Genomic DNA, 72,089 nt, shown 5'->3' with positions numbered 1-72,089 from the left:
GACAGCGGCACCAGTGGAGGGAGTAGCCAAGTGTGACTAGTAGGGACTCCCCATTGTTCCCCACAGATGAATGAACATGCCTCCTCGGCCGCTCATGGAGAAAGCTGCTCTTACTGAGGAACACTTGGCCCTTTGAGTGTGATGAGTGAGACAGAGATGACTGTATTCTGTAAAGGTCTCCCAATGACCAAATTTGGCCTCTGAGAACTGGACAGAAACATTTCATATGAGTCATGCCGGTTTGCCTCATTTTCTGTCATTAGTTGCTATGGAAACCACACAGTACAAACCCAAGAGTTTCAGAATTCCTGCAGTTAGCCTCAAACTTCCCCATAAGTTTATACAGCAAACAAGCTTGCTTACTTTGTTAATGTTTAGCTACTTCCTGCCCTGTTCAAATTGGAAGTCGAAGAACCTGGCACTGCCTAGAGCCCATGCTGCTCTTTTCACGTGAATCAAAATAATAGACATGCCCTTATGTTCTGCCCTGAGGATGATATAGATACGTAGAAGAATTCCAAATTACTTCCTGGGTTATCTCTCTGTTAGATCAAAGCTGCTTCCTTGCTAACATAGAAACTATACACATGTGAAAGGAATTTAAGAATTCTTCACACTGTCCTTTTGGGTTCATCCCAATCTCTTGGCAAAATCTCCGGTCAAATCTTAATAGCCACGGGGTTTACTTTGGGAAATATGCACTTTAGAGAGACTCCTGACAGATTTTTGCTACTTGAACTTCTTTGATGATATCTACAAATCTCTGAAAACTCAGGCACAAGAAAGTTGTGTGTTCATGGTACCTCCTGATTATTTAAACATCAGTGGTATGTTTTGTGGCTTCTTCAGCAGGGAATTTTAATCAGACAGACCTAGATTCATAAAATAATGATAGTAACATCTATACAAGTTACTATAAAGACCAAGCCAGTTAAATGGGCAAATTACTTAGAACAGTTCCTGATACAGAGTAGAAACCTAACCATTGTTAATTACCTTTCCTTTGGCTTTAGACTAGCTGCCTTGTGGTCATTTTGCTGCTTAATAGCACTTCCAGCTGCCTATGGGGAAGATGTGTAGTGAGTTAGTAGGTAGAGAAGAGGAATAATTTAAAAAAAAAAAAGATTTGTAATTAGGACGACTTGAATACCATTCAGCTGTTCCTTCTAACTTGAGCTATACGATTTAACGTGGGCAAGTGACTTAACTTCTATGAACTGTGACCATAAACCAGAAAAGTTGGAGTAAATAATCCCGATGCTAGGCATTTTGACCAATAACAAGAAAGAAACATGTATGACTACTAGTCCTGATGAATTTATATTTAGCTGTAAAAAATTGCACAAAGAAAGAACAATACAAAGTGAAGAAGAAATAAACATGGAGTAGAGCGATAGATACATTTGGTAGAGTGGATAGAATTCAAATTATAATTCAATTTCCCTCTATCGTCTATCACCCATGCATGCTAATGAGTCACATTAATAATAATAAATTCATCTTGACTGACTTGTGCCCTCTCACATTGGAGGAACTCAGTCCCTTGCAAAATCTCATCCAAATATTTCTGTGAATCAATAGAGAATGTTTCACCTGTACTCCCTGAAGTTTCTCAGGTCCATAGTTTCATATATTTTTTTAAAAAGATTTATTTATTTATTTCAGGGATTGAGAGAGCATTATTGGGAGGGGGGGCAAAGATGGAGAAAGAATCTCAAGCAGACTCTGCACTGAGCATGGAGTCCAGTGCCAGGCTCAATCCCACAACCATGAGATCACAACCTGAGCCAAAACCAAAAGTCAGATGATTAACTGACTGTGCCACCCAGGCACCCCATAGTTTTGTACTTCTTGATGTTGGTTACCTGTGAGGTCATTTAGGGGTGGTCACTCATCACTTTTAGTGACATTGTTGCCCTTCCCACAACTAAGCCGAATCCAGCATAGACATGGACCCAAGGAGGTCTGCTGGCACTAAGCAACACTTTCATCTAGAGAGATGGACATTTTGAAGGATCAGGAGATTCCTCCCCCCCCCCCCAAGGATATGAACATGCATCTAACTTATTCCGATTTAACAATGTATCATTTGGGCATTGAAGTAAACTCTTTGGGCTCTTGTGTGCTATGGTTTCTCAAGAAAGGAGATTTTATTGCTTCTGCCTGTATCCCTTGCTTCATAAAGCTCAGTATCAGTCCATGGGGCTAGAAGGGGGCAAATATTGTCTCAGACCCATATACTATCTCTTCCTTTCTTCCAGCCCCAAATATTTATGTAAATTCACCCCTGAAGTCCTTGTCCATCATTAACAAATATGTTCAGACAGGTCAGAATATACACTTAACTTCAAGCTACCACTTTCCACTAAGGAAAAATAGAACTTACCTAAGTGGAAAGGAAATTCTAGCTGAGGGACAGTAAGAAAACATCATGATAGGCTTAAAAATTTATGACTGATGTCCTGAGAGAGAATAAGAAATAGGGTCAGATTAGCAAAGACATCAAGTGCTAAGCTGGGGAGTTGATACTGAATGTGACAAGCTATTTAGAGAGTCATTGCAGAGCTGAAGACAGAAATAGTTGAAACTCCATGATACATCACATTAATAAAAGAAAGGACAAGAACCATATGATCCTCTCAATTGATGCAGAAAAAACATTTGACAAAATACAGCATCCTTTCCTGAAAAACTCTCCACAGTGTAGGGATAGAGGGACGATACCTCAATATCATAAAAGCCAACTACGAAAAGCCCATAGAAATATCATTTTCAATGAGGGAAAAACTGAAAGCTTTTCCCCTAAGGTCAGAAACAGGAATGGATGCCCACTCTCACCACTGTTGTTCTACATAGTACTAGAAGTCCTAGCCTCAGCAATCAGACAACAAAAAGAAATAAAAGGCATTCAAATTGACAAAGAAAAAGTCAAATTCTCACTCGTCACAGTCAAATTCTCACTTTATATGGAAAACTCAAAGGACTCCACCCCAAAATTGCTAGAACTCATACAGAAATTCAGCAACATGGCAGGATACAAAATCAATGCACAGAAATCAGTTGCATTTCTGTACACTAACAATGAGACATAAGAACGGGAAATTAAAGAACCAATCCCATTTACAATTGTACCAAAAACCATTAGATACCCAGGAATAAACCTAACCGAAGAGGTAAAGGATCTATACTCTACAAACTGCAGAACACTTATAAAAAAATTGAGGAAGACACAAAGAAATGGAAAAACATTCCATGTTCATGGATTGGAAGAATAAATACTGTTAAAATGTCTATGCTACCCAGAGCAATCTACACATTCAGTGCAATCCCTATAAAAATACCATCGACATTTTTCACAGAAATGGAACAAATAATCCTAAAATTTGTATGGAACCAGAATAGCAGAGGAATGTTGAAAAACAAACCAAAGCTTGTGGCTTCACAATGCCAGACTTCAAGCTCTATTACAAAGCTGTAATCATCAAGACAGTGTGACACTGGCACAAAAACAAACACATATATCAATGGAATAGAATAGAGAACTCAGAAATGGTCTCTCAACTCTATGGTCAACTAATCTTTGACAAAGCAGAAAAGAATATCCAATGGAAAAAGGACAGTCTCTTCAACAAATGGTGCTGGGAAAATTGGACAGCCACATGTAGAAGAATGAAACTGGACCATTTTCTTACACCACACACAAAGATAAACTCAAAATGGATGGAAGACCTAAATGTGAGACAGGAATCCATCACAGTCCTTGAAGAGAACACAGGCAGCAACCTGTTTGAACTTGGCTGCAGCAACTTCTTGCTAAACCACCTCCAAAGGCAAGGGAAACAAAAGCAAAAATTAACTGCTGGGACTTCATCAAGAAAAAAACTTCTGCATAGCAAAGAAAACAGTCAACAAAACTAAAAGGCAAACTATGCAATGGGAGAAGATATTTGCAAATGACATATCAGATAAAGGGCTAGTATCTAAGATCTATAAAGAATTTATCAAACTCAACACCCAAAAAACAAATAATCCAGTCATGAAATGGGCAATATGGTGCACTGGGTGTTTTACGCAAGTAATGAATCATGGAACTTTACATAAAAAACTTGGGATGTACTGTATGGTGACTAATATAATAAAAATTTTTCATTAAAGAAATGGGCAATAGACAAGAACAGACAGTTCTCCAAAGAAGACATACAAATGACCAACAGACACATGAAAAAATGCTCAACATCACTTTGCATCAGGGAAATACAAATCAAAACCATAACGAGATACTACCTCATACCAGTCAGAATGGCTAAAATTGAAAAGTCAGGAAACAAGAAATGTTGGCGAGGATGTGGAGAAAGGGGAACCCTCCTACACTGTTGGGAATGCAAGCTGGTACAGCCAGCCACTCTGGAAAATGGTATGGAGGTTCTCAATGAGTTAAAAATAGAGCTACTTCTTGACCCAGCAATTGTACTACTAGGTGTTTACCCCAAAGATAAAAAATGTATTGATCCAAAGGGACAACTGAACCCCAATATTCATAGCATCAATATCCACAATAGCCAAACTGTAGAAAGAGAAAGAAGATGTGAGATATATATGGAATGGAATATTACTCAGTCATCAGAAAAGATGAATACTTACCATTTACATCAATGTGGATGGAACTGGAGGGTATTATGGTGATGGAAATAAGTCACTCAGAGAAAGATAATTATCACATGGTTTCACTCATATGTGGAGTATAGGAAACAGTACAGAGGATCATAGGGGAAGGGAGGGAAAACTGAATGGGAAGTCATCAGAGAGGGGGAAAAACCATGAGAGACTCTTAAATCTAGGAAAAAAATTGAGGGTTGCTGGAGGGGAGGGAGTGGGGGGATGGGGTAACTGGTGATGGGCATTAAGAAGGGCACATGACGTGATGAGCACTGGGTATTATACACAACTGATGAATTATTGACCTCTACATCTGAAACTAATAATGGTCTATATGTTGGCTAATTGAATTTAAATTAAAAAAAAAGAAATAGTTGAAACTCAAGTCAATTTCTGCGTTCTGTTGTTTTTTAAGTTTAATTACTTAGAATTAAATCCAAATCTACTGAGTGCTATTGTGTACCTTTGTGCAAATAATGTAGCTTTCTAAGCATAGATTATTCTTCTGTGATATTGGTATAATTCTACCTTTGTTTAAGGTGGCTGTGAGGAGTAAATCAGATGATATATATAAGCTTAGTTGGTATAGAGCTTAGTGTTTATTAGGACCCCAATATATGTGTCCTTTTTCTTTCTCCTTAGTAGAAGATTAAGGTGAAATTATTTTCACCTTGAAAAACCTAAAAGACATTTTAAAAAACTAAATTTAAGGACAACTATATATTTTAACTATTCACCCAATCAATGAGGAGAACAATTTTACTCTCAGAACTCAAGAGTTAAAGAGGAAATATTGTAAAAGTAGTCTTCTGAGCTAAAGGTTTTTTCCCCTTTCATCCTTTGATACATTATACCTAATTCCAGATTACATGTATTATCAAAATGCAGCAAATAAAAATATTAACAATGATATCTTCTCTTTTAATGGATATGAAATTATTAGAAAATAAGTTTATCACATTTGCTTCCTCTGAGCTAGTACTAAATTATTTAATTCAATGTGTTTTCTGTTGTTTTCCTCTAATTTATACATAGAAACCATAGATTAATGGGGCGCCTGGGTGGCACAGCGGTTAAGCATCTGCCTTCGGCTCAGGGCGTGATCCCGGCGTTGTGGGATCGAGCCCCACATCAGGCTCCTCCGCTATGAGCCTGCTTCTTCCTCTCCCACTCCCCCTGCTTGTGTTCCCTCTCTCGCTGGCTGTCTCTATCTCTGTCAAATAAATAAATAAAATCTTCAAAAAAAAAAAAAAAGAAGAAACCATAGATTAAAAAAATAACAAGCACTATTGACATATAATTCACATACCATAAAATTCACTGATTTGTAAATTCAGTGTATTCCTAGAGTTGCAAAACCAATACCACAATGAATTTTAGGACATTCTTGTTACTTCTCAAAAAACTCTTATCCCCTCTCCCAGTCACCCCCTTCCCACCTCAATGCCCTCCCTCCCTTTGGCAACCTCTTTCTGTGTCAGATTTCCCTCTCCTGGACTGTCATAGGGACGGGAATATACAATTTGTGGTCTTTTGTGTCAGAAGTTCATACAGGCACACCTCATTTTATTGTGTTCTGCTTTATTGTACTTCTCAGATATTGCATTTATTTTTTATTTTTTTATTTATTTTTTACAAATAAAAGGTTGTGGCAATCCTGCATCCAACAAATCTATCGATGCCATTTTTCCAACAGTGTTTTTTCAGTTCGTGTCTGTGTCACATTTTGGTAATTCCTGCCATATTTCAAACTTTGCATTATTATTATATTTTATATGGTGATCTGTGACCAGTGATTATGATTCACTGAAACTCAGATGATGGTTGGTAGCATTTCTTGGCAATAAGGTATTTTTTAATTAAGGGTGCATACATTGTTTTATTAGACCTAATGCTTTGCACACTTAATAATCTACAGTAAAGTATAAACATAACTTTTATATGCACTGGAAACCGAAATCTTCATTAGACTGGCTTTATGGGGGGACTTGCCTTATTGTGGTGGTCGGGACCCAAACCTGCAATATCTCTGAGGATATGCCTCTACTTTATTCACTTTCATTGCCAATAATATTCCACATACCACATTTTATTTACCCATTCATCATTTAATGGACATTTGGGTCGTTTCCAATTTTTGGTTATTATGCTGCTATAGGATTGTAGAATTTTAAACCTAGAAGAGTATTATATGGCTTATCTAGTCCATTCCCTCTCAAATTACAGATATGCTAAAGAAACCAGAAAAGGTAGGTGTTTAGGTCATGTCTCACTGATGCTTTTCAGTATCGATACTTTAACTAGAACTCAGGTCTGCTAATTATTTTATGACTCCCATTACTACTCTATCAATAGTTTGCAAAGTTTTAGAAAGAGGGCCTTGTGCTGTTACAATGGATGCAATAACAGAGAAGAGCCATTCTTTGTACCCTCAGCACTATACAATTTAGTGAAATGGTGATTGTATCTGATTTTCTTCATCTCTGAAACACTTATCTTAGCGCAGCGCATATAATGAGTGTATAATAGGAAACTGTGTAATTGGTGCATCGGAAGAGCTAAACTCGTGGGGTATAAACATACCAGCAACTTTGTATTTGACTTTTTTATTTTCCCTTCAAGCCTGTTCATGGCGGTAGTTTTTTCCGTACTCTTAGATGAAAACTTGGATAGGCCCCAAGAAATTAAAAGTCCTTGAGTTTCTTTATGTCACAAAACAGACTCAATTCAGTACTTAGAATGACAAAGCTCTGCAAAAGTGGATGCTTCCATTTTCATTGGGAGTAGTTTTCTCTCCCACCTTCAAGGGGCCAGCAGCCTGCAGGGTGGGAGGGAGAGGGTACGAGGGAGTTGGGGAGCTCTTGCAGTGCTGTAATGGGATGGCCCTATGCTCTCTGTGGCCGGCAAGGGTTTCCACACATCGTTCTTGCACAGCTGTCTTTGTAGTTTCTTTAGAGACTCTCTCTCCTGAATCCCTGGGTGACTACACTCAACCTGGATGATTTACAGTCTTCTGGCTTGTCACTCTCTCTTTCCTTAGTCTCTCGGAAGACAGCAACACTTCAGCCTCTCTTTGCTGAAGCCAGATCATCCCACCTGGTGGCCCTATTGGAAAATTCCAGATAATCTTTTTTTATGGATAGTGCACATCTGGTTTACTAGAAATACTTCTGTACCCTTTGCCCCAAAGAAGGTCAAACACAATATAGCTTCTCTTCATCTATCAGCAGCAGGCAGCCGGTTCCTATTTCACCTTTTATATTTCTCAGACCATTCAGTTCTGTCTCTCTCTCTCCACTGTTATACCCCACAAGTCACATATATTTAGTGTTCTGCCTAGTTTCCTTGAAATTGCTGTTTTGACTGGAGGTGGCAGGAGAATGTTCCTCCCATCTGCGGTGTTTCTGTGTCTGAGGGAGCCAGGAGAACTCGAGTCAGAGCTCTCTCTAAGGAAATGCTCCTGAATATTATTCCTTCCTCAAGCTTTTTACTGTAATTGCAGGCAAATGGTTCAAGAGTCATGGATCTGCTTTAAAAACAACAGTGACAACAACAGCAACAACAAAATCCATAAAATCTCTGAGATTTTGCATCTAGGTCTATTACCTTACCTTGGAATATCATATCTGTTATTTCTTGGTGCCTCAAATGTAATTTCCAATTTAACATCTGCTTACACGTTTAAATTGCCCAGAAGCTAGGGTAATGTAATAAAAGGAACACTGGTCTAGGGTGATATTAGCTACCATGTATGGAACTCTGCTTTATACCCCATGTTAAATAATTTGAAAACATTATTTCATCAACTTCTTGTAGCAACTCATTGATAATAGCAATTATGATCTTCATTTAATAAAGCAGGGAATTAGATCTTCAGAGTTTACCATTTAGAATGGTATGTTGAATGTTTCATATAGCTGGATGCTTTTAACAGGAAGAAACAGAACCCCTCACCACCACCACCAAATGGCTTAAACAACAGAAACAAAAACCATCTGACATAGTAGTTAATTCAGTGGTAGGGCATCTCCAGTGTTGGTTAACTTAATGGCTTAAAGATGTGCCAAGAATCTGGGTTCTTTCCATATTTCTGTTCTGGAGCCTTAGTATTAATCCTATCTTGGGCTCATTCCTTTCATGATCATAGGATGGTTGCTCCAGTTTTGATATCACATCCAGATGAGACCAGGCTTAGCAGAAGAAGAACTGTTTCTCCCCTTTAGAAAAAAAAAACTTTTCCTAAATACCCACCCAGGAACTAAGCAAAATGGCATTCTGCAGCAAAGAAGAAAGATGTACTGTAGATGTGGGGTGGGCACAGGAGCTCAAGTAACTTGCCTTAGATCAGGGGGTGGGATTTGAACCCAGGTTTGTTTTGCTCCGAAGTATATGCTCTTGTGCCGTGTTATACAGTTTGCTGTGCAGCCAGAGGGACAGTAACTTGGGTTGTAGCTCTTGTAGTTATGTAACTTTAAGAGATTGTTACTTCTCAGATCCTCAGTTCTCTTACCTATAAAATCAGAGAGTTGTGTTCCGGTGATGGTCTAGCTGCTTTTTAATACAGTGGAAATGACAGTATTTTCTGCCTTTTTTTTAAAAGAAAAAAATATATATGAGTACATGACTTTGGTTCTTTAACAAGACTGGTCATTATCCTGCCAGTAAAAACATCCATGTTTCAATTGTTAGTATTTTATTTGTACTCTCTACATGATATTGCCAAATAGCTGCTCAAAAGTTTCAAATATTTATCTGTAGAGACAGCAGATTTGCTGTGGATGTGATGGATCCCCAAAGTGGATGTATTTATCAATCAATCAATCAATCAATCAATCAACATAGACATATAGAGAGAAGAGAAAGTGGGTCTATGCAGGCTAACACTGTGCTATCATCGCCCAGGCCAGTTGCCAAACTTGAGCTGTGACTCCTGAAAAATATTCCAAGGAGGGACAAGTGTGTACCCAGTGAACCGCTGAGCTCAGATCATCTGGGATTACTACTTTTTTTTTTTTTTTAAGATTTTATTTATTCATTAAGGGAGAGAGACAGAGAGAACACAAGCTGGGGGAGAGGCAGAGCGGGAAGCAGACTCCCTTCTGAGCTGGGAGCCTGACTCCGGGCTCCATCCCAGGACCTGTTAAGCACCTGCCTTTGGCTCAGGTCATGATCCCAGGGTCCTGGGATTGAGCCCTGCAGTCTCCCTGCTCAGTGGGGAGTCTGCTGCTCCCTCTCCCTCTGCCCCTCCTCCTGCTTGTGCTCTCTCACTCTTTCTCTGAAATAAAATCTTAAAAAAAAACAAATTTCTCTGCTAAAAAGGATTTGCTCATCTAATGAATTTAGACAGGGATGACACCTTTGACAGTGAAGAAATACTATACTACTAAAATAGTATATTTTCTGTATATAAAATAGCATATTTTTATATAAATAGTATACTATTTTTTAATTCCTGCATATAAATTTAACATTTCGAGATAAGATCAGAGTAATAATGGACTAAAATTACTAGACAAATCAGAGAAAACTTATTTAACATTCATTTATTATGAAATATAGGTTTGTGGACCAGATTCCTAGTCTATTCTGAACATCAGAGATTTTTTAGCCACCTTATTTTACAGGTTAATAAATACTGATTCAGATAGGTGATTGATTGGATCTCTAGAAAGTGTCGGATTGAATGGGGTATACTAATCCCAGGTCTCCTGATTCTTAGTCCATTATTTATTTCATTTCGCTGCAATTTGTTAAAAAAATGTTATGAGGACACAAACCTATATTATTTTGTTATATAATTTCAGCAAAGGACCAAAAACAAGGAACTTTAATGATCTTATGGTAAGTAGCTAGAATTTTAAAAGCGATTTATTTTTAGTAAAATTAATTTCTCTAAAGAAAACTTACTTTTTTAATTTCAGAATTTTAATAATGCTGCTGTAAACTGTGGTAAATCCATAAAATGGAAGATTATTTAGTGTTAAAAAAATTAGCTTCCAAGCCACAACAGACATGGAGGAAACTTAAATGCATATTGCTGAGGAAAAGAAGACAATTTGAAAAGACTATATGTTATATGGTTCCAACTATATGACATTCTGAAAAAGTCAAAACCATGGTTTTGATTAGTGGTGTCCAGGGATGGGGGGAGATGAGATGAATAGGTAGGACACAGGAGATTTTTAGGAGAGTGAAATTATTCCATGTGATATTATGTTCCATGTGGATACATATTATTATATATTTGTCAAAACCCAAGAGTGACCCTAATATAAACCGTGAACTTTGGGTGAAAATAATGTGTCCATGTAAGTGCATCAATTAGAACAAATACACCACTGATGAGAGCTGTTGATAATGTGAAAATCTGCGCAGTGTTGAAGTAACAGGACATGTGGCACGTCTCTGTACTTCCTACTCAATTTTGCTGTGAACCTAAAACTGCTCTAAAAAAATAGTTTACTATTTATAAATACATACATGCATAAATATCTCTCATTCATTTTATTTTCATCAGTGGTTATCCCTGTAGTATAAACCAGTTTGTTGAATGCATTGCTTTAAGATAATGTGAAAAAGCACAGTATGGTGAAGTCTCAAGGTCAACTCATGGCCAGCACACAGAGATGCAGGCCGCTGCTGCCCCCCTCCATGGGCACCTTTCATGCAGACAATGATGTGAGTCCTCTCCCCTGGAATTTTACAACACGGCACCCCTTGTTCAAATCCTTCAGATAACTGGATATGTGACTTTGGTCGATACAGTTAAGTTTTTTTAAAATCCATGTTGTTCCATTTCCTATAAAATTGGGATAACATATACTTCATAGAACATACGAAGAAATGCCCCAAAAGGATCATTTCTACGTGGGACAGAGATCTATTAAGATGAATGATATCTAGTCTAAAGGTTGTCAAAAATATGATTTACTCATTAGGGTAAATCTTCAGGTTTTTTCCTTAGGCTGGAATTGGAAACATCTTGGAGGAAGACATTCAGATCTTCTGTTTAAAAAAAAAAGAAAAAAAAAAAAAAAAAAAAAGAAAGCAGCAAGGTTTAGTGAATATGAACGACAGACCAGGGACTGAGAATTCGAAGTCATGTTCTTTTCTATGTACTTTTGATATTTTAGGTTGCTTCTTCTCATAAATAGAAGCAGTTAAAACCTTCACTCTGAAATGTCTCTGTGCCCGCCTTGGGAAATGGTGAGCACATCACAGCCCATCTTGGGGAGAACAGGCCCAAAAGATTAGGCGATGGGTAGCCTAGAAAGAGGGGAAGGGAAGCAGGCTAAGTACGAGGAGGTGGTGTCTGCAGCTCGAAAAACAGAAGGTCCTTGGTAGCCATCCTGGTTGTAGGAGAAGGGCCACCACCACTGCAGGAATCACACAAGCGTGAAAGTGCCAACACCAAGTGAGGTCTCAGTAAGACAATTTCCTTCCCTTGGACGACAATATTTTCAAGTTTCTCAGAAAATGATTTCTGTCCTCCTAATTGGACTGTTCTGAAATATAAGATAAAGCTCCTTGTTTTGGTAATATTCCAAATGCAGTTTTATATAAAGTGTCTTCCCTTGACTTCCCGGAATAACGGAACAGAGCTGTAGTATCTGTAATACAGTGATGAATAGTTTTAAAAAACTAATCCAAGTGGAGGGTAGATTTATTGACTATTTATAGCCTAATTGTTTTATATAATCATTGTGCACTGGAGAAAGATGTAAATCAGAAAAATGAGAAAGATAGTGTCTTTTCTGGTTGGCCCAAATGCTTGGAATCCTGCATTACCAGCAAAGGAAGTGTCGGAAGGCAGCCTCTCTTCTCATCCTAGTCTGAAGAAACTTGCTCTATTTATTATGCACATATTTCTTTTTGTAGGAGAGGTGATTATTTGTTTAAAAGGACACGCTGCTAGGATGAATTCTGCTTGGACTGATTGAGGGAGTACAAAGTAAATCCATACCATTATATCAAGGACTTAAAGCAAGGTTTGTGAAAAATATTTTACCCACAGATAACCAAGAGTTAACTGCATTGGAAACACTATATTGAGATACCTCCAAATTTCTACAGAAATGATTGAATGACATTGGCAGATGGGCACGGGTATCATTCCACTGGGTGGAATCTCAACTTCTTTTAGAAAGGAAAATGTGGAGAATTTAAGAATCCATCAAATCTGTACTGATTCTCAGGAAAATGGAAGCAGGCACAAATTTTAATATGATCTAAACCATGACTCTCAATATGAATCCTATACTTTAATACACAAACTCTCTTTGCCAATAAATACATTCTTAAAGCTATCTGTTCAAAGAAGTATTTACTGAACTCTATTATGCACCCAAACATGGCGTGAAAACCATGGATAGATACAAATGTTGGTTAAGACAAACTCTATCCTCTCTTGTGGACCACTTATCTTTCAGGAGAGACGGACAAAAAACCAAATAGATAGACCAAAAATAATGAAACAACTATAATTTAGGATCTACGAAGCTAATAAACAAGGTACTAATGTTACCAGTGAGGGTCTTTCTGAAGATTTGGCCTTTCTGAGAGCTAAATGATCGGAGGAAGCTGAGATCCAGAGGAATTGTTTAGATAAGTAACAGGAGAGTTTTAGAGATAAATCTTAAGCTTACTTTATGCAATTCTAAAAACTCTTGTCAGAAGTACTACTACAGGGGCGCCTGGGTGGCACAGCGGTTAAGCGTCTGCCTTCGGCTCAGGGCGTGATCCCTGCGTTATGGGATCGAGCCCCACATCAGGCTCCTCCGCTAGGAGCCTGCTTCTTCCTCTCCAACTCCCCCTGCTTGTGTTCCCTCTCTCGCTGGCTGTCTCTGTCTCTGTCAAATAAATAAATAAAATCTTTAAAAAAAAAAAAAGAAGTACTACTACACACTACCAGGGTAGTAATACTTTAGCATGTGTCTGAATCACCTCCTATAAGCCTTGTGAAAACACAGATTCCTGGGCACTACGTTCAGGGGTACTGTTTTAGTAGTAATTAGATAGGCTCTATAAATATGCGTTTTTTTTAGAGTTTTTTTTTTTTTTAAGATTTTATTTATTTATTTGACAGAGAGAGACAGCCAGCGAGAGAGGGAACACAAGCAGGGGGAGTGGGAGAGGAAGAAGCAGGCTCCCAGCAGAGGAGCCTGATGCGGGGCTCGATCCCAGAATGCTGGGATCATGCCCTGAGCCGAAGGCAGATGCTTAACGACTGCGCCACCCAGGCGCCCCTATAAATATGCATTTTTAACAAATTCCCAGATACCTGTTGCTAACTGACTTTTGGAGCACACTTTGAGTAGCGCTGCTATAGGCCTAATGCTTTTTGTGAATGCATTGTGGAGAGGTAGAGGTTAACAAAATTAAGGTATTTTACACTCGTATTAATGTAGCTTACAAATCTTTTGCATGTACATTATCTGATCAGTATAATGACCATGTGAAGCAGAAAAGGCAGAGGTTTTATCTCTGTGTTATTCATTTAGTCCTCATTCTCAACACGTATGTTCGGAGAGTCTACTGGGTGGTGAGCTCTGCACAGTGTGCTGGGGATATGGTGGTGGGCAAAATGGACATGGAACTCAGAGTTCAGAAGAGCAGGCAGACACGAAGCCAAGTATCTCATAATGTATATTTCTAACGATCATGTTATATAGATGACAGGTAGCATGAAGAAAATGTACTAAGCAAGAGGAAACTTTTATATGGCGAGGTCCAGAATTGCCTCTGGGCAACCTCCCGGGTTATGCAGTTAGGAGTGGGCACGACACGGCCATCTCCAAATCCCGGCGCTATTTCCTTTTCACAGAGGCTGCCTCTGAAGATGCACGAGGTCAGGAAGTCACAAAGTCAGGAAAAGGGTAAGGTAGTCAGATCAGGAAGTGCCACTGTCTGGGACTGAATCTAAGGAAGATCCACACCCCCTGGAGGGGACTTAGTAGGTCCGAGCGCTCTACAGAGGGCAAGCCATTACACCGAGTAGCCGGAGATGCATTATCGGTGGGCTTACTGTCTCCTACCGCATCAGGGGGCCCTGCTCCAAAATGCTATCAAAAGAGGGAGGACACCAGACGTTTTTTTGAGACTCTACCACATAATAGGCATATTTTGTAACATATTGGTGCTTATTGCTCCTTTCATACACTTCTCAGGTTCCCAGAGGTTAAATAACCTACCCAAGATCATACATCTCAGCAGGAACGGCGTGAAAATCCATCGCTATCTGAAGATAAAGTCAGTCTGATGGGTAGCTTGGAGTTAAGGAGCTCCAGAGCTCTAAACACACACACACACACACACACACACACACACACACACACACCGACTCCCTAGGGACCTGGCTTTGAGGTAGTCTTGTATCTGACACACGCATTGCATGGAGATCAGTCTGAGCATTCATGTCAGGGATTTTCAGGTATATGTAAATGGAATCACAGGAGGTGCTTGAAATAGATACTGGCACCAATAACTAAAGGATGTGATCAAGTCTGGGGTTTGGCCTTGAGATAGATAGATATATATATATATATATATATATATATATATATATATATATATATATATATTTGAGTTTTTTTTTTTTAAACTAGTTTGCCATATCATTCTAAAGCCCACTATTCTGTTCCACCAATGTAGCTGTTTTCAAGCATGACAGTAGAGCAGGAAACTAGGTCAATATGGCTAGGGCGAGTACAGAAATAAGAAATTAGGACATATTTTAATATTTTCATGAGTAAATCAAATTATGATTATTTCAAGCCACCCAACTCATTTGTTCAAACATTCCATGCTTATCAAACTTAAAGATAACATTTCTCAGAATCTTGATAGTGGGAAAGACCGCCCTAGCTAACATATCTCAATCCTCTTGTCATCCTGACAGATCTGCTTCTATAAATTGATTTTTTAATGTATTTTGTTCCTGGGACTTTATCTCTTACTGCCTTATTGCCCTTGAATGTACAGGCACACCTCAGAGATATTGCAGGCTTGGTTCCAGACCACCACAGTAAAGCAAATATTGCAATAAGGCAAATCAAATTAATTTTTGATTTCCCTGTACGTATAAACGTTACATTTACACTGCACTATAGTCTGTTAATTGTGCAACAGCATTACATCTAAGAAAAAATGTACATACTAAAAATGCTAACCACCATCTGAGCTTTTAGCAAGTCATAATCACTGGTCACAGATCACCATAACAAATATAATACCAATGAAAGAGTTCAAAACATTGCAGGATTACCAAAATGTGATGCAGGGGCACAAAGTGAGCAAATTCTGTTGGGAAAATGGTGCCAAGTTGACATGCTGGATGCAGGGTTGCTGCAAGCCTCTCATTTGGAAAAATAAATGCAACATCTGTGAAGCACAATACAGCAAAGTGCAATACAATGAGGTATGCCTGTCTATGGCTGAGGATTGGATACAGGTCTGTCATCACCATGACACGAAGCATGGTGGATACGTAGGCTTGATTAAAATGTCAGTGAACCTCTCCTTGTTTACCCCTAGAGCCATACAATAAGAACAGGTGCTAAGTAAAAAGCAAACTATCAAAGAATAGTTAAGAGCTCTTGAAAAGAAAATACCTGATTATAAAAATGAGAGAACCTGATGGTAGAATTAAAACATAAATTCTAGGAAATTTCTCAGAAATTAGAATAAAAAAACATGACAGGAAAAAATAGAAAATCAGTCCAGGATGTCCATTATCTGACTAAAAAAGTTTTCATAGAGAGGATGGAGAAAATGATGGGAGTAAATTTATGAAAGGGATAATTTAAGACCATTTTCTAGGACTGAAGAACATGATTTTCTAAATTTAAATGATTCCAGGTGCCTGGGTGGCTCAGTTGGTTAAGCATCCGACTCGGTTTTGGCTCAGGTCAAGATCCCAGGGTTGAAGGATGGAGCACCTCGTTGGGCTCTGTGCTGGGCATGGATCCTACTTAAGATTCTCTCTCCCTCAACCCCACTCACTGCTCTCTCTCTCTCTTTTTCTCCGAAAAATAACTAAAAATAAATGAATAAATTTAAATGATTCATCAAGTATCAAACACAATGTATTAAAATAGCAAAAAAAAAGTTTTCACATTATTATGAAAAGTTATTGAGGATAGATATCTTACAAGATTTCAGAACAATAAAAATAGTTTAAAAACAAATACCATTAATCAGAAGAGTAGTGAATTACTCAAAAGCTAGGAAACAGCACCCTAAACATTCAGAATGGGATAATGTTCAACCTAGAATTCTATACCTCATCCAAGCTGTCAGTCAAGTGTGATGCTAGAAGAAAGGCAGGTCCATCCAGGCAAGGAGTCAAAGTATACACAGTTGTCCCATGAGCACACAGGTTTGAACTGTGCGGGTCCACTTGTATGTGGATTTTTTATAGTGCAGTATAGTAAACATATTTCTCTTTCTTATGATTTCCTTAATAACATTTTCATTTCTCTAGCTTACTTTATGCAAGAATCCAGTAAATAACACATATAATATACAAAATATGTGTTAGTGAACTGCATGTTATCAGTAAGGTTATCATCAACAGTAGGCTACCAGTAGTTAAGTTTTAGGAAGTCAAAATAATAACAAAGATTTTCAACTGCAAAGGGGGTTGGTACCCCTACCTCTTGTGTTGTTCAAGAGTCAACTACATGTGCTTGGATTACTTTGATTAAAAACAAAAACTAATTATATTTTTATTCAAGTACAATTAACCTACAGTGTTTTATTAGTTTTAGGTGTTCAATGTAACAATTCAATAATTCTGTACATTACTCAGTGCTCATCATGATCATTGTACTCTTAATCTCCTTTCTTTATTTCACCCATCCCCGTACCCACCACCCTGCTGACAACCACCTGTTTGTTCTCTGTACTTAAGAGATTGATATTTTTTTGTCTCTTTTTTTCTTTGTTTGTCTTACTTGTTAAAATCCACAAATGAGTGGAATCATATGGTATTTGTCTTTTCTTGACTGGCTTATTTCACTCAGCACCATAGGCTGTAAGTGTTGTTGCAAATGGCAAGATCTTATTCTTTTTTAAGGCTGAGTAATATCCTACTATATATATACACCATTATTCATTCATCTATGGATATATGCTTGGGTTGCTTCCATATTAACATTATAAATAACGTTTCAATAAACAGGGGTGCATATATCTTTTCAAATTAAGTGTTTTCATTTTCTTTGGGTAAACAAATACCCAGTAGTGGAATGACTAGGTCATATAGTATTTATATTTTTGAATTTTTGAGGAACTGTTTTTCACAGTGCCTGCACCAATTTACATTCCTACCAACAGTGCACAAGAGTTCCTTTTTCTGCACATCTTCACCAGCACTTCTTATTTCTTGTGTTTTTGATTTTGAAAATAAATTATTTTTTAAAAAAGAGTCTTCACTTAGAATTTCAGAATCTTGTTTCTAAGGCTTAGTCCCATTTATAATCAGCTGTTCCTAAAATTATCTGCACTTTAGTTTACCCACCTAAACAACAAGTTTACCCACATAAACCACTATTTCTAAGGTACTTTCCAGTCATACTTCTCATGACTATAAGGTGGTAAAAGGTGACAAGAATGGTAAGTTCATCTTGTTTAATGAAATCTAAAATCTGGACACATCATGAACTTGGCAGTTGATAGTAATGATGGTTATTATTCCTGTCCCCACCTTTTCCTACCTTCCCATCCACCATCAATGCCATGTCTTCCCCTAGTCCCAACTTCTTTAGTGCCATGTCAGAGGTAGTACTTCAGGCAGGATGAATCCTTGGTGAGCTCAAAGTGGCAATTCTTTAGTTCTTGAACTGAACACAGAAACTAAAATTACATCCTGATTTAAAGTGCGCCTAGAGAAGTATTTTGGGTGAAGAAATCCAGTTAAGAAGACTATTCATGTTTGAAACCTGAACAATAGAGTTAATAATTTACTGATAATTTGGAAAAAAATAGGCAAGAATTATAGACACTAGAACGTTCAAAAAAATCTTCAGAAAGAAAAGGAATTTCTCTTGGCTTCTTATAGCTGAATTACTTGTGCCTTTTATATGGGGTACTTCAAAAATATTTCTAAACATGAAAAATAAGCAACAAAGTGGAAAACACATTTTGATGAAGCAGGCTTGCTTGAACAAATTGTAAGAAAGGAACCCTAAGGAATAGTAATGATTCATAGACAGACAATTCAGAACTATTTAAATGTCTAGGACTGGAATAGAGCTGGAACTGAATAAGAATATTGGTCTTAAGACACCAATTTTCTTTTAACTAGGGGGAAAATGGCAATATAACAGATAATAAAAACTTTCTAAGACAAATCCAAGAGCACCCATATTTTTAAAATCAAAGAAAATTAAGCAATAGCTTATAGAGATTAGTCACTTAAAGGGACAGTTTACATTACAACCACTTAAGGAAATGAGACACAGAGGGATGAATTCACTTGCCCAAGGTCACACTTAAGTTGCCCAAGGTCACATAGTTAATGAATGGCAAGGCCAGAATTAAAGCCCAGCTTCTGATGCTCATTGATCTTGATTATTGAACAAAAACATAGTGCTGGGGACATTTGTGTAGAGCTGAAGATACCAGAGAAGCTAATTAGAGGCTGGAAGTCCCTGGGTTGCACTAGCCCTTTAGGGGCAGTAGATGGCTGAGATGTGGAGTGTTTTTGGGAGAGGGTTAGCCAAAATACAATCAGGAAGCTTTTTTATGCAAGCAAATCTGGAAAACTGATTAAATATGTATTAAAAGAAAAGGACTTGGATTTGTAAGTCTACAATAATTTGTTGAGATTTATTTTCTTCTTATTAATAAATACATAATCTATGGTACTTTTTTAAAAAGAGGTCATCTAAATTGTATACAGTTCAGGTCCTACAGAACTTCGATCTGATCCTGCATCTGGGCCCTCAGTGAATGTTATTATTGTTTTTATGATCACATAATTATTACCCAAATCTATCTGAAAAAGTAAAAATTAAAATGATTATATTGCAAAATGCTGTTTTGCTCTTTTGCAAAAGGATAAATAATAAATATTTTAGGTTTTGTAGGTCACACAATATCTACAACTACTCAGCTGTATCACTGTAGTATGAAAGCAGCCATAGACAATATATAAGTGAATTAGCGTGGCTGTGTTCTAATTCTAAAAATCTTTATTTACAAAAACAAGTAGACGGCCAGCATTAGCCCATAGGCTATAGTGTACCAACCCTTGATCTAAAGTTACTTTAAATTGGCTTTCCCAATCTCAGAACTATGGACATTTTGGCTAGATATTCTTTGTTGTGGATGTCTGTTCTGAGCATCTGTTTAACAGCCTTCCTGACCTCTGTCCACTAAATGACAGTAGCGCTCTCACCCTTTCCCCATGACTGGACAATCAAATATGTCTCCAGACATTGTCAAATGTTCCCTGGGAGACAAAATCACCCTTGACTGAGAACCACTGTTTTAAATTAATGGCGATCAAAATGTGTGTGTTTGGGACTAGTGGGGTGGGGTGGAGGTGTTCATATCTGAATCACCCGTGTGGCTTCCCTCAGCCCATCCTCTAATCCGTCTCTTCCCTTTGAAGATTCTGGAACACCTGGGAGTGATAGTGGGCAGCAACAAGGAAGTCCTGCTGGTGATTCAGAAACATAACCGTGCTACCTTCATCCATATATAACGTCAGTTTTATTGTACAAACATAAGACACATAGCAACTATCGAAAGCTTATATTGTGTCAACTGAGGCTCCCCTGTTTATGACTGAGACATTTGACTTCTCACTTTGGTATTTTACATAATCAGTCACCTCTAAAATCTAAGGAGTATCCGAGGTAAATCTCCTATTGATAAATGTTTTATATGGTCTCACATTTTAATTCAAGACGTTAGAATCACAAAGTTTGCAGAGGAGGACACATGGACTGCTTCAGATTCTATAATTATTGATCCTCTGCAAAATTCAATTCAATGTTCTCTGTAACTCTGCATCTTTAAAGAAATGGGAGGAAGCAAAAAGAGCTGTCAGAATTGTCCATTATATTGGAAGACTGTAAAACATGGACAGGGAGAAAGTACTTACTGGATCACTTCTAGGCTCAGTGAACAAGGGAAGAGTAGGAGGACAAACAAATGCTATGGTGGTCTGACCAACTTCATTTTGTTTCTAATTATGAGGGCAAGAGGTATTTATGTTTGCATTTCATCTTGGACAGGTGACAGGAGAGCGTTGGACGGTACGAGTTGCGGGCGATTTTGCCGCAGTGCGCACAGTGCCTGGCACCAAGAGGCCACTCTACCCCTCCTTGCCAAATTAGGTTTAGCTTTTAAAAACTCTGCTGTTTAGGGCCATTTTTACCACGCAGAAACTAAAAGCTTTGTTCCTCGCGCTCTTAAAAAATGCCCTTTCATGATAAATCTTTACACATTTGATTGCGGAACTCAGGGCTCTCAATTTCCTAAGTAAATAAATTAGAGATAATTCAATATTTGAGTATAAGATTTAGAGTTCTGCTCCTTACAGTTTCCCAGGTGAGTGCTCTATAATTGAGCCCAAGTGAACACTGCCATTAATTCTGATGCCGGTGTAAAATGGGTCCTAACAGCATGGGGTGCTAAAGCACACGCCAGAGGACAAGAGCCAGGAAAAGAACAACCTCTCCCCTAAATCTTTATCCTTGTGCTTCACAGCTGTGCTTCACCTATGTATTGTCATCACTAGGGGAACCATGCCTTCCACAATTTTAAAGTCAGCACTGCACTTGTCTCTAAGCTGGGTCTACCTTAATCAGATAAATAAACTATTTTTGAGCTGACTACAATTTTAATGAAGAGAGGACGAGAGATCTATTTCCTCAGCAAGCCTCCAGAAGACTCCTTGCTTCTCTCTGCAACATTCCTGAGATAATTCCAACATACATTATCTAGGGCTCAACAGCCTAGTCAAACAGAAGGGTAAAGACGTCTGTGCCGGTTATTGGTTATTGTGTGGTACTGTTGAGACATCTGGGAAACTCTTAAGGCTCTTACTTGTTTTTCCAGAGAATTTTATTCCTTGACATGTATGATTAGAGCTTTTGCTAACACTCAGTGCCAGAATCCTTATGACTAATTGCCCTTCGAGGAGCATGACTTCAGATAAGTAAAAAGCGAACTCAGTGGATGAGTGCTACATGAAGAAAATTTCCTTCTTCTGTGCCTGAAGACCTGGTAAGAGAGATTAAGTTATTTTTAGCTGTGAAAATTACAGCCGGTTCCACAACCTGCCTCTTTATAGCCATTAACAAGAGAAAAAAAACCCCTCATAATTGGAGCCAGTTGCTAACACAAGCAAAGGCATTTCTTATTGGGCAGATTTTTTAAGAAAAAAATGCTAAAAAGAATCCTCATGGAGAAATCTGGCCTTTAAAGAAATGTATTCTCTCTGGGTAATAGGACTGCTGGTTGTACTCCTTGTAAGCCAGCAGCAGAGAAACACATGGTTGGCATTACAGCTCTTGTTCAATGATTCTCATTTGAAAGGTACCTACAAAAAAACTCTAAGAGTGCCTCTGAACTTATTTTACAATTTTTTCCTAACCCGTGTACATAGCAAACCAAGAACAAAATTTGACCATCTACATCTAAGTTCATCTTATAAGAAACATACAACCTATATGCAACTTGGCATTTATGTATATGGGTTTATATACATACATACACACACACACACACACACACACACACACACATATTTGTGTATTGGCAACTGAATGTGTAATGAATGTGTAACAGCAACATTGTGTTTGGCAACTGAATTTTTCATCCAGCAAAATACATGACATTAATTGTTGCTTGGTTTACTAACTACATTGACTGAATTCGGGGCATTGCTCCATTGTTACATAATGCGTTTCTTTAACAACTTAGGAGAGAGTTTCCTGTAATTAAAGAATTGAAGAAGACAGAGAGAGAAAGAAGAAGGAAGGAAGGAAGGAAGGAAGAAAAGAAGGGAAGGAAAAGGAAGGGAATGGAAGGAAGGGCGGAGGGGAGGGAAAGACACAGGAGTGCAAGCTCTAATCCGAACCTCACATGGACCCTATGTAGTTTCCCCACATGTAAAAAGAGGTTAATGATGCCATTTTGCTGTATCTATCAGAGCAGAAGATAAGATGAGGTGCGAGGAAAAGCTTTTAAAGCTACGAAACACTCTCAAACTCCAAGTATAAGCATAAGGCATTGTGAGGAGTAGTACACTTGTATAAAACCAAGTCAGAAAAGGCAGGTAGGGTGAAGCTTTCTCTGATATAAACCTTATTCTCAACCAATCCTCATCAACTCTTGCCTAGATTCTTATACCACTCAAATCAATCTTTCACAACGCCTACAGTGATCTCTCTAAAATATTCACCTTACCATCCTTATCCCCACCTAAAATGCATCAACAGGCAGGCATTTTTAACACAGCTCATGAGGCTTCTTATGGTTTGACCCATACCCCATTTAGCAGTTTTACCTTCTTCTGCCACCTCCCTTGAACTTTGGTCTCCAACAAGACCAAACAACTTTAGTTCCCTGAACACACTGTGCCATTGCTATCTCTGTGCGGTTGCAAAATTTTCCTTCTTGCCATGCCCTTCCTCCCTAAGTCTGCCTGGGAAATTAGCAGTTGTCCTGTACTTAACACCACTGATTCCTCCTCTGTGAAGCTCCCTTGTGCTAGACAAGCAGGACCATTACTCCTGCATAGTGCTCCACTCTCCTTGGTATAGACTTACTCTTTTCCATTCTTATTTTTTTACCTGTTTACTTTACAGCTAGACTCCAGTGGTCTTGAAACCATAGAACACATCTACTTTGACCTTGATACCAAGTGCCTAGCACAGTGCCTGACACATAGAAGATACTCGATTCATTGAGAGAATGGATGAACGGAGGAAGGAAGCTCATGCCTAAGCCTTAGAATATCCATCTGCTCCAGATCTCTTTTACATTACGGCTGCAGATTATACATTATTTTCCATATGTACCTTATCCCTTTATATGACATAAACGTGCTTTGCACTTGTGATATCCTCCGAATATTCTTTTGCATCTCTTTTCCCAAAACCACTAGAGCACTGCATTTTTGTTACTTTCCCCCAGAAAATAACTTCTGGAGCCCTAATCCATTCCTGTTCTTCCACAATCTCCAATTTTCTTCACAGGGTTAGCCAGGCCAGTTTACTTAGCAAAGATTCCTATGACTTGATAGAGGAATGCAAGATTCCCAGAACCCGAGAGAGAAAGAGCACACGATGGGGAGGGTAGGAGGAGAAGGAAGAATGTCCCATACAAACAAATGACGTAGAGAATGAAAACTAAGACCTAGAATGGTGTCTACATCCATGGGCTGAAGGCAGGATAAAAGTAGTTTAGCTCAGCATGATAGCAATAATGCTGTCTACCCCCTAATTAAGATAGTTATTATGTAAGCCTAAGCCCTTTAAAGAGTATCTTCAATCTAGTGAAGTTTTATTTATTCCTCTAAATACAGACATTTAAAAATATGCTTCTTAAGAAAAACAAAACAAAACTAAACTAACCATCACAACCTCCGGCCCCCACCCCCAATAAATAAAACCATTTCCTTGGATCAGTTAAACCAACACACTAATCAAAAAGATCGAATAATGTCTTCAAGTATTTATAGAACTAACCTGGTTACCAAAACTGAGTCACCCCAAGACCATATGAGTAATACGCTTGTGTAGAAAATTCACAAAAATATTTTGACCTCAAAGTTTAAGTACCTCCTCCTGGTTTCTAAAACACTGTATTTTCCTTGTAATCAATTTATACTGTTTCTTTTTAGTAAGAGACCTAAAAGTTAGAGATCTATGGCTCATATCCATTTGATATCAGTATCCCAAATATTTATCAAACATTTAATAAAGCTATCATATTTCATAGACCCAATAAACTATTTAACCTGGAGAGGACCTTAGAAACCATCAGACCCAAACTTGTGATCCTAGAGACTGAGAAATGGAAGCAGAAAGTAGTTAATTATCTGAAGTCGTAGAATGGGAAAAATGGGATTAAATTCAATCTCATGAATCCTAGGCCAGGATATTTTCCCTTACATCTTAGAACACAGAAAAAAACACTAAACACATATGCTAAACCACGTGTACAATTTACACATATACATATAAAGAAATATAAATATTTACTGCAAAATAAAATTCAGTTGTTTCTAGTATAAAAATGAGAGTAAAACTTGAGTAGAAATATTCTTACTAGCTACCATCTCAACATGCTTCTTGATAACTCAGTATATTTCATCTTATAATTTTTTATTTTGTATGTTTTTGAATTTTAAAAAGGCAAAACATGAGTACAAGTGTTAGTTGCTGCCTCATTAGGGGTTAGGGACCTGGGCTTCTTAAACCAACGGTGCATTTCTTTCCTCTTGACTGGGTTGGAAAGGGCTCCCTCTTGTGTTATTTCAGAGTCATAATTCTTCTGCCTTACAAACTGCCCTCCTTCTAAAGAATTCCTTCTGTTGCTCCCCAGAGAGAGGACATCTGAGTCCAGAACATAAAATAGCTTTCCTAACTTGGAGGGCTGCATTCAGAATAGTAATACATTACCTCCCAGTCCAAAGTACACAGTACAACTGTAATTTAGGAAAACAAGAGGAGAGGAGGGGAAGAGAAAGAGAAAAAATAAAATCGATGATTGCATTTTAGTTTCCTGGTCATCAACACTTACTGTGTTTCCTTTTAATGTGACATACCCTTATAGCCTCCTTCACTTTCCATGAGATGACTCCTCCATGGTTCACTCCTCCATGGCAGGCAGCCTTCAAGAGCGGTGCTTACACACAAACTCATTCATATTAAATGAATATGTCATTTAATTGTTTTTGCAGAAGCAGTACCAGGCCAAGTTCGCTCTGTTCCTTAGTGTACTATAATCAATTAATTAGTTAACATAGTTAATGCAATAACTCAGTCAATAAATCCTTTTGGAGTCTCTCATTTCCACCAAAAAAACCATATTAGTAGTGTGGGGAATACAAGAGAGAAAAAACTATGTCTGTTCTCAAGAAACTTAACCAATCACTAGAAGAGAAAAGATACGACCACAAGTGAAATAAGACAACTTTCATCAAGTGACACACAGAATGTCATGGTTTCAGAGGAAGAAAACTGTTTCTTAGACTATGGCAATCAGGGAAACCTTTATACAGAATGCAGTATGTCCCCTGGGCCTGGAATAATGTATACACTTCCAATAGCAAGATAAGACTCCCATGGACAAGAAAAAGTTGGAACTGAAGATGGAATCAATTCTGGAGTTGCTGGGATCAGAGTGTGCAGGGAGATGCCGCTGATAGGCATGGGTAGGCTAGAGGATTAGTCAAGAGGCTACAAACAATGCAACACAAGGCCTTACAAACCTCAGCATCCTGCGTGTATGGCAATCGAGACCTTGGCTTTATTCTCAGCCTCTTACCCTTCCCACCAGCTGCACGCAATGGGGCTACAAAAATGAGCTAAAGGAGAAAAGGACAGTGATTCACAAACACATGGACTGTAACATTCCACATTGATATTTTGAATAGTCAGCCTAATGGCTTATCTATTGATCTATCTGCTCTTAATTCTGCTTGGCTGTTACTTTTTTTAAGTGACATTTCCAAATTACTTACAAATATCAGTTATCTGCATTAAAGAAACAGAACTGTGGAACAGATAATCCAATTGTCGTTTCTTTTAGTCTCTGCCATGCATTACAAGGAGAATTTGAAGAAGACAATTCATTACTCCCAATCCATTTTTCTCAGACCCATGTTTAAACTAATGGGCTGTCCCTTATAAATACATCAGACTATCTGGTACTGAAGTTTTTCTTGAACCGTCTGCAGAGGGAATGATCCACTATTGCTAATGCACATTGCTTGCTTACTGTCACATTCATCTAATTACATTACTTCACATTAACAAAATGGAACATTTCTATATGAGCCCTAGGACAAGAAATGTCACCCCCTTATCCCTGGCCTGGTTCCATCTGAATCCTACTGGGATGTAATTCTTTTTTTTTTTTTTTTTTAAAGATTTTTTTAATTTATTCGACAGAGATAGAGACAGCCAGCGAGAGAGGGAACACAAGCAGGGGGAGTGGGAGAGGAAGAAGCAGGCTCCTAGCGGAGGAGCCTGATGTGGGGCTCGATCCCAGAACGCCAGGATCACGCCCTGAGCCGAAGGCAGACGCTTAACTGCTGTGCCACCTAGGTGCCCCTGGGATGTAATTCTAATTTAACATCTGAGTTCACTACATCCTTGGATGGTGTCCTGTGACAATCTCTTCATATTTAGTTTCTCATTCTACTAGATTGTACTTCAGTTTCCTGGTTATCAATATCGAATATGTTTCTTTTTCATTGGACATCCCTTATATCCTCCTTTGCCTTCCACGTCTCCTCCATACCTCGTACCTCCATGGCAGGGAATCTTCAAGAGTAGTCCTTATAAATAAAAGCTGAAGGGTGGTTTGGGGTTAATGTCACTGATAAGCAAAAGGGGACAATTTTAATGAAAGGAGCCAAGCTCATTTATTTACCTTAAAGCAATAGACCCAGTTCTTCCACATAATAAAATAGAGTCATCTACCAATGATCATCACCTGCCAGCATCCAAAGCAACTTGTCTCCTTTTCTGAAAACGGCTGACAAAAATTGACAAAAACTGCATGCCAAGGACTCCAGCGGTCTGTAAACTACAGACACCACGCATTCTGCACCACGGGCGCCCTCTAATGGCTGACTCTGCACAATGCCTGGTGGTGGAGAATCTGCCTGTGTTGACGGGCAAGTTGCCGCAAGGCTCTGAAAGTCTCTGCCCTTCAGAAGCAATTTGGGTTCAGTTTAAATGGTGAGAAGAAAAGGACGTGGTACCAGTTCCCTGATAGTTTTCTCAGAATTATCATTCCCGTTACCTTGACCACAATAACCAGTTATCAGATCTGAGAGGTGGTGAATATTCTGGGGTGGCGCAGAATAATTGGTCAGACAGAGCAAACAGACAGGCATACACATACATACGTGGCTTAATTTCAGATATTCTCACACAAAAATTAAACCTCGAAAGTATGAAAATAAATGATTTTATGTTTGAAAAGATTTGGGATATCATTGCATTCTGTTCTAATTCTTAGAATAAACAAAATGTGATTTTTTTTTTAAGCATGGCTTTTTGAACAGATCATATGAAAGCAAGACACGGGACTGATCCCTTCAGATTTAACTTTAATACAAGAATCATGGATCTGTTTGTGGAAACATTCAATGGATTCATCCATTTTCCCAAGGGCCTCTCTCATCTTTTGATGTTCAAAGGATTCTCTTCCGATTAATCCATCCATTTTCTCGGTCTTCAAGTGGAATAATTCTCCCAGATCCATATTCATTGGTGCCTGTGTTTGTGATTACAGCAGATCGAAAGCCATGCTCCTTAACTATATGTAATCCTGCCTTTTTGAAAAATGTGTAGTTTCACTCTTCAATTTTATTGAACAGAGATCGTTGATTAAGATTCTAATTTCGTAAGTGATCAGTTTATTAATGAATATTTTAATATATAACAGCCTTTCTTCCCCAAGGAATGAATGCACAGAATTCATTCACAGATAATTAATTCAGGGAAATAGAAGACCCTCCGCCTCAACTGGATAGCAGATTTGACAATGGCTTGAAATGGAGATCTGGACTCCTCACTTTCCCTTGATTGCACTGCCTTCCTCTATGTCAGGAGAGATCTCTCCGGCCCAATCAGACCCCGGGAATTTGGGGATAACTTTCTAGTCATTATATTGAAATTACAAATAACACGTGGGAGCCTCACAGCTCAGGAGGCACTGTGTGAGATTGGATTGAGTTCAGCATTGGTCTCATTATCATTTGCCTTGGGTTGTTTATTGGCATAATGACAGTCATGTATTTACGCCAAAAGCATGAATAACAGAGTAGCTTCTTATAGCTATCATAATTATCATCTTTGCTAGGAAAAAAAAGGGCAATTGAGGAAGCAGAGGGGCCATCTCTGTTAAGGTAATACATGCCTTAAGCACCGAGAACATTATCTGAAATCAAGATTTAATGAATGCTGGTTGTTTCCGTTTTCCTTTGGGGATGAGGGGTTTACATTTTCATCATAACTAATGTTGGCACAAATTGTGAACTAAACGAAGTTTTCATCTTCCGAACTACCTTTTCATTCCCACACGAAAAAGAACGGAAACTCTTATACACCTGGTCCTGTGTGGCTTAGTCTAAGAGCTATGGAACAGTCAATGAAACACAAAAGAGTTCAAGTCTTTTGCTTACTTTTCTTGAAAAGCCCCAAGAGGATCCACATACACAGTTTAAGGCGACCTGATAACCGTCCTTTCTTCCTTCCTATTCTCTTCCATTATATTTCTGCAGCTGCTAAACGCACCTCTCTTAAAACGCCCTGAATGGAACAATTCTCTACTCCAGCGCTTCTAACTTTGCTTGCCCCTCTGGACCACTTCTAAGTTATGTAATTCAATTGGTATGTCCTAAATCCTCCTCCTTTTCCTGTAGTGTCTTCAGGGCTCTTTCAACCCTGTTCCCAATTTTTGCGTCACAAATACTCAAGGCTGGTAGAGACCTGCAGAGAAGGGAAAGGCCTTCTGAAGATGGAAAGAAGCCAGGACGGCAAAATTAAACTCTCTTTGGATGAAATTGGGGTGTTGGGAGGCTGGGGACACTTAGAAGTTAACCACCTTTGTCTCATGTAAACATATATCAAATATGGAAAACTAACCCTCCGTAGTTAGTGGCCGAAAACAATGTTGGTCACTTGCCGCCTTCACTTTTGCTAGGTACAGGAGAAGCTATTCCAGAGAGAGCACGTTGAAAGAGAAGCAGCAAATATGAATATTTAGAAAATGTCCCTCTCTAGAGCTAGCTCAGTGACCCTGTGGATGAAAAACTGTAGTTCTTAATACTCTGCACCATGATTCCTCAAACTGTGGAAATGTGTGAGTCTGTGTGTGTGTGTGTGTATGTGTGAGTACGTGTGTGCACATATATGTGTGGGTTTTTGTGTAAAAAGACACATTAAATCATTACTCATACAGTGTCAGGGGTAGAAGGCTCAGTAAAGAGTCTTCCATTTACACCCATTCCCACCCATTGTTTTAAAATTGAGAAATCAGAGGCCCAGAAAGATTGCGATTTGCCCACAGAAAATGAAAATTTCCTGAGTTTGGATTCCTGAGCTCCTCGTGCACAAAGCTGATATGCAGCTCCGTCCTCACTGGGAGCACCGGAAGACGCTGGCGAGGTGCTAGCCTGGGCCCCGAGAGGCACGGGGCCACCGTGGGGACATCCTGTTTGCACAACCCTTCAGCTTCGGCTTCCAGGAGAATGCGAGGGCCCAAATGCCTGCCCCTCTAACAAAAGTGGGAGGCGACACGGAGCCCTTCCAGAGATGCTCAAAGTAAAGCATGACCTTACAAGTAACCCTTACCTCCAAAGTGGGCTCCCTTTTGTGCAAAAGGTGGGAAGGCAATACTCTCCTCTCCTCCTGGTTTACCTATCAGAAGGGCTCTAAAATTCATGACAGAGCCCACTGACTTTGTTCCTCCTTTAAGAAAAGGAAAACTGGAAACTCAGAAAGTAGGTTGTATAAAAAGTCGTCACTATCTAATAAATGAAAGCGCAGTCCACAGAAACCTCGAAAATGTTTTTCGTCATCCCTAGAGCAGTTCAGAGCCTCTCTCGGTATCCTTTGTTTTCATGCCATTTTCCTAAAGCAAGTATTAAATTTCCCCCTTGAAGTGAGAGCAATAAATCACCAAGGAGAGAATTGGCAGTTCTTATGAAAAAACCTGAGGTAAAAATTAGAAGTGGACACCTTTCTCCTCTTCCTGTTCCGGCCCCGCGCGCAGCTGGGTGGACCTGGGCGCCCCGCGGAGGCCGCTGGCTCTCTTCCCCGGAGTGGGAGCCCGCGCAGTGTTCCGGTGTTCTAGTTATTGTCCTTGATGTTGTGGGGTTTACTTTGTGGGCTTTTCTCCTCTTGTTTTGCCCTCACAGGAACGGGTGTGGGTGTTTCGTTTGCGTGTGACTTTGCACCTCACAATCATTTTCATGTAAGTCAACGGTGACAGCAAACAGATCTATTGTTTGAAACAACTCAGCAGTCACTTTGATTCTATTGTCCTGTCAAGACTTTGTCTTTAACTTTTCAAAAGAGGCCTTTTTATGTCACATGTGGATTTATTGTTGTTTTGCACAATTATATAATAGAGACTCTCCAGTGTTCAAAAATCCTGCTATTTGGTAAATAAGAAAACAATGATGTATCTAGCCGCCTGCCAGCCTGTTAACTTTATACCACATGCCAAATCATTTTTGCATACCCAATTTGGAAATATGTTTATTTCCAAATCAATCCCTTGATGCAATTCTTAAGACAAAGGACAGAATCTGCTTTTTATTTAAGGATAAGAAACATCTGTATTTTTAGGGGACACTGCGGAAAACTGGAAGAGGCTTTCTCCTGAGCCTCATTTGAGCCCAGCACTGAGAGCACTGCATTCAGCTGACATTTCGGGGGTAGACATAAAACATTTATGTGAGTGAAGTGGAACTCTAAAAAAATTGAAGTGGAGTGATTTATTTTCCTGGTTTATACTCTTTTTTTCACAAGCACTAATTTTCAAGAGCTCCGGCTCCAGTTGGGTTTTGGCCACCAGGATGAGGGCCTCATTTCTATGGCTCAGCTGTCCCATCACAGGCCTCTGCTTCCCGGGGAGAGTACGACATGAGGTAACATAGAATCCGAGTCCTCTCTCCTGGTGTTTCAGGAATCCTTAGCTGCAGCCATACACAACTCCTCCACCCTGACAAAAGCTAAAGAATTGAAAGCATGTGTCTGGTGTTTTGTGAGGCAGCGATGGCTGGGCTTGGCCCTGTGCCCACTGTGGACTGTGTTGGTCTGTTTAGGTGAGAGGTCATTTTCACTCACTGCCCTGGCCCTATGGGAAGGCAAAGTCAGCAAAGACCTATGGAATGTGTTAAAGACTGGCCAACACTCACTGTAAAGAAAACTAAAATTTAGTAAAAGTGCCAAATTTATTAAAAATTCTCTGACATGGAATTGACCTTGGGGGGGGGTTGCTGAGGATGGGCCATTTTTTAAAGTTCCCTACGCAATGCTCCTGACCCTCCAGGGTGGACAGCCACGAGGGCAGCATTTCCGTTAGCTGTTAGGAAGGGAGCACAAAGCTCTGCCTATATCCCAGCTATTGGCGGAGGGAAACAGCGCTTCACTCGGTCAATGCTTTTCCCCCTAGCTTCTCTGAAGACAGAAAAGAATGTAACACAATAAAACAGCCTAAATTAGAATATGATGGATTTGGATTAAATATAAGAAGAAACTTTCAGAAGGAAGGAGGGTAGGTATTAAAATATATTACCTCAGGGATACTGTGCCACATCATTTTCTGGAGTGTTTCACAGCAAGGATGAATTTCCGTCTGTCTTCAATATGTTTCTAATGGAATACCTGGCTGGTATTGGAGAGTGAAGCTCATTCTTTCAGACAGAGCTGAAGTCTACACTCATTCGTTCAAAACAAATCAAGTATTTCCCAAGTGTCTTATAATGTCCTAAAGGAGGCCACTCGGACGAAGTATTTGGGTGTACAGGTTGTGTTAGGTCCTATTTTAAAACCATGAGACGCTGTGCAATATTTTCACTAGGTATATATCCTCTTAAGCCAAACAGCCTGGTTTCAGTTTTTCCACTTATTAGCAGATGGGCGTGTTCCTTAATTTCTGTATTTACGTGTACTGTGGATGATGCTGAAGATATCAGATGATGACGATGATGGTGATGGGAATAGCTCCATCCTCATACAGTTACTCTAAGAGTTCAATGACTTAATATAAGCAAAGTATGCAAAGTACTTATACCATGCCCGGAACACAAGTAGACACTTGTGCAAAGACTAGATTTTTTTTTTCATTAAAACTCAGTTTAGGTTGCTTAGGTCATAGAAGACTCATCGCATCCTGATTTATATTTTTAATTGCGAAACTCAAATATATGCTCTGTTTTGTGTTTCTTAAACTAGAATAAAGTAAAAATCATCCTCAAATAAGCAAAATTTTAAGGGTTCGAGGGAAATAGAGAAATCATCTAGAGAAATGGTTCTCAAGCCTGGCTGCACAGTAGAATCACTGGGGGAACTTTTAAACAATGCTAGCGCCCAAGACCCAATTACAAATGAAACAATCAAATATCGGGCTCTTTTTTTTTTTTTTTTTTAAGCCCTACTTGTCTTTCCAAAGTCTAATATAGATTGCAAACCCTTGGTCGGGAAACATCTTCCCTGATGTGCAGAAATTTCCTCAACCAACCTTTTTTAATATTTCCATTGACAGAAAACTCATTACTTCTCATAAAATTGCATACTTCTTTAAGTTTAAATAACACTGAGCTAACAATTCAGACTGAACAAATTGCTGGCAAAAGGTTTGCTCAATGAAGTGATAAATGCCAAATATAATGAAATATTTCTGCAAAGTCTCTACCCTTTCAGTACTGTCACTGTTAAATGAAACAAAATACTTTTAAAAACAATTGAATTCATTTGCAATATGTAACACAACAATTATTAGTTTAAATGAAATGACATCAGATGGTATTCTCACTTTCAAGGTTAAGAACCTACCTCCACAAAATCAATTTCACATATTTCTTTTGGAAATTCATTTATTCATTTATTACCATTTATTTAATAAACTATCGTCAAGGACCAGTGTCAGATACCGGGGACGAACATTAACAAAATGCAAAACCAAAGTCTGGGTTCAAACTTTGTATTTTCTCAATATTTCACACCTTTCACCTTGTCCTGAACTATCGATAGTATTATATTATATTAATTAATTGCCCTAATTTTTAAAAAGACCTACTGATATAAGAATCTAGAGTTGTAGGGGCGCCTGGGTGGTGCAGTCGTTAAGCATCTGCCTTCGGCTCAGGGCGTGATCCCAGCGTTCTGGAATCGAGTCCCACATCAGGCTCCTCTGCCAGGAGCCTGCTTCTTCCTCTCCCACTCCCCCTGCATGTGTTCCCTCTCTCGCTGGCTGTCTCTGTCTGTCAAATAAATAAATAAAATCTCGAGAAAAAAAAATCTAGAGTTGTAATTCGAGTAAATTAAGGACTTTGATGGGTGGGGGTTGGGAGCGGGATTCGTTATTTCATTTTTTTTGAAAAAGTGAGTTCTAGCTTATTTAAGATGTGATTTAATTTACCAGAATGTAGTCCATATACGACTTCTGGAGACATTGATCAAGTAAACCAAAGCCTGCCAGCAACTGAGAATACCTGTGCTGGGATCACTCTTTATAAACCAGTGGGGATTGCACTGCGGCTGGCTGAGAGGACAGAATGAGAGAACAGGACTACCAAAGGTCATAGCCATTTAATTAAATGAGAGCAGCTGATCCTTGTCAGCGTGGTTCAGAGGAGAGGCGGAAGCCGGTCCTTCTCGTGAAGGACCTCCACAAGGGCAACCTCAAGGAGACTGCAGATCACAAAAAATACTGTCATTGATGTCTCTTAAAGGGGATTGTTCCAATGTTCTCAGAAAAAAAATACTATTAAAATTTTATTTTTCATGGCAAATTATCAGTGCGCCAGGGGCTATGAGCGCCAATGATACAAGTCATGACAACCATCATCAGTGTGTTTAAACACTGCTATTTCTCCAGAGCCTTGAAAGCACGGATTTTGGATCTGATCTTATCCTTCCTAGTTACTATCACTAAATTATATCTTAGAAAAATTTTTGGATTTTAGCTCTCCCTTGCTCATTGTATTTCCGGATAGACTAGCAAGAGACCAAGGGAGCCAAAATTAATACAACAAAACAGAGTGAAATATAAGTGAGAAAGTTTTTTCTAATAATCTTGGGTGGAAAGAAATTATTGATTGTGGTTTTAAACATTTCAGTGGGTTGGTTTTTTTTTTTTTCCCTAAATACTAAAATGAATCTTTACAGGGCACACATTCTCTTTTCATTGCAAACTAAAATCCTCAGGTTCATTTCAACCTAGTGTAGAAAATTCAGTCTTTATGATTTTCCCTAATGATATGCAGACAAACATTAGTAATGCTCATTTAGATTTATATAATGCCATTCTTTGACATAACACATTCTCAGGTTGTCCTCACAGCAACTACGCATTAAGAGAAAAGGCATTATAAAGCAAGACCTTGGTCCTATTTTTCTTTTTCTTTTAATTGATACGACCTTGGGAAAGACCCTTACGCTTTGTCCTAGTCTTCTTTATTTGTAGAAAAAGGGATTCGAATAGGTTATATATTATGTTTCTCCTGGCTCTGACATTTTAAAATCTCTATTCTAGAGTGCATTAAGATGATGGCAAAGGCCCTTAGTAATTTGCTCAAGGTCAGGCATTTAGACAGAGTTAGAGAAGGACTTAGGTCCCCTGAATCATATTCCAAGGTATTCCCACTAGGTTTGACTGCTTATTATTAAGAAGGTGGAATTCAGACTTTGGTTTACTTTATTATTATTTTCTTTTACTCTTGGATAAAGAAATCTGTTTAAAGTCACACTATCATATGGGCATTTGACTGGCAGCCATATGTTTCAAGTAAACAGTGAACAGCAGAGTTTTGCATTTAGTTGTGAAAATCAGGCGAGAAGGCTTTTTGCTCTGACCCACTGCTACCAACAGCTACCCTAGTATACTCCATTTTAAGGACAGCTATTTCATTCATGCTAAAGGAACAGGACCTGAGTATTCCTAATTCTCAAAGGGCAAACAGAAAAGTTTGCCTAAATGATTCGATTGAAAATTTCTCAGTTTCCCTGTTTATTTGTATTTGGACTAAGATTTCTTAAACAGTAGCACTTGAAGCTTAAAAGCTAATCCTTTGAAGAACGACTAATGAAAGTATTGTCTTCTTTTCCCTAAGAAGGAACTATGTGGGCAGGAACATATCTTATTCCTCTCAGACCCCATTACTCAGTTTTCCACGGAACAGACAGGTGAAAAATTGGCTTCCACTGGACAATGCTAAGAAGGAAGTGGGGCCATTGCATTGGAACAGCAAAGGAGCCAGTTGCTTGGTTCATTGTGGGTGGCTCACACTCTCCTCTGGTTCTTGTCTCCATGCAGAAAGCTCACCAGGGAAGGGTTCTCCTGTAGACACGTTCTACCCTTCTCCCGCTCCACTGTAGGAGGTCAGTTGGAGGAGTAATACTTTCTCCAATTCAACATTACTGGGGAGCTCTGTACTTTGAAAACTATTAGGAAACAATTGTTAACCAATACCTTAGTCCATTCCTGTTTGCGGGCTTGACTATTATGGTAATGTGCTTACAAATACAAAAGATGCAAAAGAAAAGACGGAATGCCATTAGCATTTCCAAATCAACAGAAGCTAGCACAATTAAGAAGCACATTCTACAGCCGATGACTAGAGAGGGCAACAATATCTGCTACAAAACTTTCCTAGAATGGGGGCGCCTGGGCAGCTCCGACAGTTAAGCGTCTGCCTTTGGCTCAGGTCATGATCCCAGGGTCCTGGAATCCAGCCCCACAGTGGGCTCCTTGCTCAGAGGGGAGTCTGCTTCTCATACTCCCTCTGTCCCTAACCTCCCACCCCCACTCCTGTGCTCTCTCTCTCTCTCTCTCAAATTAATAAACAAAATCTTAAGAAAAGTTTCCTGGAATTGATGTAACAATCCTAGATTAAGAAGTCTGTGTAGGGATTTAAATTGCCGTTCATTTCTAATCTGGTCTAATTAGATATTAATGCCTTTATACCTTGTCAACTAGTTGGAGAAAATTAGACTTGGAAGCATCACGCCCTCCCCCCAATAATTATCCTGATTTGTTTTGCTCCCTTTGTGTAGTAATACAGTGCAAGGTAGAAACGAGTGCCCCAGCAGGTCATTACTTCACTACTCAGTACACATTTGTAGATCATAAACATGGTTCATTAGTTTCTCAAAGACAAGGAAGTTTTCTTGCAGCAGACATTTCTGAAAGCAATAAAAATTACATGATCATTCTTGAAGAACACGTAACGTTTACAGTCCTAATAAATCTTCCATGCACGTGTACACGTGTAACAAATAGAGTAGCGATCTCATGTTAAAAGGAACTCTTGAACCACTTAAAGCCACATGTCAACGCTTTCCTTAATTGTGATAAATTCTCTTCTCTCACCTGAGAAGGTGACATTTCATGGCAAATACGTTTGGGAAATCACCTGGAACATGAAAAGATTTCCTGTTTTGTAAGCTATTTCCTATAATGACCAGAAAGTTGTGGACAGAAAGCTAGCTGACAGGGGCACCTGGGTGGCGCCATCGTTAAGCGTCTGCCTTTGGCTCAGGGCGTGATCCCGGCGATCTGGGATCGAGCCCCACATCAGGCTCCTCCGCTGGGAGCCTGCTTCTTCCTCTCCCACTCCCCCTGCTTGTGTTCCCTCTCTCGCTGGCTGTCTCTGTCAAATAAATAAATAAAATCTTAAAAAAAAAAAAAAACTACTAGCTGACAATACAGTTGTTCTGAGCTTTGTGAATCATGTCAGGAAACCTATGCTTTTGTTTGAGAAGCCAGTCGAGAACTCAGGTTCCCTTCAGTACAAACCCATCTCAATGGACTGGTAAATTGGAGTGAGCGTCTATGTTGCTCTGAGCCCCAAGTCACTGGAATTGCTGTAACATAAGGAAACCCGAGGTTAGAGGATGAGCATGTGATGATGACAGTTGGTATTTATATGCTGCCCTCTCCTCTTGTGGCCTCGCTGCCACCAGTATAACCACCTCTACTCATACAGACACTCTGCGTCATGAAAGGAATATGAACAGAGCTAGAGCAAATGGCTTTGCAAGGGTGTCTCACCTCTTCCACAATTCCCCAGCGGAGCCTGCTGACCTCTGATGTCACCTTCTCTGTTGATTTTCCCCTTCAAGGCTATTCTTGATATTTATCTTAATAAGACACCACAAAGATGTAGATGATAGGAGTGAAGGGCCCCAACAGGATAATCTATCTCAGCCAATTCAACAGACAATTACGTGAAACTCTCCAAAATGTTAAAAGACAGCTTTGAAACCTGGAAAAAGAGCAACTTTTAAAAACACCGTGTCATCATCACTTGTGTTTTTAGATTTAACTTACTTTGTAAAAACTGACAGAGACAAACACCAGCCTTGCCAGTCCCAGATGCCTGGGTGAGGCCCGCTCTGGGACTACAAGAACGATAAGCTGATGACTGTTTAAAAAATAATAATAAAGATGGAAAGAAAAGAAGGAAAAAAGGATGCCTGCGTGGCTCAGCTGTTTAAGCATCTGCCTTCAGCTCAGGTCATGATCCCAGGGTCCTGGGATCGAGTCCTGCATTAGGCTCCCTGCTCAGCGGGGAGCCTGCTTCTCCCTCTCCCTCTGCCTGCCGCTCCCCCTGCTTGTGCTCTCTCTGTCAAAGAAATAAATAAAAAAAAACTCTAAAAAAAAAAGAAGTGGTATTCTGTTCTCTTTCTGTCTTTTGAACTTTTTTTTTTAATTAGAGAGAGAAAAAGTGCAAACGAGGGGGCTGGGCAGAGGGAGAGAGAGAATCTCAAACAGGCTCCTCTCTCAGCAGGGCTCAATCTCACAACCCCTGACATCATGACCTGACCTGAAATCAAGAGTCTGGTGCTTAACCTGTTGGGCCAACTAGGCACCCTCCGTCTTTTGGGCTTTAAGAGAAAACTGAGAATACAGAAACCTCTTCACTTGGACCAAGATCCTGTCTACAAACTTGTGAACTGAATAGAACCTACATGCGTGTAGTCGAAATTCAGATCACTTATGACACATACACACACATCACAATAAAACAAAACAAGCAAATTCTGCATTGAAAAGATGGAAGATGCTTTTATTCTCCATTAAGTATGCCAACCAAGCCCTCACACTTGGTATCCATGATGAGATGTAGTGAAATGGACACTACACTAGGAATCTGAAATTAGATTACTTCTGGTTCTACTATTTGCTGTGTAGCCAGCATGAGTCCCTTAATACCCCTACCCCCTGCTTTATAGTGTAGTGAGATAATACTTAATTTACTTTCCTCAAAGGGTTGTTGTCAAAGTCAAATCAAGCAATGGATTAGAAAGTGCAATACATTGAACACATAGAATGCTACTGTTTGTTTTTTTAAATTATTTTGCTTTGAATAGTTTTATTTTCTTTATCCACAATATTTTATTTGTTTTTCCTAGCCCAAGAGATGGAATAGGGAATATATTTATTAGTATATCCCTTAGCCCTGAAATTTAGAAAACTAGGTTGTGATAACCATACTTAATTACACCAAGTTTAAGGGGAAAAAAAGAAAAAATTAGCCTCTAGTTGTTACACTTTGACTGTTCCTTTCTCCCTCCTGCCAAAAAACTCCTTTATGTATATTCAGTTGTTATTCATTTAATTAGTCCAAAAAAAAAAATTCAAGCCAAGCCTCTAGCTGAATTTAGAAAATTGGGTATGACTCTGTCTAGACTAGATGACGGGCATGCAAATAAGTATAGTTACATAATAAAAGAATGCCAAAATATCACAGAACAGGGGGGGAAAACCCCAATTTCCCTTGAGAGTAGAGAATGAGTCTTTTAAGGTATCACAAAGTAACAAACATTTAGCTAAATCCTGAAAGATAGGTAGGCTTTTCCTATGTGGGCAACAGTGTTACATGTATATTCATCACTATTGGAACTATAAAATCTTCCCTTTCAGTAAAAAACTAAAGGATGAAATTATATGAGTAAATATGGTAATTATCATTCACAGTAGGATAGGTTCTTTTGAAAGCAAATTAAGCACTGTCCCCACTCAAGCAATTGAGCACTACAGGCAAGTCTTGCTAAATGATCTGTTTGGATAGAAACGATCCCACTGGTATTAAGTACCAACACAGTCCAGTGAAAAAAAATGCCTAGGATACAGATGTTCTGAGAGATCTTAGAGGCAGAGGGAAAGGAGATGTAGGGTAAGGGCAGGGAGCAAAGGAGAGTGGGGAGGGGTAGGGAAGGAGAGAGTGCCAAGCTGAATTCTGACCTTCTGACCCCATTCTTCTCAGTTCTTTGAACCACTACACCACATCTCTCTGTACCATCATCTTCTTCTAAAAGGGGTCTAAAAAATAAGACGGGTTAATTAATCAGGTTCAAGAATGAAATGTCCTCCTATCAAGAGTGATTAATAAAATGTTCAAAATGAAAGCACATGGTAAGTTGAAATCATATAGCCTCTCGAGCTCTGGGGATAGAGATGGATAAACCTTATATCTCCCTGACACCGTTACTTGTTTATCAGATGACACTGACAAGTTCTCTTTCCTGTTCTGCCTTCTGAAAGAGCTCAAAAAGATGCATGGGAAAGGGCTTTTGTCCTTTATTTCACCTTGCCAATTTTCTGTAGCACTAAACTCAACAATAAGGTGTCAGATCTGCTCCAAGTTAGTAAATCTTCCCTAGGAAGCTTTGGGATTTTCTTCAGAGAAATAGTTTTATGCTCGCTGAAACAGTCCAACATGTAAAAAGGATTCTCAGGAGAAGACATTTTCCAAACCCGATTCAAAACAGACACTTGGAACCAAGGGGAAGGGTACCAGGTGCTGATGTGAGAGGAGAGGGGCCTCCAACAGAGACTAAACCTGCCTATGACAGGTGTTCTCTGCCCCATTTTCCCTCTCTCTAACCGTCACTTCTAATGGCCTATGTCCAATTCTCTTCAAGCTTTTGAAGACTTTTAGAACATCTCAGACTTGGGAAAAAGTAATCCTTTACTCTCTCCTATTCCTGAGGTCATAATAATAGTAATTCTCAATCAGGCTTATAAATTTCTAAGAAATGCAGTCTTTGGGGCCTCCAGAGAACTTTTTTTTTTTTAATTTTTAAAAATTTTTATTTATTTATTTATTTATTTTAAATTTTATTTTGTTATTTTTATTTATTTATTTTTTTATCCAGAGAACTTTGAACCAGTATTTCTGGGTGTAGAACCAAGTATATATGTTTTGAATGTTTCCTAGATGACTCTGTCCTTCTTGATAATTTTTAAAATTTATTATTATTAATGATAATAAAAATAGCCAATCTAACCACTATACTCCTGCATTTAGAATCTCTTTGAAAGAAAAGGGACCTAGAGATAATTTAAAAGAAAAGGGACCTAGAGATAATTTAAAATAATTTAAAAGATCATTGAGATGACATCAAACCTTAACAACTTTAGTCGGGGCTATTCAAGGTACAGGCACACTTAGCTTAGCCAAGCAAGGGTTAAATATTTCAAATTTCCCAAGAAAGTACATTTTAGATAGCTAATGTGCCTAGAATGCTGTGAACTTTTTCTATTTGTTGGAGACTATTGACAATCATAATTAGAAAGAAAAAGTAATTAGCCACAGAGGGCATCTCTTGGTCCACATCTTAATTATTTTTTGCTTTAAAATTTGTAGAGCATCATATTTTCAATGTGTTTGTATTGCTCTTCCAAACTTGCAATCTTTTTATTTTAAAGGTCGTGTTCTTATGCAAAGTGAGTACAGTGGAGAGTGCCTAGTACCAAAGAGACTTCCTTTCAAAGACTTAAATTATTTTAAATGTGATACTTTATTTTATAGATGAGAAATATGGCAATTACTGCACTTTCTGAATTTTCTTTCTCAGAGATAGCTTGTCCCCACTAAAATCTGGTCTCCTATTTTTCTTGGACGTTATGGCTGACAAGCTAGACTAAATTTTCCAGACTCCCTTGTTTTGGGGTCTGGCTATATGACTATGATCTTGCCACTGGAATAGCAGTGGTATCTCCATCCTTGGTCTCTGACCATCTGTGGTCCTTGGTCATTGACCATTGTCTTCCTGTAACAGTGGCCCAGCTTCTGCTGAGTAGACAGGAACAATGACATAGAGACATGGTGAGGTGGTGACTTTAAATGTGTCCCTGAAAGACTGTAAGGAACCCAGTTCCCCATTGACCTGGACAGGTCCCATTAAGACTTGTGCAGGAGACAGAAATAAACTGGTATGATTTTTCCTTTAAAGTATTCAATTATCGTCTCTATTTTTAACATGTTAGTACTATTTTTTTAAAGGATTTTATTTATTTATTTGACAGAGAGAGACAGCCAGCGAGAGAGGGAACACAAGCAGGGGGAGTGGGAGAGGAAAAAGCAGGCTCCTAGCAGAGGAGCCTGATGTGGGGCTCGATCCCAGAACACTGGGATCATACCCTGAGCAGAAGGCAGATGCTTAACGACTGCGCCACCCAGGTGCCCCAATGTGTTAGTACTATTATAGCAACTTTTAAAAACCCCTCAAACCTTTCAGCTCCTATAACCAGGTGTTGAATGTCTTAAGAAATGCTCTGTAACCATGATTTGGAAAAATGCCTGACGCACAATACAAAAATAAAATTATTGAAAGAAGATGTGCAAAAATGATTGAAATTAACTTGCTTAAGGTCATATAGTCAAGTGCTATGGAGCTAAGCTGAAGCCTTATGTTTTCAATTGTTTTTAAGATATTCTCAAGTCAAATCTCACTTTCTTATTAAGAGAAATAAAAACATTGATTTTAGCCTTGTTCATATAATTTTGTCCCCCTTTATGCTACTAAGAAATTTTTCATAGAATATTCTTTCTGTTGTCATTAATTAGTATCAACTAGCTGGTACTATCAGAGAACTGCTCTCGTGATGTTTTCATAGTAGACATAACATCTTGGTTTGTCAAATGTATTACAATTTCAAGGAAAAGAAAACAAGCTACCCCAATTATGCTTTGCCATTTGTCTGACACTTTCATTATTTTTGATGCAATTCCAATTGCATGTTGTCTTGTTGTAAAAGCCACTTGTCAAATTAACTTAGGGAGGCCTGGTGGAAAATTGAAAAAAAATCTCTTCATCTACTTCTAACACCTGGAGAATCAGCAGAGGGATATAATTTTGTCATCTTTCAAATTAAATCAGATTCTGGGCTTGCGGTTTCTGAAATAATCCAATATAAAATGGAAGAGTTGCATCCATCCATGACCATTTAGAAACATGCTCAATTCATGGAAAATCAATTCCAACTTAAAGTCATGTGGCTTTTTATGATGCCCCATTAGTATTTCTTTAATTTTTGTAAATCTAGTGACTTATTCATTTTGATGCTATCAGAAAGAAGACATTGTTGGTTTAATAAAATTCTTATCCAGGAAAGTGATCTGAGCTCTGGTCATAGTTCCTATGTATATTAGGAAATGCATAGTTCCTGCTTAGCACACAGCAAAAAGAAGAGGGTGGGTAAAAAGCGTCAAGATCTTTTAAAACTATATCTTCTCCACATTCTGAGACACCTCTGTCACCATTTAGTTTTGATTCCCTTCATTCATTTATCAATGAAACTATAGAAATGGATCGATGAAATGATAACTGCCAAAGAGGAGTTAAAAAAAAAAACGATCTGTTAGAACAAATTATCAAATCAAGAATTAAAATGTGAAGGGTTAAGTCTTGGTTTTTTAACTAGTTTAGTTTGCCACTGCTAAAAGGATCCTACTTCAGCTTCAGCTAACAGGTCTGAGAAGAAGATAGTGGGAACTAGACAATTTATTTATTTATTTATTTATTTATTTATTTATCTGTATTTAAAAAAATTAACATATAATGTATTATTGGTTTCAGAGGTAGAGGTCAGTGATCCATCAGTCTTATATAATACCTGGTGCTCATTACATCACATGCCCTTCTTAATGTCCATCACCCAGTTACCCCATATCAGAGGAAGCCAAAAGCTTGAGTAAAACCAGGAGAGACACTCTAGTGCCTACATGGGTTTGTATTAGAATTGGAGCAATTGATGTTGAAGAGAAAATGTACAAAACATACAGGGGGAGAAAGATGCTCAGTACACAAGCCAAAGTGGGAAAAAATATTACTTTTGGGAAAAATAATTTAAGGGCATTTTTTTTGGTGCCAATTTCAGTTGCAGGAAAAATATGCCAATCTTGATAAGCAATTGAATATACAATTGGATGTTTCCATATTCCTGTGATCATACGTGAGTTTTTTCAACAAAATGCCCGTTACAGTTTACTAATCAGTTCAAGAATTCTGGTAACGTTACTCAGAGGTTTAGTTAATCTTTTTCATACAGTTATTTTTTTAGAGCTCTATTGAAAATTATTTTACATAAAGTGAGATTCACCTATTGAAAATGTAATCCGTGCATTTAATGTATTCACAGAGTTGCACAACCATCGCCACAATCTAAGTTTAGGACATTTTCAACAAGCCAAAAAGAAACCCCACATACATCGCAATCACTCCCCGCTGCCCACCGCCTTTTCCCCCCAGCCCTCAACACCCACTCATCTACTTTCTGTCACTATGGATTTGGTTATTCTGGACATTTCACACATAAATGAAATCATACATGTGGCCTTTGTGACTGGTTCTTATCACTCAGCATAACGTTTTCAAGTTTCACCCATGTCATTGCATGTATTAGTACTTCATTTTCAAAATTTCTGAATATATTCCATTGTTTGGGCATACATGTTTTGTTTATCCATTCATCAGTTAATGAACATTTGGGTTGTTTCCACCTTTGGGCCATTATAAATAATTCTGCTGGGAACATTTGTGTACAAGTTTTGCATAGACATATGTTTTGACTTATCTTGGGTATGTAAATAGGAGTAGAATTTCTGGGTCACATGATAATTCCATGTTTAACATTTTGAGAAACTACCAACTATTTTCTCAGGTAGCTGCATCATTCACATTCCCACCAGCAATGCTTTTTCTTCATCTTCACCAACACTTGATATTACTTTTAAATTGAATCCATGTTAGTGGGTATGAAGTGGTATCTCACTGTGGTTTTAATTTGGATTTCCCTGAAGGCTAATGATGTTGAACATTTTATCATGTTTATTAGACACATAAATATTCTTTGGGGAAATATCTTTTTAAATCCTTTGTCCATTTTAAAATTGGTTTATTTGTCTTTTTATTGTTGAATTGTAAGACTTCTTTATATATTGTGGATACAAGGGCTTTATTGGGTATATGATTTGCAAATATTTTATCCCATTCCATGGATTCTTCCCCTTTTCTTGATGGTATCCTTTGACACACAAAGGTTTTAAGTAAAAGTATGAAGTGAAAGTTTTGTCATTTTTGCTTTTAGTTTTATATCTAATAAACCATTTCCTAAGCTAAGGCCACAAAATTTATTCCTACATTATCTATAGGAATCTCATCATTTTAGCTTTTACATTTAGGTCTATCTTTTTTTTTTTTTTTCCTGAGAGGGAGGTAGGGGTGGAGCAGAGGGAGAAGGAGAGAGACTCTTAAGCAGGCTCCACACCCAGAATGGAGCCTGATGCAGGACTTGATTTCACAAACCTGAGATCGTGGCCTAAGCCAAAATCAAGAGTTAGACCCTTAACCGACTGAGCCACCCAGACACCCCAGTCTATGGTCCATTTTGAGTTAATTTTTGTGTATGGTGTGAGACAGAGATCCAGCTTCATTTTTTTGCATGTGGATATGCAGTTTCCCCAGTACATTTGTTGAAAATAATATGCTTTCTCCAATGAATTGTCTTGGAACCCTTGTTAAAATCAATCAGCCATAAATAAAGAGATTTATTTGTAGATTCTCAATTCTATTCCATTGATCTATCTATTTTTAAGTCTGTACCCTACTTTCTTGACAACTGTAGCTTTGTAGTGAGATGAAAACTGAAACCTCCCACTTTGACCTTCTTCTTCAAGATTTTTTTCTTTTGAAACAAGCAGCAAATTGAACTAATTTATTCCAATGTGGATGTTCATTATTTTTTCTTCTTGCCTAATTTTTATGGCTACAACCACTAGTACAATATTGGAAAGAAGTAGCAAGCGCAGCTGTTCTCATTTTATCCCTGATCATATGTGGAAAGCATTCAGCCTTTCTCTAGTATGTGGGTTTTTCATAGTGTGTAACAGGTTGAAGTTCTTTCTATTCCTAGTTTGTTGAGTGTTTTTACCAACCAAAGGCCATTGAATTACATCAAATGACTTTTTTTTAAATCTATTGAGGTTATCATGTGGTTTAAATTCTTTATTCTATTAATATAGTGTATTAAATTTATTGTTTTGGGATGTTTAACCAACCTTGCATTACTGGGATAAATCTTAATTGGTCATAATGTATAATCCTTTTTATATGTTGCTGTGTTTGGTTTTCTATTATTTTCTAAGGAATTTTGAAATCTGTATTCAAAAAGGATGTTTGTGATTCTCTTTTTGTTGTTGTTACCTTTTTCTGGTTTTGGTACTGGTAAAATATTGGCCTCATAACATGGGTTAGGAAGTGTTACTTCCTTTTCTAATTTTTTTTGGAAGCATTTGTAAAAGACTAGTCATCATCTGTCTTTAAATGTTTGATACAATTTACCAGTGAAGCCATCTAGGCCTGGCTTTTCTTTGTTAGAAATTTTAAAATTACTATTTCAATTTTGTTGACTGTTGTAGGTCTTTTTGGATTATCTTCTCTTCTTGAGTAAATTCTGTTAGTTTCTGTTTTTCTAGAAATTTGCCCATTTCACTGAAGTTATCTAATATAATGGCATATGACTATTCATAGTATTCCCTTGTTACAACTTTTATTACTGTACAGTTGGTAGTGCTATCCCTTTTTCATCCCTAATTGTAGTAATTTGAGTTTTCTCTCTCCCTCCCTCTCTCTCTCTCTTTCTTGGCGAGTCTAGCTAAAAGTGTATCTATTTTGTTTGATCCTTTCAAAAAAACAGCTTTTGATCTCTTTGGTTTTTCTTTTTTATTTTATTTCTTTCCACTCTAATCTTACTATTCCTTTTATTCTGCTTGCTTTGAGTCAGTTTGCTCTTTATTCTGTAGTTCATAAATCGGGAACTAGGTTATTAATTTGAGATCTTTCTTATTTTTTCACATACGGATTTATAATAAGCTATAAATTTCCCTCTAAGCACCGTGTTATCTGCTTCCTATAAATTTTGGTATGTTGTGTTTTCATTTTCATTCCTCTCAAATTATTTTGTAACTTCCCTTATGTTTTCTTCATTAACCTATTAGGTTATTTCAGAGTGTTACTTAATTTCCACATAGTTGTGAATTTCCAAAATTTTCTTCTGTTGTTGATGTCTAATTTAATTCCACTGTGGTTGGAGAACATATTTTGTACAATTTCAATCCTTTTAAATCTACTCAGGTTGGTCTTATGACCTAGCATATGGTCTTGTCTTGAAAAGAATATGTGTTCTGCTACCGTTGTGTAGAGTTTTCCAGAGAGGTCTTTTAGTCCCCATTGATTTACAGTGTTACTGAAGTTGTTATTCAAGGAGGATCTTTTCTCCTGGTTGTTCTTTACATTATTGCACGTAGGTGTCGAAGTCTCTGACTATTGTATTTTAATGTCTGTTTCTTTCTTCAATCCTGTTAGGTTTTTTTTTTCATGTATTTTGGAGCTCTGTTCTTAAATACATTTCTGTTTAATATCATTATATCTCCTTCATATATTGACCTGGACAATATCAAATATTCTTCCTTGTTTTTAGTAACAATTTTTATCTTAAAATCTATTTTCTTATATTAGTATCCCACCCCAGTTCTTTTATGGCTACCTTTTGCATAAATTATATTTTTCTATCTTGTTGCTTTTAACCTATTTGTGTCTTTTAGTATAAAGCCTGTTTTTTTCAGATTGCCTATATTTGGATCTTTTTTTTTTCCCGTTCTGCCAATTTCAGACATTTGATTGAACATATTTTCATTTAATATCATTACTGATAAGGTAGGATTTATGTCTGCCATTTGCTATATGTTTTCTATATGTCTTATGTCTTCTTTTTTCCTTAATTCCTTGTTTCTTTTTTGTTAAGTTGATATTTTCTAGTGTACCTTTTTAATTCCTTTATTTTACTTTTATTGTATTTTTAGGTATTTTCTTAGTGAGTGATTGCCCTAGCAATTGTACTTAGCACCCTAACCTAAAACAATCCAGTTAGGATTAATATTAACTTAATTTTAGTAGTTTATAATACTTTGCTCCAATGTTTCAGTTCCCTCCCCATTCCTTTGTACAATTATTGTCATCCAAATTACATTTTTACATGTTATAAGCCTATAAACAATTTTATAATTATTGCTTTATGCAGTTGCCTTTTAAAATAGATTGGATAACTAAAGTGTTACAAATAAAATATGTTTATACTGTTGTTCATAATCCCTATATACTACTTCTATTCGTGCTTTTTATATTTTTGAAATAGTAATTTTTGTGTGGATTTGAGTTACCACTTATTGTGTTTTCATTTCACTCTGAAGGACTTCCCTTACCATTTTTTTTTGTGGGATATAAATTCTCTGTTTTTATTTTTTGCAAAATGTCATAATTTTTCATTCAATTTTGAAGAATTTAGCTACATATAGAAATATTGATTGACAGTGGTTTTCTTTCAATACTTTGACAATGTCATTCCACTGTCTTCTGGTCAGCATGGTTTCTTCTTCTTCTTCTTCTTCTTCTTCTTCTTTTTTTTTTTAGATTTTATTTATTTATTTGAAAGAGAGAGTGCATGAGCAGAGGGAGGAGCAGAGGGAGAGGGATAAATAGATTCCCTGCTGAGTGGAGAGCCAGACATGGGGCTTGATCCCAGGACCCTGATCTCATAACCTGAGCTGAAGTCAGATGCTTAACTGACTAAGCCATCCAGGTGCCCCCACCATGGTTTTTAATTAAAAAATCATTCTAGTCCTTGTAAAGATCCCTTGTCTGAAGCGTCATTTTTTTCTTGTTCTTTTCAACATTTACTCTTTTTCTTTGATTTCATGATATGTCTATGATATGTTTAGGTGTGGATCTCTCTGATTTACTTGAAGCTTGTTGAGCTTCTTGAATATGTTGATTAATATTTTTTTTATTAGTTTGAGAAGTTTTTGGTCATTATTTATTCAAATATCTTTCTACCTCTTTATCCCTTTTCTGGGGCTCCAATTACACATATATTGATACACTTGATAGTTCCCAACAAGTCTTTGACACTCTGTTTATTTTTCTTTATTCTTTTTTCTTCCTGCTCCTCTGCCTGGATAGTATCTATTGGTTTCTTAAAGCTCACTAATCCTTCTGCAAGTTCAAATCTGTTCTTGAGCTCCTCTACTGATTATTCATTTCAGTTATTGTACTTTTTAATTCCAGAGTTTCTATTTTTTAAAAAATAATTTTGTCCCTAGATTGATGTTCTCTATTTAGTCACACATCATTGTCATACATTCCTCTTTTTTTTTTTTTTTAGGTCTTTAGACATAATTTCTTTCAGTTCCTTGAATACATTGTATTTATAATTGCTGATTTAAAGACTTTGTCTACTAAATCCACATTCTAGATACTCTCAAGGACATTCTCTGTTTTGTTTGTTTGTATGTTTTGGTTTGATTTGGTTTTTTCCCTGTGTATGTAATATATTTTCTTGTTTCCTTGCGTTTCTCATAATTTTTGTTGGAAACTAGACATTTAGATAATATGCTATTTCAATGCTGGTATCAGATTCCTCTCTCCCCCAAGATTTGCTGTTGCTAGTGTGTTTGTTGTTGCTATTGTTTTCTTATTGGTGCTTATTTATTTAGTAACTTCCCTGGACTAATTATAGATTCTGTATTCTCTGCAGTTTGTGACCCCTGAGTTGAATCCTCTGTTAGCTTTTATTTTCTTCCCTTAAGTTCTTGTTTTTCATTTTAAATCTGTCTTCCTAGGGATCACACTTGGGATAGATATAATTTAATGGTCAGCCAATAATTAGTCAGAGTTTCTTAAATGCCTTTCTTTTATATTTATACCTTTGCCAAATGGATCTATATGAGAAGGCAAGCCTTCACACTACAGACAGTTTACAAGGCAGATTTAGCTTTCACTTCCTGCTTACTCAAACCCTCAAAGTCAGCCAGAAGTACTGCTCAGTGACTTCTTTCCTAGGTTTTTCCTGGGTTTTCTCATAGCCATTTAGTCTCCTAGAATATGTGGAAACTTTTCCAAATTCCTTATGATTTTCAAGTGCTGTTGGATTTTCTTTTAAATTCCCAGCCAGCTTCTTGTTGGCCTCAACTGAGATGTTGCTGGAACTTACAGTTGTTTTGGTAAGAACCTGGGGGTAGACTTCTTCCTCTTTCCCACTTTCACTGAGCTGAGCTCTGGATCAAATCACATAGCTAACATGCTCTGAGAACAGATTTCCCAGGGAGCTGCAAGTTTGGACAAAACATTGGCTATATTGTAGGGATGGTGTTTTTAAAGAAGCTTTAACTAGGTCATATCTCTCCATTGTCTGCAATGCTTCTGGCTTTTTGCTATCACACCACAAATGTGAATAGTCCTAAGTTAAACCTTCACAGACTTGCCTCCCCTAACATAACTGAAGCTTAGTAGTTTCTCTTTGATAAATGACTTTCAGGTGTTGGCAAATTGACAAGTGTATTTTTAAATGGTTAGCTTTAGTTGTTTTGCCTGTATTTTTGTTGTTTTAGAAGGAGAGTAAGGTCACCAAGGAGTTGGTGTCCTCATATAATTTATAAATATGATTTGGCATGTAATTTAATTAACCTATCATATGTCTTAAACTTACAGCAGATATATAGTCTACCACACACACTCACAGCTGGATGCAGGGCCAGAATCTCAGATCATGGCAGTCCCATTCCACAACAGAAAACTGGCACTTCCAGTGATGAATGTCTAAAACCTATAACCTCAAAATCTGATACATTCACCCTTATAAGAATTCTCTCAGTGGGGCGCCTGGGTGGCGCAGTCATTACGCATCTGCCTTTGGCTCAGGGCGTGATCCCAGCGTTCTGGGATCGAGCCCCACATCAGGCTCTGCCACTGGGAGCCTGCTTCTTCCTCTCCCACTCCCCCTGCTTGTGTTCTCTCTCTTGCTGGCTGTCTCGTCAAATAAATAAATAAAATCTTAAAAAAAAAAAGAATTCTCTCAGTGATGAGACATACGTAGAGGGAAAGTAAAAGATGAGTTTCATGAACACTTGGTGATTAGATCTCCTACCCTCAACTTTCCTCCTAGAAAGTCCTATCTAACTATTGCTGTGTGACAAACTACATCCAACATAATGACATAAAACAACAACAGTAGTCTTAACGTTAAAACTTTGGGCCAGAAATTCAGGCAGGGATCACCTAGGAAATACCATACCACATGGGGTAGCTGGTGGCTTGTCTGGTATGGTGGTTCCACAATGGCATTATTAAATGACTAGTGCCTTTTTTTGAATGGTTAGAAGCCTGGGGTCTGCTCAATCACTCTGACTTTCTACCCATCAAGTCTCAAGGTTTCTCCATATGGTCTCTCCTGCAGGGTAGTCAGACTTCTTAACTTCAGAGATCAGAGGTTTCCAGAGGGCAAGGTTAATACTTTTAAAAGCTATGCCCAAAATTAGTTTAGCATCACTTTCACTGACTCTATTAGTCAAAGCAGTCACAGGCAAGCCCACAATGAAGGAGAGATAAAATGGAACTCACCTCTTGAGGGGAAGAACATCAAATAATTTGATGCCATCTTTAATCTGCCACACAGCCCGTCTCTGTTTGGAAATGAGATTTAAAAAAATGTTAGCAAATCTCTGGGCCTGAGAATGAATGAATCCCTGGGAATCTCTCATTTAAAGGGCCTCTGAGACATCCTTAATAAGCCTTAGAACTTGGTTTCTGCAGTCAGACATTTTCTAGATTCATCGAGTGTGACAGTAGCATTCCCTTTGGAGAATTACTAAAACATCAGCAACAGTGGGATGAAGCCTGCACTTTTCAAAGATATAAGGGGACATAGCCACACAGCATTTGAAAAGATTTCCAAAGGATGATGTATCTTTTTAAGAATCCATTAGGTACAGTCTTTGCTGTACACATAACAGCAAGTACAGTCATTGCTGACATACGGTACTGATGTGAATGCTATTTTTCCTCCCCTGATGGACCACCTAGCAGTATGATCTCCCTAGCTCAGCTCCTAGGATAAAAAAGCCTTTAGGAGGAGGGTGACTTCACTTCCTTAGTGCTCCTTTGCTGGATTTTCTTAATGTTCCATCTCTGTTCATGTCCATCTGTACTGGACCTGGGACACTTGTCTTGATTAACTCACAAGTTTTGTCCATTACTAAACTCTTTAGTCAACTTTCTTTCCTATTTTAATCCTGAGGTATCTTACCATAAACAAATTCACATATTTCTAATCCTCAAAATAGAAAAGGACTCTAATACTCCACTTTCACTGAGCATCTCAAATGCAGTACACAGTTTGATACAAAAATAGAGGTCTATTTATTGATTTCTTGTAGGGGGAACAGATATCCACTTGGTAGTATCCACTTTTTGATTCTTAATACAAAAGATCATTTATAACCCTCTTCTTGGACAGTAGCATTAATTTACCGAAGGGTAGTTTTGTGTGTCGTGGGATGGAGGTAGATCTCTGAAACACAAGAAGCAAATTCATCCCCACCCACCACGGAAACTTCCATGTTTCAAAAGTGACTAATCTTTTCAAGGATATGATACTGGTGGCACTTGTACTAGACTGGAAGCAAAAATATCGAAAGTATAATATTAAATAGTGGATATTGTTTAATATTGAAATTTTTACTATGTTAAAGGCATTATACTCTGTACTGGGGACATAATGGAAGGCAAAATAAATATGCTTCCTAAAATCATGGAGTTGACAGTGTAGTAAGAAGGAAAAAATACCCAAATAATTACAATAATGTGTATATTGTTATACAGTGTTCTGTTTCAAGTTAAAAAGAAATGTATCTGTAAGAGTGTGTAAAAGGAGCTTGATCCAGACTGGAGATTGAAAAGGCTTCTTGGGGCAAGTGACACTTGACATGAAATCTGAAGGAAGAATAGAATGCACTCAAATGAAGAAGTAGGAGAGCATTCTAGACAGAGGTATGCAAGATCTAATTCAGAAGTAAAATAATGGCACATTAGAGACACAGATAGGAGGTCAGTGTGGCTGAGGTACAGATAGCAGAGGGGCAAGTGCAATAAGACCAGGTTCAAGAGGAAAGTATATGCCAACCCATGTGTGGCCTGTAGGCCATGGTAGGTATTTTGTTGTTATCATAAGTAAATTGGAGATGCACATAAGAATGGCATAATTGTAATAACATTTGAGGGCAAAAAACCAAATCATTCTATCTGAAATGTAGAGGATGAATTTAATTGGTGCCAGAGTGGCTCTTGAGAAGACCAATTACAGATAATATTATTTTCCAAAGATATGTACAAGTTAAAATCCATAGTAGTTGATGATTGCTTGAATGTATGGAATATGATAAGGAGATAGAGATGTTAAAAACTGCTACAAGAAATTTAATGATGACTCAAGTCACTTAAAATTACTTAATGCTAGATTGGATAGAGTAGAGGTACAGAAAAGGAGAAAAAGTGTTAAGAGACTGCACAGTTTCTATTTTGAGCAAGAAAATAAATGGTGACCCCATTTTCTGAGACCAAGAATTCTGAATGGGATTAGACTTGAAAGGAAAGATCTCCCTTGGGTATGTTGTCTTTGTGACTTTTGAATGGAGATGCTAGGTGAGTAGCTGAACATATGTGGAAATAAAAGGAGAGGTTTTGACCTGAGATGTAAATGTAGGAGTCATTAGATTGTAAATGGTAACAGAAGCCATGGTCATAGTCAGGAGGGCCTGAGAAATACAGTGAAGGCGAACACGTAAAATAGAAACCTTCATTATTAAGTATTTTAGCATGAGCTTATGAAAGGATAGGGAAAGACCTCAGATGGTTAGAAAAGCATGAGCTGTCAGAGGCGAAGGAGACAAAATATTTCAAGAAAAATGTGGGCAATAGAGTGGCCAATAGTCTCTGCTCATAAGTCAAGGCAAAGAAGACTGATTAAAAGCCCACCAGATTAGTAACATCAAGATAATTGGGAAACTAACAAAAGAACAGTTTCTAAGGAGTGGTGTAAGTAGAAGCCAGATTGGGATGACTTGAGAAAATAATAGGAAGCAAAGAAATGGGGACTGCTTGTGTAACCATGATTTTTAAGAAAATTGGCTATGAGAGGGAGGAGAAATGTAAGGTGGTAGTTGGCTCTCCAACTGCCATTGCTTGTGTAACCATGATTTTTAAGAAAATTGGCTATGAGAGGGAGGAGAAATGTAAGGTGGTAGTTGGCTCTCCAACTAATATTGTTGCATTTAAAACAGCAGTGTTTTAAGTATGAACATATTCAATAGTAGATAGGATGGATTTATTGGAAGGCAGAAATTCCATAGAAAGCTGAAACATGAATAATTTGCAGTGCAAGCATCCTAGGAAGATGGAGATGGGATTCTAATCACAGGAAGATGCACATCCTCTGCAATGTAGTTAGAGACAATGGAAAACATGATTGTATCTACAGAATTAAGAGCAAAAGTTTGAATAAATTCTAAGTGAGTTCCGTTTTCTCTGAAGTAGGTGGCCAGGTATAAGTGGAGTCTATCTAAAATATTTGTAAGTTTGCAACTGCTATATGATATATAAGGAAGTTGTACAGAGAATAAATCCTAAGAGTTCTCATTACAAGGAAATTTTTTTCTTTATTTTTTCTTCTCTTTTCTTTTTATTCTATCTACATGAGAAGACAGATGTTAACTGAACCTATTGTGATAATCACTTCACAATATATATAAATCAAACCATAATACTGTGTGCTTTAAAGTTATACAATGATGGGTGTCAATTATTTCTCAATAAAACTGGAAAAACAAATTCATGAGGGAAAGCAAATAAACCCAATTAATGTTGAAAAGTTCTTGGACATTGTAGATTTTCTTTCTTTCTTTCTTTCTTTCTTTCTTTCTTTCTTTCTTTCTTTCTTTCTTTCTTTCTTTCCTTCCTTCCTTCCTTCCTTCCTTTCTTCCTTCCTTTTTTCTTTCTTTCTTTGAAGATTCTATTTATTTATTTAGAGAGAGAGTGTGAGCAGGGGGAGGGGTAGAGGAGAGAGAGAGTATCAAGCAGACTTTGTGCTGAGTGCAGAGCCTGATGCAGGGCTTGATCTCAAGACCCTGAGATCATGACATGAGCTGAAATCAAAAGTTGGATGTTAACCAACTGAGCTACCCAGATGCCCTGGATGTTGCAGATTTTCTACTGAAGTTGCTGGTCATGATTGTATAATAATATCGATAAATCATGGTTTGTGAATTTATCCAGTATCATTTGCACACTTGGGTGCAAAGTAGAGAAAAAATACTGTTGGGTTCATCTTGAACAGGGGTGTTGCCAGATAAGAATGACAAAAATCACAAGAAGGTAAGAAAATTGATAGTATTGGTAAAAATGTTATTAAAATTTTGAGCTGTGGAACCTAAACTAGGTAAATGTGGAAGTTATATTACAAAGCAGTAGTAATCAAAACAATATGGCAGTGGCATGAAAACAGACACATAGATGAATAGAACAAAATAGGAAACCCAAAATGAACCCACAACTGTAGTCGATTAATTTTGACAAAGGAGGAATGAGTATCCAATGGCAAAAGGATTGTCTCTTCAACAAATGGTGTTTATAAAAATGGTCAGCTACATGCAAAAGAATGAAACTGGACCATTTTCTTACACCGTACACAAAAATAAACTCAAAATGGATTAAAGACCTAAATTTAAGACCTGAATCCATAAAAATCCTAGAAGAAAGTACGGGCAGTAATGTTTCTGACATTGGCCATAACATTTTTCCAGATCGGTCTCCTGAGGCAAGGGAAACAAAAGCAAAAAGAAACTACTGGGACTACATCAAAAATAAAAAAGTTTCCACACAGTGAAGGAAATAATCAACAAAATTAAAAGGCAACCTTTAGAATGGGAGAAGATATTTGCAAATGACATATCCAAAATATATAAAGCGTTAGTATCCAAAATATGTAAAGGACTTATAAAATTCAACGGCTAAAAACTAGATAATCCAATTAAAAATAGGCAGAAGACATGAACAGATATTTCTTTAAAGAAGCAATCCAGATGGCCAACAGACACATAAAAAGATGCTCAACATCACTCATCACCATGGAAATGCAAATCAAAACTACAATGATATATCACCTCACACCAGTCAGAATGGCTAAAATCAAAAAACATGAGAAACAACAGGTGCTGGTGAGGATGTGGAGAAAAAGGAACCCTCCTGCACTGTTGGGGGGAATGCACCCTGGTGTAGCCACTGTGGAAAACAGTATGGAGGGTCCTCAAAAAGTTAAAAATAGAACTACCCTACAATCCAGTAATCATGTTACTGGGTATTTACCCAAAAAATACAAAAACACTAATTCAAAGGGATACATGTACCCCTATGTTTGTAGCAGCATTGTTTATAATAAACAAGATATAGAAGAGGCCAAATGTCCATCAATAGAGGAATGGATAAAGAAGATGTTTTATATATATATATATATATATATATATATATATATATATATATATATATAGAGAGAGAGAGAGAGAGAGAGAGAGAGAGAGAGAGAGAGGGAGAGAGAGAGAGAGAGACACAAACACAATGAAATCTTACTCGGCCATAAAAGAATGGAATCTTGCCATCTGTAATGACATGGATGGAGCTGGAGAATATAATACCAAGCAAGGTAAGTCAGTCAGAGAAAGACAAATACCATAATATTTCACTCATACATGGAATTTAAGAAACAAAACAAATGAGTAAAGGGGGGGGGGAGAAAGAGAGAGGCAAACCAAGAAACAGACTCTTAACTACAAAGAACTGATAGTTACAGAGGGGAGTCCGGCAGGGGGTGAGTTAGATAGGTGATGGGGATTGAGGAGTGTGTGTGAGGATGAGCACCAGGGGGTGCATGGAGTTGTTGAATCGCTATATTGTACACCTGAAACAAACGTAGCACTGTGTGTTAACTCTACTGGAATTAAAGTTAAAACACAATAAAATAAAATGAGGAGAAACAGAAAAAGAAAGATGGGAGTGATGAGATAGTTTAGAATTTAAAAAGAGGGATAAAACTGGATTCCTTGATTTTTATGAAAAAGAATAGCTTAATATGAGAAAAGATTTTTATCAAAGAGCACAAACTTTGATTTAGCGATTTGTAAAGGTTATGCTTGTCTATTTCTTGTTTGACTATTTACAAATTTTGGGATGGAAGGCAGGTGAATTGTAAGGAACATTGGGGAAGGGTCAGGTATGTGGGGATTTAGTGTTTGGCGTTAATGGGACCTGGTTTCTGTCATATATAGTAATCCTCATAAAGGAAATAAGAAAGGAGAGAAGATGACCTCATGATCTCATGATCCCTACCCGTAAGTAAAAACATCAGAATTGTGAGGGCCCTTTTCCAAACTCTACAAATCCCACACATACCAGACTGTACCCCCTACCAAGCTCCAAGTAGAAATGGCTTGCTTCCAGATCTTCTTGACCCAAATTCCCCACTGAGAGTCACTGTTCTAATTGAATCGCTGTTGCTGAGAGTGGTATGTTTTATTCCTCAGTGATGCTGAGGAGGAAAGAAAAGGTTAAGAACTCCAATACTACATCAGACTGCTAAAGAGCGAAGAAACTCAGAAGCGCATCTCTCTAGACACATTCCCCGCCCTTATACCTCTGTATCCTCCACACATAGCATAATGCTTTGCATATAATAAATGCACAACACGCATGTCTGGAATTACATTCCAGATTATATGGAATTATAATCCAATTATAATTGGTTTAATTGCCAGCTCTGTTGTATAATATGAATGCAATTACATTATACAACAGAGCTGAGAGCTGACAATTAAAATCTCTTTCCTTTCTTGCTACCACACTTTGTTTTTCCATTGTTAAAATAATTAAAAAAAAACACATAATGGAGATAATGGACATGGAAAAACATAATTCTGAGGCCTTCCAGCAACACTTCCCTTTTCTTCTACTTCCAGCCATTTTTCTCTCCTTCAGGAACTCTGAGTAATTATCCTGACCTCTAGATATCCCAATTAGGACCAGTTGCCCAAATCAAACTTTCAAGTGCTTGGCCTCAGCCTCCAGGTTACATCTTTCTCCCCTTTCCTGCTTCTAGAAAAATTCTGATTCCCTCAAGCATCTGCTTTTGCCCAGCTGTAGTAAAACTCTGATTAACCTAAATTATGCTAGGTTGGAATTCCTGATAGCTTCTATAAAACTCTTTTGGAGATATTTTCATTTTTTCAAAAAAAAGGAAATATAGAAAGAAGGAAGGAAGGAAAAAGGAAGGAAGGAAAGGAGAGAGGGAGGGAGGGAGGAAGGAAGGGGAAAAATGAGAGAGGAAGGAAATTAAATAACAGTATGAGCCTGAAGTCTTACAGAACTAATAGAGATGGAGTATCCTGAAATGTTGGAAAGGGTAACCTGAAGATTAGAGCTCATAATGAGATCCACATTGGCAACAAATATGGGTGAAGTAACAGTCTCAAGGACATGCGGTGGCAAAACCATACCCAGATTTCCCCAGCTATCCCTTTCTTTGTCACATGACTAGATTGGAGCTTGCTAGGTGGACTGGCCATGCTTTATTCATCCTGTCACCGTCCCTATCACAGTACCCAGGACGTAGTAATTAATAAGTAATTGCTAAACCAAAAAAAGAAAAAAAAAAGTGAAGTCTATCAATCCCAGAAGGGGTTCAATACAGGAAGATTCTAAAATTTAGACTGTATATGTACCTCAAACTTTGCAGGAAGGTTCCAGCTTCAAATAACAAGCTTCGAAGTTTTTATAAATAAAATTTATGGAGCATAGGTCTAACCCGTGAGGAATATACTATTATTTTCTCCATTCTATGTTTAGGGAAAGTAGGGCACAAAGTGATTAAGTAACTTGCCCCAGGTACACAGACAGCAAATGGTGAGACAAGGATTTGAATCTTGGGGTTTTGACTTCTGAAAAGTTTATGTTCTTAATCAGTACATGATATGCCTCACATTAAAATGTGTTCTGTGGACTTCAGTCCACATATGGCTAAGTATATCTGGTTAAGTATCTTGTTTGATATAACAGGTATCATATATATATTTGTATGACATATTATACAATACATACGTTTGTATAACATATATTTGAAACAAAACTTCAGCCCCATTCCTCAATTATTGGTAGAAATGGGAAGATGATTAGATGATTAGAGATCATCAGCTTAAACAAACCAGTGCTGAGTGAGCATGAGGATTGCTTCATCATCATCACTGACATTTAAACGTGACAAGATTTGGCCAAAACTCTATATAGTCTTATTGAATCCTTGCAACGAAACTCTGATATAAACATTTTTATAGTATCCTTATTCTACAGATAAAAAACCTGCCACCGAGAGAGATTACATAACTTGTCCAAGGTCACACGGCTGGTAACTGGCAGATCCAACCTCAAGAAGTCTGAAACCAAAGTATGTACTCTCAACGAATAAAGTACACCATTTCCCTGGAAAAACTGCTAGATAATTGTAATAGCCCTTACAAAATACATAAATGTACCGAACTGAGTGTTCTGAGAAGAGTTCTGATTTCTATGTCAGAATGTGCCAGCCTAAGTCACCTGAATAAAGACTTGCTTTTTTTTGCCATTAATGCTTAAGTGCAGAGGGATTTAGGGTTATTATAACTTGATATGTTTTCATCAGTGAGATATTTGTCCCTGTAGAATCTTCATGTCCTTGAATTAGGGGGAGCAGCACAGTACTAGCAGTGATGCCGTAAAATTATGTCAATATTCAACAGCATTCAGTGAAGTAATGATCCTTAAGAAGACAAGTGATACTGAAGAGGGAAGGGTGGTGAGCAGAAGACATAACTCATGACCCCATAATCCTAGCTTTGTGCCTGTATACGTATGGGGGAAAAAAAAGACGAGAAAAAGATACACTGTGATTGATGATTAAGGGAGAAAGACTACCTTAAACATTCTCAAGCCCTTCATTTTCTGCATCTGCCTTCTTTCCATGCCCAGGAGAAGCATTTTGATGTTCCCCATCTTCAACCACAATGAATCACACAGACAAGGTAAATAATCGACACATTCTGTTGGCAGCCAGCAAAGGATGATCTGTCGGGAGGCTGAATTTCCCAAGATCCTGTGTAGAATAAATCTCATGGAAATGTTTCATTGATCATATTAAGTACCAGTTGAAAATTACAAGGTGTTTCGTTGGTAGAAGCTGCCTGTGACCATCCAAACTGAAGCTCTTTAATTTGTTTCTTCTAAAGAGACTCAAGAGTCTCGTAAAGGTAGTATCGAAAATTCTGCAGAGGCTCTAGAGTTTGGTCTCAACTTGTAGCGATACATGTAATTACTGAGTGCGGGGGAGAGCAACATATAAATATTAAAAAGAAAAAGGATGATGAAGGCTGCAAAGACTTTTATGAACTTATTATAATAGTTCTATCTGACTGCCCATATTCTAGTATCCAACTAGAACTAAAGAGATGTTCAGGATCCTGGAGATTTTACCAGCCTTTCTTTAGATAACTTGACATTTTGATGAAGTCTGCTGTATAGTATCAATCATAACTATTTATGATTCCTGCAGTCCAGCAGAGAAAGAGGCACAGCTCTAGCTGCTACATGCTAGATCATCCGACTGTAAATATGTTGTGTTACTGTAAGAAATCGCTGCAGACTGACTACCTGTTCACCAAACCCATTCACTCTACTTCCTGTACAAGCAGCAAGCCTGCCTTCCTCAGCTTGTCCTGCACTTCTGTGTGGCCCAGTGACTGACTTCTAACCAAAGCCGTATTTTCTTTATGTGTGGCGGTTTCCTTTTCTGCTGCTATTACTGAAATTTGATTCAAAGTTGTTTTTTTAATCAGAAAATGAGTTATTAATCTTATCAAAATATGTAGATACTTATGTACATATATATTCATTATCAAAATTTTATCTATGAAAAAATATTAAGAAGAATATTAAAAATTATGGGAAATAACTATTGCCAATATATGCAAACGTATTTCCAGACATCTCTCTGTGCAGAGAGACAGACAGACAAAGAGAGGCTATTTTTCACTTGCTACCTCTGAATTCTCCATTACAATGTCACCCCCACAGTGTCAGCTAGGAGGCTAGAACCCTGCTTTAAGGAATTGAGCCTGATTGATTTGGCAATGCCTCCAAATCTTTCAGCTTTTGGTGTTGGTGGTGGTGATGGTGGTGTTATTTACCTTTTAATATGTGCTGTTTCCTCTCTCTTCTTTTATCAATTTCCTGTAATAGTAGAGAAGGATTTAGCATTTTTAATCCATCTTTCTTTCAATCTTGCTTCTCTTATCCTGACATTTATATCACAATTTCCAGCTAAATCTCAATTCAGTTTTTAATTTATGACCCTAAAATGTTATTTACTACTAACTCAACCAATGCATTATGATTATGCTTTGTTTCTTATATTTTTATTACTTTTGGGGGAGTGAATAATTCTCTAACATTTTCCACTGTTTATTATATACCATATATAATAGGCTATACATAATATATATAACATATTACAAGATTTCTTCCAACACATCTCTAACGTTCTCTCAATATTATTTTTATGTGATAAAATGTGTCAGATAATCTAGCTATCTTTTCTTCAGCCAGCTTGACTCCACACACTCCTCCCCCATACACACACTACACCAGAGAAAACTGTTAATCAAACAACGATGTTTATTAAATCTCCTGCTATAAGAAGAACACCATAAGGAAGAACACCACATTGGCAGTGTCATCATGATATTTTAGGCAAGAAAATTTAGGGGAGGATATTTCTAGGGCTTTGGAATTTGAGCTCAAATGGCTTAAGATTGAGAATTTACTAAGAATAGCCAATGTTAGTGAAAAAATAGGTCAGAACAGGGAGACGATGTTTTTGGAGTGAATCTTGACATTTAAGTTCTCAAAAAAAGAAAAAAAAAGAAATAAAAAGAAAGGGAGGAAGGAAGGAAGGAAGGAAGGAAGGAAGGAAGGAAGGGAGGGAGGGAGGAAGGAAAGGAGGAAGGGAAGGAGAAAAGATAAAAAAGGAATTAAACTTCTATGCTTTTTTTCCCCTCAGGAATTTGCTAGAGGATGTGCTCCACCAGAAGGATGTATAAGGAAGCCCCAGCAAACATTAGGATCCAATACCAGACAGTAACGCAAAGATGTCCCAGAATCTCTCGACAATGCTACAAGCACAGAGAATTGTCAACCAGATAAGAGAAAGAGGAAAGAGGGCCCTAGGAGGGCAGTCTAAAGAAATAAAGGAAACAGGGGAGGAAGACAGAAAGAAAGGAGGGAAGGAGGGAAGGAAGAGAGTAAGGGACAGAGGATGGGAGAGGGGAGGAAGGGAGGAAATATTGAGGCAATCTATGTCCACCCAGCTTAATTATCAAGATTAAGAACTGAGATCCTATCTGTCCAAATAACTTTGTCCAGGAAGATAATGCAAAACAAAACAAAACAAAAAAACAAACCCTAATAAATAATGTCACTGTTTACTTCTGGAAATTCCTGGAAACCGATTTGTCTATGCAAATACTTTTTTTCATTTGGGCAAATAGCTCTTCAATCAAAAAAAAAAAAAAAAAAGAAATAGAGAACCACTAATTCATCAAACATTTATCATGCTGGTGGAGCACATCCTCTAGCAAATTCCTGAGGAAAAAAAATGCATAGAAGTTTAATTCCCTTCTCATTTTTTCTCTTTCCCTCTTTCCCCTTCCTTCCTTCTTTTTTCTTTTCTTTTCTCTTTTCTTTTTCCTTTCCTTTCCTTTTCTTTTTTCTTTCTTTTTCTTTTTTTTGAAAACTTAAATACCAAAAAATGTGTATTATGCCATGTTTATGTTTGATTGCAATGTGGGCTGGATATATAATTCTAGAGTGACACTATATCCTTCTGAATTTTCAAGTCAGAGTTCTGTTGTCCTCTAGTTTCCAGTATTGCTTTTGAAAATTCTAATGCTCTTTGCCTTATCTCTTCATAGTGATGAGCTCTAGATAGGCCTCTTTTAAATCAATAATCTGGGCAATTAATTAATCTTGTGGACTCTGATCTTTCAATTCTTGGAAATATTGCTTAATTAATTCTTTATAATTTTCTCTTCTCCATTTTCCCAGTTCATTATTTCTGGAACACTCACCTGATGTTATGCATGTTTTATCAATTATCCCTAATTCTTACCCTTTCTTCTCTTATTTTCCATTTCTTGCCTCGATTGTTTTCTCAAAGGTTTTGTTGTTGTTGTTGTGTGTTGTTTTGTTTTTTAACAAATGCTTCCTAGCTTCCAAATAATGGCTGGCATCACTATTACTCTGTTGTAGATTAATAATCTTTATAGATTATTTTCTCTTTCTCTTTATAGATTAATAACTTATTACTTTATTGAATTTTAGTAAAACTTCAAGGAAACGAGATATAATAGGCTTTCAATTTGACATGGATAAACAGAAGTCTATTACAAAATTTTGTATGTTTTTGTTTTTTTCTTTTTTTTTAAAGTTTAGATTATGATGTAATAATAAGGTCAGAAGTTTGTCTATTTTATTGATTTTTAAAATAAGTAAATTTGAGTCTCTCTCCATTTATTGTTTTTCATTTTTCTAATTCATCATTTCTATTAATCACTGAATTTCAGCCCCTTGCTTCCCCTAGAAATATAAAAATAAGTTAATCCAATATTTAGAATAGATTCACTATTTTTTCACTTATTCTTGTTTATTAGTGACGTATTTAGGACTTTAATGGTTCAGCTGAGCATAATGCTAGTAATTCACCATAGATTTGTATATATAGTATCCTCATTATAACGATTTTCTAAAGAGTTTGCAATCGAAGAGTGTTCCTCTTTGACCAGAGAGCTAATTAGGACAGTGTTTTTAATTTTCAATGCTGGAAAATTTTCTTTCTTTCTTTTGACATTTCATATTAACTTATATTTCAATGATATTGTGTTGCAAAAATGTGTTTTGCATAATTTCTGCTTTTTAAAATTTAATGAGGTCTTTTTCTTGATCTCACAAGTCAGTGAACAATATTGGTTAGTTGACCCAGTTTCTTGCCCCTTCCCTTACCAATTTCAGCTGCGGGGTCCAGAAGACCTGTTTCCAGAAAGGCAGTCTGTTATGTTTCCTGCTAAGGGTTTTCCTTTTTTGAAAAAAAAAAAAAAAAATCCATCTCCTCCCCAACTCGTTTTTAATTGTTGTTGTTGTTGTTGTTGTTTTGCTTTGAATGTAGATGTTATGCCAATAGCAACAGCAGCCATATTACAACCCTGAAAGAAACGCTAAGAAAATCACAGAAGAAATCTATTGTGAAATCTTGAGATTTGAACCAGCATCAGTTACTTTTTTCATCTAGACTTCTTGTTATGTGGGAAGAAAAAAAAAAGACAAAAACAAGAAACGCTTTGAGCCTGTATAGGCATATTTAAAGTTACTTGAAATAATTGTATACTAACGTATGATAACTCTTGATAAGGGTTCCATTGGCACTTTTTTTAAAGAGTTATGATCTGAAGTATTCAGAATGTTAACAGAATATTTTTTCACCCTTTTGGTGTTAATCTTTGCCTCAATTTTACTTTTGTTTATGTGTTGACTAGATAGCACAAGTACCTGGTAGAAAATTCAGACGGAACAGAGCAGTATACCGTGAAAAGTAGAACTCTTTCCAACTCCGTCTCCAGCCATGCATCACACTGTAACAGTTTCCAGTTAATATAGAAATATTCACTAACTACATAAGAAAATGCACTATACATATAATTTTTATAGAAATATGATCAAAATACACACACTGTTCTTTTCTTTGCCTGTCACTTGATCTTCTTTCCAGATGATAGCTATTTTATTGTTTTTAATAACTACATACTCTTCTACTATATACGTCCATTACATTTTAACCAAACCCCTCTTAAGAATATGTGTGCTTTGTAGCTAGCACATAATTGGAGCTTGATTTTTGACTGTAGAGAGCAAACTTGATTTACCGTCTGAATTTTGGTTTTGGCTCAAAGTAACAGGAATCTCTGGCTTTAAACATATGAACTTTTTTATCTCACATATTTGGGAACTTAGGTGGGATAATCAGGGCTCAATTATGTCATCAAGGACCCATGACCTTTCCATCTCCCCACTATTCCATCTTAGCAGTGATTTCATCCTAAATCTTTTCTCCTTATTGTTTTAAGATGACCTATAGCAAGACTATAATTTCTTCCCTTCAGTGGGATAGGCCCAACTTAGACCATGTACTCATGAGTGGACTAATAACAGTCTAGAGGGTAATTCTGTGCACCTGTTGGTTTAAATTATTCAGGATTATCCTCAGGAGTGGGGGGATAATGTGAATATCTTTAAAATAATTCGGTTCTGTTAGGAAGGAGAGGTTAATAAGTGTTAGAAATGCAACTGGATATCCATCATATTTTTTCAATTTAAAATACTTTGGCTTGAATAGAAAAGAATGAGGGTGCCTGGGTGGCTCATTCAGTTAAGCGTCCCACTCTTGATTTTGGCTCAGGTCATGATCTCAAGGTTGTGAGACAGCAGAGCTGTCAGGCTCTGCGCTGGGCGGGGAGCCTGCTTGAGATTCTTTCTCTCCCTCTGCCTCTCTCTCTTTCTCTCCTTCTCAAAAGAAAAATAAAGAATGAAAAACTATATTAGTTCACATGGTTGACCTTAAAAAAGCAAAAGAGCTAGGTATTTTACCAGAGAAATGAGTTTATCCAAGAGTAACAGAGAACTGCAATTGGGGACGAGCAAACTGTGACAAACCATAGGAAGGTCTGGAGAACAGAGGAAAGGGTCTTGCTTTTATGGAGGAGGGGGGAAGCTGGGAGGGGCTATTTCAAAGAGTTCAGGGTGGTGGTGGCTTCTCATTGGCTGAGTGTGGCAGTTTCTTATTGGCTGGGCTGGCTGTAGATCCATTTTTAATGAAGTTTTCTTTATTTTCACAACATTAATTCTCATTCATCTTGTCTCTATCTCACTTTTTTGTTTTTATGCTTCTTATTCTTAGTGCTCTACCATGTAATTAATGACCTATATTGTCTTTTTCTCTATAAATTTGAAAGATAGACCTTTCACTATTTTTCTTACTAGTTTCTTTCAAATAAAACATTAATCTATATGTTTCTAATTATCAATAACAATAATGAAAGCATATCTGACACTTCATTATATAAATGTTATATAAAGGATCTGTATTATTTAAAGAAATTAGCATGCTTTTACTTTTCCTCACTCTACTAACTTTCTAAGCTTTTCCCACAAAGTGGGACTTTAGTCACTATTATTGTTGATTATCTGTACTGTTTATGTCATATGTGAGGAACTATTATTTTTATATTTGCTTTTGTTATTGCTGTACGATTTTTTTTAAATGATTCATGATTAATGCTATGTTGAACTAGTTTTTGTTCCTTTTATGTCACGGACTTTCCATTCATGAGTTTTTCTTTGACTGATCGTGTGTTCAGTAAGAGTATATCTGACACTTGCTTTTCTAGAAGAATAGCTGGTTCAGCAAAACAACCTAACATCCATTGGTTCATTTTTTTTCTCTACCTAGCAGAGGCTTGCACAATGAGGTCTACTCGCCTGGGCTCTTGAATCATTAGTCAAAGATGTGAAGAAGAAAGGACTGTGAGAAGCACTTTGTGTTTCCAGAGGCCAGAGAAGCAGCAGAAGTAGTCGTGGCCTTGACTGCCCATCGTTGGAAACAGCTGTGGGACGAGCTGATGTGCTCCATGGTGCACCCCCAACCTGTTTCCTGCCTGTTTCAAAGTCCCAGCTCGTCAGCATTCCCGAGGATTCTGTGAATGACCTAATATCTTACTAATTCGATATCTTGCTTAAGTCATTCTGAGTTGGTGTCTGATATTTAAAACCAAAGCTTCCTAAACTGCTCTGCACTGATGGGGTTAAGCTTCCGACTCTCTGCTGTTTTTCTGTTTGCTTTGGCCTCTCAGTGAACCACAGTTTTCATGTGCTGCTCTTCTGCACTGGGAAATAAATATCCAACACTTTCCCCAGTGGTCTGATGGCCAGTCCTCAACCCCGGCCCTAGGCTCTTTAAATCAAGAGGTTTTAGAGGGATTTTTTTTTTCCCAAGGGCTGCTCTGCATGTTTCCTATGGGCATTTATTTTTATGCAGAGAGGTTGCTGGAAGCCAACCTTCACTGAACTACCTCAATTTCTCTCCATCAGCACTCTATGTAGAAATTTCTCAAAGATTCTGATATCTCAGCAGAATCCTTCACTGGTTATCAACACTCATGTCGTTTTTTTCCCTCTCTATTTTTATTCCACTGACTGTTTTATTGATGATCCAGACCGTGGACACTTCATCTTACTGTATCATCAGATTTTACTACTCAGTCATTGAGGTGTGTTACATAAAGTAATGATAAAATAAAGGTATGTTCCAGTTGCATCAATACCAAGCCGATAGAGGCTTGTACGTACTTTAGACTCGAATACCTTCTGACAATGAACTCAAACTGCCTTTGTACTTGTTGGCGAAAAACAGTTTAACGGGGTGATGGACATATTGAAATGAAACCTGAATCCTGGTTTTAATCCTGAGATTTCAAGGTGATACATATTACAATCCCTGAAAACCTGAACCACGGCTTCTTACAGTTTGACGATTTTAACCAATGAATGTATTGTGACTTGCACAATGCTTTCCTCTTTGCTCAGAATTTTGTCTCACTTGCCTTCACTCTGTCCCTAAGAAATCTCTCAACACCAAGATTCACCCTGCTCCCCATATTCTACCCTAAGAACATTTTCCCCTGGCCAATAAGTAATGAAACTCATCCCGTCCTTCTCCCTAACCAAATGTCAATTTAGAATTGTCTGCGTGGTATTTTCCCTTGCTGCCCTCTCCTGGGACTCTCCTGATTCATATCATCACAGATTTCTTTATGGATAGAGAAGGCTTTCCATTGTCCCCACACACATACACAGCACTGGAGAGCTAGAAAAGAGTGTCTCTGTTACTTCAGGTCATTTTCATTAATTCAAGATTCAAATTCTCATTTTAATATAAACTCAATGCTTCGTTTTAATATAAATTTTCTCAATTTGCTTAAGCCACTGACTGACTCATAACCAGGCACCACATGCTCTCAAAATGATTCTCTTCGATTCCTTACTGACCTTATTTCTGTCATTAGTTAAAATCTCAGTACTAACAAACACGAAGCTCTCTATTTTTATGGCAAATTTTTTTGGTAATAAATATCAAGTGTTTCACTTGTATGTCAACCTAGGAAAGAAAGACAGGAAGCAAAGCCAAGCAGGATAAAAATACAAAGGAAAATTGAAAGTCGATATTTCCGTAATCCTAGATGCAAAGCCTTTCTTAAATTTTGACAAATTGGCCTCATAGCTTGGTAATTCAGGTAGCATATATATGAGAGTACCAAAAATTTCCTCTCAAAGATTTTCTCCACAGATCCTGTTAATTAAACAAAATGTATAAATGATTCAGTTCTGTATTTAAAAAAAATAATTATGTTCTTAGCCAATGCTTTTCTTATGTTCCTTATTCCATAATTCATCATGCTCCTAAGCAATTTACATAATTCCTCAGAATGTGTTTTAGGGCATTTTTTAGTGCCTGGTGTCTAATTTATAATAACAGACAATTTGTAAGATAAATAATATGGAAGACGCCCCCTTGTTTACCTATAACAGATCCTCCAATTTCCTATTCTTGGCCTTTTAAATGATTACCTGAACTCCTTGTTCCCACGGATCAATCGGAACAAAATCCTTGTGAACAATTTTGATTAGATTCTCTTCTTCTCCTGAGCCCCTGAAATCTGGCTCCTGCTCAGCCTGACCCAGCATACAGCCCTCCTAAGGGCCCCTCTCAGAGAATAGGCTGGCCTTAAGGCAAAACATCTGCTGATCTAAGATTCTCATCATCCCACTCTCCTCCCATTATTTCTAGCCTTGTTTACTGTTCTCTCTAAAAGAAAATTCTTGGGGCGCCTGAGTGGCTCCGTTGGTTGAGCATCCAACTCCTGGTTTCTGCTCAGGTCATGATCTCGGGGTCATGATCTCACAGTCATGAGCTGGAGCCCGGAGTCCTGCTCCAGGCTTAGCAGAGAGTCTGCTTGAGATGCTCTCCCTTTTCCCCGCCCCCTGCTTGCTCTCTCTCTAAAATAAATAAATAAACCTTTAAAAGAAAATGATTTTGCCTAGTTCTTGAGGTGCTAGTCGATCTTATGCCACAGCATTCTTCCTATTGCAATAATCCCTCTCCCCTGCAGTAGTCTCTCCACCAACACTTTCTCCCTTGAGATATTCTCTCTGAATAAAGTCTCTCCTTAGTAAGTCTGTATTTCTTTTGTAATTTGACAATATGTACCGTGTAACTCCTCTCTATCGAGAACTACAGTTTAATGGAACCAGCTCTGCTCCCCTGGCCCCTCTTCTCTAACGGAGCAGTGGGGGTGGCAAGAATGAAGTGAGGCTGGAAATGTAGGGCCAGGTGGAGAAAAGGTGAAAACCCTAGTTTACAAACCAGGAGGTAGAGATTGGGTCTGAACATTTCCAGAGTTTCCCATTCCACTTATCAATGAAGTATGTACTGGCTTACCTGGAGATTCCTCAAATTCTTGTTATGGTCTTGGGAATTGATCTCCAGTCCATCCCAGGGACCCAGGATTGACTCCAGCAATATTTAAAGTGGAGCAGACAAAAGCCACCGGATGGCGCCAAACACTACCTGGACAAAGACAGATTGGCTAATAGGGATGGCTCCTGGTACTGCAGCTTTTTAGCTAAACTGCCTCAGACATTTCATTAACTTCCCAACGATGCTAATCCACATTTTAATTGTTGGATTCCACTAATCATGTTATGGCCTTTATAAATTATATTTATGAGGTACCTTTTTAATGGAAAATTCAAATAAACATAAATAGGATACCTATTCTCGAAGTGTTTATAGTAGTTGGAGATCAAGGTATGAACCCGTGAAAATAGATGTGGAATAACAGCGTAAAATCGTGTGTTTAGGGCCCCCTAATTGAAATTTGGCTCACAAATTTATGGAAATGCAGATACATAGAAGCTGGAGGGGAAAACAAGATATTTAAAAGTGGGATATAATGCTTTATTTTCCCCCCTCTAGAAGTTGAGACTAATACTCCTTTGGGAGCTCCTCTCTTGTACAAAAATCATTTGGATATTTTTGGTCATGCAAACGTGATGCAAAGAGAGTACAGAGATGGTTGCCTGAGAAGCTGTGGCTCAAGGAGCTGAATTGCTGGGAAGAATAACAATATAAAGGGTTGCCTTGGTTGTGGTGAGGGCTGCATATATAGATGAGTCGTTTCATGAAAACAACTTTGCTCAAACATTTTAACAGACCCTCTCTGAGAAATATATTTTACATTTTACGTGTGATCCAGTAGAGAACGCACAGCTTTTTCCACAAAATAATTTCACTTATCGCCCACGATTTTGAGAATCTCTATTGTTATTTTGGTTTTTGTTTTAATGTCCATAGTGACCTATTAAAGCATACCACTGGGTGGTGAAGGATATCAGAATGTGCCACTCCAAAACAGACCACTTGCCAAAGGATTATTTTGGCAAAAAAATTTGCCAAAGTGTTACTAGCATAGGATTATTTTGACCTGAAAGCAGTTAAGAAACATCAACACAGGAGGAACTCTCTATCCTTCCCCTTTCTATCTAAATGCAGGGCATATATATATATTTTTTTTTGGAAAGGAAATTTACATACAACTTTTATCACCTGAGACTGCATAACAAACCTTACCAATCAACTCTTAACTTACCTTATTTACCATACATTTCATGTCACTTTCCCACAATTTACCCCATTCCAGAAGCCCAGACCCCTCTTTTCTTTTGTCTAGTCTTTTTTTCTGTATCTTATCACCCTTTCTTAAAATGATATATAAATCCCAGGATTAGCTAACTCTTTAGGGTTTTCAGTTCTTTTCTGTGAGGACTCCTGTGTGCATAAGAAATAAACTTTTCCTTCTATTAATCTGTCTTTTGTCAGTTTCATTCACAGGCCCCAGTTACTCAGCTTAAGAGGGTAGAGGAAAAATTGTTTTCTTTCCCTTCAGTTGCAAGCTATACTCTTAAAACAACTTGCCTTAGAAGAAATGTTTCATTTCCAAGTATAGGTTTAGAGTACAACTTATTTCTCATCCTCGTGGAGATGTATTTTTGTTCAAGGAGTTTCTTGTGGGAGACCTAGAAATGACTCAGAGATTGCAGGAAGGACATGCAGGCAAAATCTTCACCCTGCATGGCTTATCCCACCATACCCTAGATTGACGACATTCAACTTGGGATGTGCTCCTGGCGTTATTACAATTAATCCAGAGCACACTAATGGTTGACTGGGTTCTTCTGATTAACTTGTCCATATGGATGTAAAGGAAATTTGTCAACGTGAGAGTCACCATAGAGGGCATCAACCCCAGAAGAGACACAATGACCAGGAGAGAGGCATTGACTTGACAGAATGTAGAAAACCTGTGGGGGCTTATAGAGAGTGAGAGCAAACTGACCACTCATACGCAGAGACTGGGGGCTACAATCTGAGTCCACAAGAATGAGTCTGAATGTGTGCTTGCAGAGAGCAGCCATTTCCAAAAGCATTTTTAGTTTTCTTTGTGCTACTTTCAGTCATGGATGTTAACAAAGGCTGATGGGACTTGCTGGAGCCATAATCCAATGCAGGCCAGGTCCCTGACTCCAATGCCACAGTGGCTTGATAAGAAGCCAACAAGAGAAGACCCAGGCCCTATTCCTCAGCACAAAAGGAACTCTGGGATATAACTTGGGCAGAGGATTTTGTGCTGAAAGACAGGGCACTTGAATTCCTGTAATTTATTCAATAAAATGTAATGTTATTGTGTAAGCTGGTGAAAAGGCTTGAGTTCTATTGTTTGTTTGTTTATTTTTTTCTTGGTGCCAAGTCAGTAATGCAGCCATCAGTTGCTCTCAGAGCATAGAGGAGCATAACAGGACCAGCTTACTTCTTAGATTTTGGAATCTGACTACAGTAGGTAGTCAGTCCCCTTTGATAGGGGAACATGGAGAACAAATGCTTCACCAACGGGCTGGTGTTGGACATAATACAAGAGGCAGGGTCTTATGATGACAAATGTGGTCGCTCAAGTTTACCAGTACAGGCTGCATACACTTGAGAACATGTATTGCTATCACTATCATCGCGAGCTCTGGTGCGGTGCTGCAGGT

This window comes from Ursus arctos, unplaced genomic scaffold (genome assembly GCF_023065955.2).
Source record: "Ursus arctos isolate Adak ecotype North America unplaced genomic scaffold, UrsArc2.0 scaffold_27, whole genome shotgun sequence".
Classification (NCBI taxonomy): domain Eukaryota; kingdom Metazoa; phylum Chordata; class Mammalia; order Carnivora; family Ursidae; genus Ursus; species Ursus arctos.
This window is presented reverse-complemented; position numbering follows the sequence as displayed.